At 38.5% G+C, this 72089-nt stretch overlaps 1 protein-coding gene across 1 annotated transcript; it reads left to right on the top strand.

The window, feature by feature from the left end:
* Positions 1–12978: 12978 nt before the first annotated feature.
* Positions 12979–51080, top strand: POSTN (periostin). Its single transcript, XM_086616190.1, has 24 exons — positions 12979–13100; positions 14628–14726; positions 23006–23070; positions 24380–24537; positions 25169–25333; positions 26123–26269; positions 28378–28519; positions 30857–31069; positions 31229–31363; positions 32234–32382; positions 32909–33045; positions 33828–33958; positions 36802–36932; positions 37104–37206; positions 37586–37653; positions 38223–38268; positions 40458–40505; positions 43266–43361; positions 43953–44042; positions 45629–45706; positions 46119–46199; positions 48296–48382; positions 50465–50506; positions 51040–51080. The coding sequence occupies exons 1-24, from the start codon at positions 12979–12981 to the stop codon at positions 51078–51080; spliced, it is 2574 nt and encodes an 857-aa protein (XP_086472316.1).
* Positions 51081–72089: the final 21009 nt, after the last annotated feature.

The raw sequence follows: 72089 nt of genomic DNA on the forward strand, positions 1-72089 counted from the left end.
GGACTCAGATCTGGTGGCACAGGGAGCAAATCCCCTCCCCTGCCACCAGAACACCCCCCCCCACACACCAAACTATCACACAAATCCATTCCTTTTCCATACTTTTCAATACCTACAGCTCAACTCGAGCAAGCTAAGCTTTTAGGTTTCACTCCATCTCAATTTTGGCAATACTTATTTTCACGTTTTCTAGAATGCCACTTTTCCCTGTGTTTAACTTCACTACCTTATAAAGCTAAAAGTATTTGTTTCATTTGGAGTCACTTCTAAGTCTATTTTATACACTGTGAAAAATAATACCAATTTTTTTATTATCATACTCCTATTGATGTGAACAAAGGCCTAACTTGAAAGATCTGTTTCAGCTTAAGTGTTGATTATTCTCATTCTTTTCTTGATTTCTTATGCAAGGCTTTCTCAGTGACCACACCCCATCCCCACCACATAAATTCCAGTATCTTTCTTACTGTTTTGATTCATGCTCTAGATAATGCATATTCCAGCTCACAAATCCAGGCTATAACAGGACGGACTCCTGGCAGTCAGGATTGTACAGTCTATAAGTAACAAGAAGCTTAGAATTTTCCCTGAAGTTAACAGTAACCATCATAAAATTCAAATCAGATGAAACAGCTAATGTTTTTGTAATATGTGTCCTGGGGACCCCTCCTTAGTGTTTCTGACAGTGCAGACACTCCAACAAATGGTTTTTCTATTAACTAGACGTCTGGTAAATTTTACCTGTGCTGGAGTGGAGTAAATGGCCTTTGAAATCCATGAAAGCTTTCCAACAGAGTAAATAAGCATTTAATTAGCACATTTAGAATACATATTACTGACAATTTGCTGTCATTTCAACCTTGAACGAAAGAAATTATTTGCAAAGAGATGCGTTAAGTACCTAAAACTGGATGGTACTGGCTGACTTGTAGGATTTTTTCGTTTTCGTTTGTTTTTTCCTTTAAGCAGTAAAGAATAAGGTTCTAGACACACAGTGTAGTTCACTATCATACAGCCTAATACTAGGGCAACCTTAAAATATTAATGGGAGAGAGCACAACCACCCTTGATGTAGGCTGTTGCTGCTTCCTCGGGACCATGTACTACATTCCACTGCTGCCTGAATCGATTATTAACTCCTATTGATCACTCAGCTCTTATCTCAGTGTTGCACTGATGCTTACCATGTGCTGCATAAGCATAAGAACTTGGGAATATTGTGGATTTTATCTCAAGCTGCATCATCAGATGATGTGCTCGTTCTCTGAGGAAGAAGAAAACTGTTTGCCTGTGGCAAGAGCATCACCTGCTGTTGGATGGGGAATTAACAGTCACATTTCCTGAGCAGTTTGCCTGATGTTTATTTTATTTTTCAGAGTAACGGAGCTTAATATGCAGATCAAGATTGAGGAAGAAGGCCATATAACCCATGCTGAACTGTCATTTTTTATAAAAAACTGTCATATGCCGTTAACTTTGTCAGTAAATAGCAATTCAGATGTTGGAATCTCAATTGCCGCTTTGATGCAGAGAATGTAGAATATTTTGATGTTCAGAACTGTACATTTAAGAAGGTTCAGTTAATACTACAAAATCTTATGAAGTATTTATTAGAAAGAATATTTCTCTGGGTTTTAAATCAACATTAATGATCGTTTCGAAAAGGAAAAAAAAATTAAAAATGACATATTGTAAGTCTTAGCTTAGAATCATGTCCAGGATCATTACATTTTGAATTTAATCATTATACAATAAACATCATAGAATAATTTCATAGTAAACAAACCCTGTAGTATGCACCATGATATTTTGAAATTTAGCGATATCTCTTCTTCCATCAAAATATGACTATAAAATAACACTTTCTAAGAGATCAGATTGATTTTACAACTTCTGTTTCATAGATTCATAGATTCATAGATTTCTAGGTTGGAAAAGACCTTAGAGATCATCGAGTCCAACCATCCCTAATCCCCATTAAACCATATCCTCAAGTAGATCATCCACCCTATTCTTAAACACATCCAGGGATGGGGACTCAACCACCTCCCTGGGCAGCCTATTCCAGTGGCTGACAACCCTTTCAGAGAAGAAATACTTCCTAACATCCAACCTGAATCTCCCCTGACTAAGCTTATGCCCGTTTCCTCTTGTTCTATCACCCATCACTAATGTAAAGAGCCCTTCCCCTACCTCCCCACCATCTTTTCTCAAGTATTTATAGGCCGTAATCAGGTCTCCCGTCAGCCTCCTCTTCTCCAGGCTAAACAGCCCCAACTCCCTCAGCCTTTCTTCATAAGTTTTATTTTCCAGCCCCTTGACCAGTTTAGTCGCCCTTCTTTGGACTCGCTCCAGGAGCTCAATATCTCTCTTAAAGCGAGAGGCCCAAAACTGGACACAATATTCCAGGTGCGGCCTCACCAGTGCCGAGTACAGGGGCAGGACCACTTCCCTGCTCCTGCTGGTCACACTATTCTTGATACACGCCAGTATCCCATTGGCCTTTTTGGCCACCTGGGCACACTGCTGGCTCATATCAAGCCGGTAGTCAACCAACACCCCCAGGTCCTTCTCCGCCAGGCAGCTCTCCAGCCACTCTTCCCCGAGCCTATAGCGATGCTTGGGGTTTTTACACCCCAAGTGAAGGACTCTGCACTTGGCCTTATTAAAGCTCATGCCATTGGCCTCAGCCCAATGATCCAGTCTGTTCAAATCCCTCTGAAGGGCCTCCCTACCCTCGAGCAGATCGACACAGCCTCCCAGCTTGGTGTCGTCCGCAAATTTACTGAGGGTACATTCAATCCCCTCATCGAGGTCATTGATAAAGATGTTAAACAGAACTGGACCCAGCACTGAGCCCTGGGGAACCCCACTGGTGACCAGCCTCTGTGGAGAAATCTTTTGGCTGCTGCAGCATCCTGTGAAGGTTCTTTCCCTATGCAGGTTAACTAAAACACCTGTGGCTCGTTACACTGGGAAAGTTACCTTGAAACAGGTGCTGTAGCATTCAGCCAATCACTCTGGGAGATGGATGGTCAAGTGACCAATAGCCTTGACCCATCTAGCAAACCATGTGACTCCTGACTATTTAAGGCAGGGTGTTTACTTCTAAGGGTGAGGCATTTCCTCTTGAGTCTTAGAGGAGTGTGGGCCTTCCTTAGAGTAAGCCTGAAGCCTTCACATTAGAGCATTGGTCTACTTGGAGCCACCTGAAGCCTTCCAGCTGCGACAGGCCTCCAGCCGGATTTAGCCCCATTTACCACCACTCTTTGGGCCCGGCCATCCAGCCAGTTTTTAACCCAAAGGAGGGTGTGCCTATCCAGGCCAGCAGTTATCAGTTTCTCAACCAGAACACTATGAGAAACTGTATCAAAGGCTTTACTGAGGTCTAGGAAAACTACATCCACAGCCCTTCCCTCGTCAACTAGGCGGGTCACCCTGTCATAGAAGGTGATCAGGTTTGATTGGCAAGACCTGCCTTTCATAAACCCATGTTGACTGGGCCTGATCACCCGGTTAACCTGTATGTGCTCATTAATAGCACTCAAGATAACCTGTTCCATGACTTTGCCCGTCACCGAGGTCAAACTGACAGGCCTGTAGTTCCCCGGATCCTCCTTCCGCCCTTTTTTGTAAATGGGGGTAACATCCGCCAGCCTCCAGTCCAGCGGAACTTCCCCAGTGAGCCAAGACTGCCCAAAGATAATGGACAGGGGTTTGGCAATGACATCCGCCAGCTCTCTCAGGACTCTCGGGTGGATACCACCAGGCCCCATAGACTTGTGGGCATCCAGCCGGAGGAGCAGTTCCTTGACCCGTTCCTCTGGGATCACAGGAGCTTCGATTTGCTCTCTCTCCCTGCTCTCAGACACCGAAGGCCAGCTCACCTGGGAACTACTAACCTTATTATTAAAGACTGAGGCAAAGAAGGCATTAAGGACCTCAGCCTTGTCCTCATCCCTAGTGACTAACGCACCCCCTGAGTCCAGTAGGGGCTGGAGGTGATCTTTAGCCCTCCTTTTGTTATTAATGTATTTATAGAAAGACTTTTTGTTGTCCCTTACGGAGCAGGCTAGTCTAAGTTCCAATTGGGCTTTTGCCCCCCTGATTATCTCCCTACATGTCCTAACTTCCTCCCTGTATTGATTCCTGGATGCCTGCCCATTCTTCCAAGACTTATAGACATCCCTTTTTCTTTTGAGATGTTCCCAAATCTCCTTTGTCATCCAAGCTGGTTTTCTACCCCGGCGGCTCGACTTCCGGCACACAGGGACAGCTTGCTCCTGTGCCTCCAGAATTTCCTTTTTGAATAGTAACCAACCCTCCTGCGCCCCCTTACCCTTGAGAGCTATCTCCCATTGGACTTTGTTAATCAGACTTCTAAACAGCCCAAAGTCAGCTCTCCCAAAGTCCAGCTTGGCCGTTTTAGTGTTCCCCCTTCTAACTTCCCCTAGAATTGAGAATTCTATTATCTCGTGGTCACTATGCCCCAGGCGTCCTCCAACCTTCACATCTCCCACAAGACCTTCTCTGTTCACAAACAGCAGGTCTAGGGGAGCCCCTTCTCTAGTCGGTTCACTGACCAGTTGCGATAGGAAGTTGTCCTCCACACTCTGCAGAAACCGCCTAGACTGTTTCCTGACTGCCATGTTATACTTCCAACAGACATCAGGTAGGTTAAAGTCACCCATAAGGACAAGGGCTAGTGAGTGCGAGACTTCCCCCGGTTGTTTAAAGAATAGCTCATCAGTTTCACTGTCCTGACAGGGTGGCCTGTAGCAGATTCCCACTACAATATCCGCCTTCATAGGCCCCCCTTTGATTTTCACCCACAGACATTCTACTAGGTCATCCCCAACATTTAACTCTAAACAGTTTAGACCATCCCTTACATACAGGACAACCCCACCACCCCTTCTACCTCTCCTATCCCTCCTGAAGAGTTTGTAGCCATCCATGGTAGCACTCCAGTTATATGAGTCATCCCACCATGTTTCAGTGATGGCAACTATATCATAGTTTCCCCGGATAACAAGAGCTTCCAGTTCCTCCTGTTTATTGCCCATACTGCGTGCGTTCGTATAGAAGCACGTAAGTTGGGCTTTCGACCCCACTGCACCCCTAGGAGGGGAAGTTTTATTACCTGAGCTGTTATTTTTGGGATTCTCTTTTACCTCTGGGCAACTTGTGTGTTGCTCCTGACTACACATATCACCCCCTACTATCACTGAGGCAGCAGGCCGAAGGCACCTGCCTACACTCCCTTCATCAGACAGTGGAGGGCCGTCCTCAGTTGTTAATCCTCTAAGTCTGACAATACCCCCCACCCCCTTCACATCTAGTTTAAAGCCCTGTTGATGATCCCAGCTAGTTCTGTAGCGAGCAGCCTTTTCCCCCGTGGAGACAAACCCGCCCCATCCCTAGATAGAAGATCTGGCATTAAGGTCAGCCCGTGGTTAAAGAAGCCTAGGTTGTTTTCCTCACACCACTTTTATAGCCAATTATTTAAGTCCTCGATCTTTGTTTTCCATCCCGTGTCATGTCCCAGAGTTGGTGTGATAGAAGAGAATATTACTTGGGCCCCCGATCCCTTCAACATTCTTCCCAAAACCCTGAGATCTTAATAGTCCGGATGTTTCTTTTGAAAGAAGACTTCTTTTCTTTCTTTGTTGACCTGCCTGAAAATGAGACACTCGTAGCTTCCAAGGGTATTTAAGGATGTGTATTTCCTTACATACTGCAGGAGCCAAAGTATTGATTGCTATCTCCAACTCTGAGTTACAATAACAACAAATTTGAATTTTCTTTTCTCCTTCCCTTCTCTCGGAAATTCAGATAGTTTAGAGCTGTCTTTATGTTTCTCTACCTAGTAACGCTTTCTGTGATTTAACTCCCATATACATACACATGGTATGTCATGTAGTCATTGGGGGTTGTCATGGAGAAGAATAATATGCAGTTACTTTCCTAAACACCTTACTTACTATGCTAATAAAGCTTGTGAAAACAGAGTAATATATAAAATAACCTTAGTTAGTAAAAAACTGTGGAAACATGAGGAGAAAAAAACATTTGCATAGGCGTATCAATTGAAATTGAAATTTAAAAATAAAAATATTTTCTATTTAAGAGCAGAGTCCTTTGTCTAAGTCCTGCAGTAAATGACCAGAGAGAAATGAGTCCAGAATTAGTACTGGCTTCTTTTGAACCATAATGCAATCATGTTGAGATTTGTTTTCACTTTTGTATATCTTGCTGACTGAGATTTTTGATGAGGGAGGCTAAGGTCAAAGAAGAGCAACATAATGATTGGAAGAATTGAGTAATGGGGAAACATTAGAATATTCAAATTCTATAGCTTGGCAATGAGAAACCTACTGAGATTTATGAGAAGAGTCTAAAGGCCTTTGAATAAATATACCCAACAGTAGCAGGAAAATTAATTAGCTCTTGCAGATGTGGTATAGCTATGCTTAATAGGATGACCTTAATCAAAGTGAAAATTTAGGCAGAATACCAGCAAGAGGTCCTGTGGGGCTAGCCATTAGGTTGGGAAATAGCAGAGGAAAAAGTTAATAACCCAGCTGATCACCAGAAAACATATGGTACTGCAAAGTAATCTTATTCAACACTGTCTTTTTCTAAGTGTCTGTTCTCTGATAAACAACCACTGAAGAGAGGACACAAAGGATGGGATTCTTCTCATGTGACATTGGGCTATCTAAATGTTAGGAGTCTAGTTCAAACTAGTCACCCTTTTCCACTCTGCTGTTGATGGAAAGAGGCACTTACAGAAGATAAATCATCCACGCCTAAAATCTGAATTACTCTCTCTCCATTTGGGATAAAAGGGGAGCCGAGATGACTAGCTTTGCCTTTGAGATAACTACGTTTAGGTGATATGAACCCTGTTTTGAAAAGTGGTCACATCAGAAATTATCAGTTGACCAGGGTCATAATGTTTCAGAAGTGAGTTAGGATGCCTTAAAGTAAAACTCTAATGTGAAAGAAAATAAAAGGGTAACTTAAGAAGGTTTATTAGATTCTAAATACCGGTGATAGTGGAGGAAAAATATAGAAGCCTTCTTGAATTATTTTATTTTTATTTCCCAGAAAGCCTGACTACGGCTATCAACTTGTGCACACGTGATTATCTGCTCCACAGGACCCAACATCAAGTCTTTCCTAGTTACTCCCTTAAGGTTTATTTCAAAGTTGTATATAGATTCATCTTCACTGAAATGGATATGGAAAGGAAACAGATAGCTGACATCAGCAAATCTTTGCCAGGCACTTACATGAGAAATCCTGCAGTGAATGTTTTGGGGATAATCCACCCCTTTGGAAATACATTTGATATATCGAATCTTACCTTCAGTCAAACCAAGCTTGATTTTTTTTCTTTTCAAACTTTCCTTTAAGGTATTACTATAATAATAATAATAGTTATAATATTATTATATTATATTATTATATACTTTATAGCTCTGCATTTCTGTGTATTCATGTAAACATCAAGCCCTCTTCTTTCTATTAGATACTAAAAAAACCCACATAATATATACCTTTCTGTGGAAACCAGGCTGCATCCAGTCTAAGCATTGCTGGATCTTTCACTACACCATAAGAATTCCTTTCCCTTGGTAGTTTGTATGGTAGCCAGGCTTATCCTCCCCTGCACTTCCTTTTTTAATGTGTTTTTTTTTTTTTTTTTTAATTTAAATATCTGATCTAAAACTCCAGAAGGTACAAATTCTTACTGAATTAAACTGCTTATGCTTTACATCTATATCGTCAGTGTTTCTCTGCTAGCTACTCTTCAGGAAATGGAAGACTTTTACATGGCTTTTTCATGCTTTATTTGATGGGATTCCTGAGTGGTGCTGCAGTAAACTGCCAGGTAGGTGTTCAATATTTTTTTTCTCTGACTGCAACTCCCTTACAACACTCCTGTAAGGCAGATACTCAGAGAATCCACGTATCCCAGCTGTGACTAGCTCAGAACTCTTTTGCAACAAATCCCTTTACTTCTAAGGTGTATCACCTTGCCTTTATCAGCACTAAACTTCTTATACCTATTACAGTCAGCCTCTTGGTTTGTCCAAAAGGACAATAGTTTGCTTGAGTTCTCCTAGTACATATCAATGACATGCCTAAAAACAAACTAGTTTTTAAGAAGAGACACTGAATGTTTCTCCAGATGCAAATTGCAGATCTAAGTGATGTTAATGACAAAAATAATGTCAAAAAGATTGTGAATGATTTACTGAATCAAAGTCTCCAAGGAAACCTAAAGATTCAAACAACTGCAAGATAGAAGGAGCCTCTCTATTAATCTTAGGAGTTTTTTTGCCCTTTTACTCTTTCAACTGAGCACACACACATGCTAACAAAACAAAAAGTAAACACATAAAGTAGTTAAAAAATAAAGAAGCAGAAAACATATAACACGTGACATGCTTTGTAAATGATCTGAAACATCTTCAGGTTTTAACTGGGAAGAGAATATTTGAAAAACCTCTCATTTCCTTCCATTCTTACTTGTAAAATTTCTGCTCATCATAAGTAGAATTATTTCATAGATTTCATAGATTTCTAGGTTGGAAAAGACCTTAGAGATCATCGAGTCCAACCATCCCTAATCCCCATTAAACCATATCCTCAAGTAGATCATCCACCCTATTCTTAAACACATCCAGGGATGGGGACTCAACCACCTCCCTGGGCAGCCTATTCCAGTGGCTGACAACCCTTTCAGAGAAGAAATACTTCCTAACATCCAACCTGAATCTCCCCTGACTAAGCTTATGCCCATTTCCTCTTGTTCTATCACCCATCACTAATGTAAAGAGCCCTTCCCCTACCTCCCCACCATCTTTTCTCAAGTATTTATAGGCCGTAATCAGGTCTCCCCTCAGCCTCCTCTTCTCCAGGCTAAACAGCCCCAACTCCCTCAGCCGCTCCTCATAAGTTTTATTTTCCAGCCCCTTGACCAGTTTAGTCGCCCTTCTTTGGACTCGCTCCAGGAGCTCAATACCTCTCTTAAAGCGAGGGGCCCAAAACTGGACACAATATTCCAGGTGCGGCCTCACCAGTGCCGAGTACAGGGGCAGGATCACTTCCCTGCTCCTGCTGGTCACACTATTCTTGATACATGCCAGTATCCCATTGGCCTTTTTGGCCACCTGGGCACACTGCTGGCTCATATCAAGCCGGTAGTCAACCAACACCCCCAGGTCCTTCTCCGCCAGGCAGCTCTCCAGCCACTCCTCCCCGAGCCTATAGCGATGCTTGGGGTTTTTATACCCCAAGTGAAGGACTCTGCACTTGGCCTTATTAAAGCTCATGCCATTGGCCTCAGCCCAATGATCCAGTCTGTTCAAATCCCTCTGAAGGGCCTCCCTACCCTCGAGCAGATCGACACAGCCTCCCAGCTTGGTGTCGTCTGCAAATTTACTGAGGGTACATTCAATCCCCTCATCGAGGTCATTGATAAAGATGTTAAACAGAACTGGACCCAGCACTGAGCCCTGGGGAACCCCACTGGTGACCGGCCTCCAGCCGGATTTAGCCCTATTTACCACCACTCTTTGGGCCTGGCCATCCAGCCAGTTTTTAACCCAAAGGAGGGTGTACCTATCCAGGCCAGCAGTTACCAGTTTCTCCACCAGAACACTATGAGAAACTGTATCAAAGGCTTTACTGAGGTCTAGGAAAACTACATCCACAGCCCTTCCCTCGTCAACTAGGCGGGTCACCCTGTCATAGAAGGTGATCAGGTTTGATTGGCAAGACCTGCCTTTCATAAACCCATGTTGACTGGGCCTGATCACTAATTGGTGATTGAAAGCTTTCAATCTAATTGGTCTCAGCTGATTCACTAGTATTAGCTACAATTGACGAATAAATAGATGCTTCTGTAGCTTCAATCTGATGTAAAGGCATTTATTCAAGCCCCTAAATATTTGAATGCAAAGATTCTTGCATCATATAATGAACTATTCCTTTTTAGGAATAATAAAAGATATTGCTTTATCATACGATAAATTCTTAGTGTAAACACTTGATGCAGCTTTGAGAAAATTACTTTTACACGGTTCTCTCCACTAGAGGTCTCTAGAAAAATACAAGAAACAATTCAGAATAGCTTGGACTTCTTGACACTGTTTACATTTCATGGAAGATGAAAATCAGCACTTGTTCTATACTTGTTCCAGGTATTTCTTTGGATATGCTTCTGCTGTGGGTAATAAAAAGTCATATTACTACAATAATATTTCCCATCCATGAGGTGTTTTAATGTATTTTATCATTAGATTTGCAACATTTATAATTAGAATTTTAACATCACTTACCTTAGGAAGTACAATATTGCACAAAATATTTAACTAAAGAAAGAAAAATTCTAAGGTGGCTACTTGATGGCATAGCCATCTTGCTAAATAAAGAACAAATTAAAATAAATAAACTGTTAATGATCATAAGTGAATAAAGTGTTGGTTAACCAGAACAGTATTTTAGCTGGAAAATTAGAAAATTAATCTAGTGTGCTGTTCAGCAAGCTATTACATCTCAGGCACAAAAAAAACCCACAACACCTGTCTTCATTATTTGCTTTTGTATTTGAGCTGACATAATCATAAATGAGGAGGAGGATTCATGAAGTTGGAGTGTTTTTTCTTCTGATGCTTTGTATTCGTGGTTATGTTTTGTTTTTTTTTACTGGAAGTTTTTAAATTATGAGTTTGTGCAACTTCCATTGGGTTGGTGATATTCAAAATTGTCATTTCTAAATATGAGCTTTATCCATTTTAAGATCTGTGTGCATTTTTACACCACTCACCATAGAAACTCATTCAGTGGTTTAGAGATTTTTCAGAAAGTCAAGTTTACAGTCATTATTTTTTCCCTTGTGCTTTTTTATTTCAATGAACTTTATGTCTACATTGACTCATTTTTTACTAGCATTTGCCTCATTATATAGAATGATGTCATCAATGTTGCTATAAGGTTTATCATTGATTATTTTTCAATTTGGTTAAATAATATTACTTCATATTTGCATATTTCTTCATCACTATATTCTGTGTTTCTGTTATATGTTTGATGTATAATAATCCTTGAGACCTTTTCTTCTATACCTCTGAAGTGGAAAGGGGAGTTTTATAACATTAATATATGTAAGTGGGAAGATGAAGGGTCTTAGAATCACTGTTTGTTCCCATTATGTCCAGCACCTATCAGAATCAAAGACAAGTGGAAAAAGAGGAGAGTAAGCTATTATTAATAAGAACTACCAGTTTAAGAATTATAGCCTACTCAGGCACTCATATTAGCAAATTGTTCTCTGCAGTTTAAGATGGGGTCACTAATCAAAAAGCTAGAAAAATCTGGAAATAAAAATACTTGCCCTATTCACATTTCTCCTTTAACTGTGGTGGATAGCTCTGTAAACAACAGGAACTCAGTGCATGAAGAAACATTAGTTTCTTCTCATGTTTTGATGCTGCATGGTAAGTGTGGAAGAGAAGAACATGAGCTATGCTGAGTGGAGAGACTCAGGGGGAAGATGCTCCTGAGAAGATGGGTTACTGGGACAGTTCAGAGACTTTCTGAAGTTTGTGAAGTTACTTTAACAGAGTAAGTATCTTCTAAATTTTCATCTGTAGAATAAGAACTGCAGAGTAATCAGCTGAGACCAATTAGATTGAAAGCTCATAGCTAGACATCTAAGAGATGGTATTTCTCACTTTATTTCCTGCTGCGAAGACCAGAAAGAAATAAAAAGCTCCGAGAGAAATAGGAGTGCAGCAGTGACATTCTCATAAATCTTGTAGTATTATGTCACAGAGTTGACTCATCACCTCCATCAGCTGATCTGACAGTGATGGTTTCAGGTGTGGAGTTTTACTGAGTTCACACACGGTGAGTCTAGAGATGCTGATACTTCCATAAGCTATTTTGAGTCGTTTGCAGGTGGGATGAGTACAGGCTGCAGCAAAAAAAAAATCATCCTACCATTTAATCGAATGCCCCTGCTCTTAACCTTAGAGACTACGAGGTGCTATATTTAAGTAAGACATGACCTTAATCATAAAATATCTATATACCTATGCCTAGTTATATAACCTTTACCAACAATGATATATAGGAAATAGTCATAGTCTCTGCCCGCTGCTCTTTGCCTCATTTGTTTCTGTTCTACGAGAGATTGATTTCACGTGTGTCAATCCAATACTGCATCCTTTTCCCATTATTCACCTAACTACTCTAATTTGGAGGAAGAAACTACAGCAAAGTACTCAGTGATTTTACTCTGAATAAAAGCATTGTGTAACAGCAGCAGTTATTATTAGAATTAAAATTCATATTCAAGCTAATACTGCATTTGATTGTGTAACTGCTTCATAATCAGAATGTGTGTTAATGCAACTTTTTTTCTCAAGACAAAAATGCTTTTCCAGGTTATTGACAATAGTATTGTTAGGAAATTTCATCAACTTCACTAGTTAGACAGCTCATAGCTGATAACTGTGAGGACATGGAAAACAAAGGAAAGCAGTGCAGTTCTTATGGGAACAGACATCTTCCTCTGGGTTTGAATAAAACCACACGCAACGATCACGACCTCTGGATGCTTCGGTGCTATAAATATCAAACCATAAGTCAAAGTCTAAACTTCTCAAACTTTCTCTGCTGTTGTGTCAGCAGAATAAAATGCTAAGCCTTTTGTAATAGGGAGGAAATTAGTCAATCAGAGATTTAAAAAAAAGTGGTTTATATAGTTAATGTATAGTACTGATTTAGGTTACTGAAGCTGGCAGTGAAAGCTGCTGTTCTAAGGAGGGTGGTACGAAGTTTCAGGTTGATCGTGTGGTTCCCTCCCACCACCTTCCAGCATGTATATAAATTGTCAGCTCTCCAGACCCTTTGCCAGTTCTCTCTTCTAGACTTGCCAGAAGCAACAGAGGACTAAAGATGAAGATCTTTTTCTTTTTCATCTTTTCCACTTTTTTGTTGTCTGCTTTCGAACAAGCATCTGCTTCTGCTCACTATGACAAGATTTTAACTCATAGTCGAATAAGGGCACGCGACCAAGGGTAAGTAACTGGGTTTTACTTCTATTTTAAAGAAGTGCTTGTTAATCTTTATTCTTCCCTTTCTTGTCTCATTGTATTAAATGTGATTTTTCACTATGAGTTCTTACTATCATTCAAGTAGATCTTTCTTTCTCAATTAATTTTACAAGAATTGTTCCTAAGTAAAAAGCTTTCTGGGGAGTTTTAAAAGGAGACAGAAGACTGTTAAACTTCATAAAATGTGGAAAAAATTAAAATCATCACTTTTCAATGAATAAAACATATGCATTTCAGAATCACCGAAGTTAATTACAGTTCACAATTAATGTAATGGGACATCAGATATGTTTAATATACATTTTCAAATGTTTTAATAATGTTGACACTTATTACACAGAATTTGCTCTCTTTATTCCACCCTAATGAAAATCATTAACTCTATTTAAATGCTTTCTAGCATAGGAATATATACTGCAAGCCCTTTGTAAAACTTCTGTTCCCACTGGAGCAATGTGGCAAGCTGCTCGGCAGGTTACCCAAAAGACAATGCTTACAAGCCAGGCTGCTCGGAGGCATGGAAATAATTTGAACAGCTAGTGTCAGGGAGACACATGTGTCTAAACATATTTTCCTTCAGTCTTCTTAAGGAAAAAACGTTCTGTGAATAAGAATTGTTTACCATCTTGCTGTCCTTTGTTGAATTCTCGATGCCTGTTACGCACACACACACACACACTCCCTGAGCTTCTTAAATAAATAAAAAAAAGTTCACTGGTTTCCCACTGCTGTAAAATATATGTCCTAACTTTTGAACTGATGAATTTTTTAGTTGTAGAAGTATAAAAACTAGTGACAAAATGCTTTTGCTCCATGGAATTTGCCCTTAAGAAATTCCTCTTCTGTACATTACCATGCTAAGGAAAAAGTATTCCTCATTTGAAACCTGTGGCTCCTTTTATTTACATGCCAATTTACCCTTTGGTCCCCAGTAATTCCCAGAATGTTTACTTAGGTGCCTGTGGTACTCCTAACAGTTGGTAATCAAAATAGCTGATTGATTTACAGAAGACAGGGTTTCCTTCTACATAAGGGACAAGGCACTTTTCTTCCCCATATCCCTGTGACCTTCAGCTGCACAGATGTGTACAAGACAAAAACTTTAATGAAAACACCCTGATGGTATGCATAGCTCGGTCCCTGGTGGCTGGTAATTAATTTGCTTCGCAGGGGGAAGGGAGAAGTGTAAGGTATAGTGAGACTTGACTAGGCACAGCTGGCGATCGCTGCTCATTGGAGACAGAGGGTCAAACCAGAATGGAGGGGAATCTTCTGTCCCTGCTAGGACGGTGGGCTTTCCAAGGAGCCCAGATGGGCAGTCCCAGGAGCTTGCACTGTGGTTGCTTAAAAACACACCTGTCCTGGGAACTGAAGCCAGATGTTCATTTCTTATTCTTGCTCAAGAGAAACTGTATTTGCAGCTGTTTTATACAAAACTTTTCCAAAGATATATGGAAACTTCTTTTTAAAATCCTTCTCACTCACCCATAGACCAAATGTCTGTGCCCTTCAGCAAGTTATGGGAACAAAAAAGAAATACTTCAGCACCTGCAGAAACTGGTACCAGGGAGCCATCTGTGGAAAGAAAGCGTAAGTATCCTGTTTCAAAACTATTCCCCATTCATTAAGATATAATGTACAATTAGAAAATGCTCCTTTTCTCAGAGGCAAACTAACTTTATTTCAAATGCAGACACAGGAAGAATTTACAGGGTTACAGGTTCTCTTTAGCTGCTTCTAAAACCACCTGGATGACTGATCCAATAGTTGCTGCCAAAAATAAACACAAAAGGAGTGGAAAGTCTGAAAATGACAGCACAGTATGTAGTCTGTTTTAAGTTCAAGAGGCTTGAAAGTGTTAGTTTCAGCACTTCTTCTCTGAGTTAAGTATTCATAAGTCTATTGTAAATACAAAGAGATATGCGGTTAAGTGACCTGCCCAAAACACAGAGGGACCTAATAGGCCAGTTCTGAAAAGAACTCAGCACCACCCAGTAGAGCTGCGTGCTCAGATCACATCTCTCCACAAAGGGAAAAAAAAACAAAACAAAAAGAAGAAACAAAGTATAGTTGTGGATATAGAGGGAGGTAGATTCAGATTGGATATTAGGAAAAAATTTTTTACTATGAGAGTTGTAGAACACTGGAACAGGTTGCCCAGAGAGGTGGTGGATGCTCCATCCCTGGAGACGTTCAAGGCCAGGTTGGACGAGGCCCTGAGCAACCTGATCTAGTTGGAGATATCCCTGTTCCTTGCAGGGGGGTTGGACTAGATGACCTTTGAAGGTCCCTTCCAGCCTTAACCATTCTATGATTCTATATAGATTGCATTCTTTTGGAGGCTATGTGTATATTTCAGTTGTCACCTCTTCTCAGAAGGCAAGTCATTGCCATCTCTGCGACAAGAAGTCAGTAGTGTCAGAATTGCTCCTGCTTTGTCAGCCGTAGAGTAGCTTCAGAGTGTGAACACATACAAAACTTTCAGTCCTGAACTTGGTCTGCCCCATTTGTCTCACTTAGAATTGGGTAATTTAACAGAGACTGATGTTATTTAGCCAATACAATAAATTAATGTTTTTCTAGTGTACTACATTTTCTTTTGTTATTATGCAATTACTTAGATAAATTTCTGAGAAGTTGTCACAAGCAATCTTTATTTTTAGTTTCCCATTACTCTCTTACAGGGTCCAATAGATCCGGTGTGACATTTGCAGAAAGGCTTGGGTGAATAGGGAGGAGTCTCTTAGTGAAAGCTCATAAAACTCTTCCAAATACCTAAGTAACATTTAAGTATACAATTTGAATAGTCACTGAGAGGTCGTGTGCCCTAAGACATAAAGATGTTAAGTTATATTGATACAAGGTGTGAATTATATGTATGAGGAACTCAACTCCATTTAAAGTAAGATTTGCATTTAAAAGTTTCCTAGTGAGCATCAACTACTGTTTTAGATCTTAATGTAATGTGGAATAGAGATTTTTTTTGTTTCTGTGCCAAAGGCTTCCTCAACAGATGTTAATATGGAAGAAAACACTATTCACAGTGTTAGCCACATAGGCCAGTCAAAGACGACTCCCTTGGTAAACAAGCTCTTAAAGTCTCTTGAAAATGTTTATCTGATCAACAACAATTCACTGAATAAGATACAAAGGACAGCTTCAACAAGAAGTGACTGAGAATTTTCAGTTAGAGTAATTTTTTTTTCCCTTGAGTATCAAATCATGAGTAAATAGGATCCACGTTTTCCAGTCCATTCTTCAAGTTCAGAAAAGTGTTTCTAAATATAGAAACAATATATATTTAAACAATTACACATAGCTCACATTGATTCCAAGTGAGTTTTACAAACAGAATACTTTTAAGTTAAAGCTGCAACTATAACACTTCACAAAATTGTATGAAATTCCTTGAACAGTTCTTTTCAGAAAGTCAAAGAATTCTATGCTCACAAAGAATTAGATGCAGACACAATCTGGGCTTGTGCTGGTGAATTGAGGAGGGGAACAAAAAATGATACGGAGTGTGCATATGGCTGAAGTCTCTCAGGCTTTCTCCAGTGCATTTACACATACGATGTTTTCATAATGAAAAAGTATCCTTTTCCTATTTATTATTTTTCATTTTTCTTCAAAGCCAGATTACATTTTGTTTCATTTTTTGGCTGGTCCAGCTGTCCTGTCTGACAAACAATTATATTCACAGTTCTTCTTGAGCATAATCTCTACACTTACTAATGTAAAATAGACTAGAATAGACTACTTCAGTTGTAAGGGACCTACAAGGATCACCTAGTCCATCTGCCTGACCAATCCAGGGCTGACCAAAAGTTAAAGCATGTTGTTAAGGGCATTGTCCAAATGCAGCTTAAACACTGACAGGCTTGGGGCATCGACCACCTCTCTGGGAAGCCTGTTCCAGTGTTTGACCACCCTCTCCTAAATGTAAAACTGATTAAGACTCCCATATGATTATTTATGTGAGAAAAATACCTTCAGTAACGGTTTTTGCACTGTTAAAATCAAACATGTAAATCAGACAGTAGTCAGGCAAGAACCTGAAAAGGGCTTGGATTGTGGCTTGTAGGCTTGGATTGTGGTTTGTACTCCTTGTGTTGGCTGCCAGAGGCATTGCATTTTTTGAGATTCCGGAAAGATGCTACATGTCATAACACAGTGTTGGAAAGGATCCTTAGGAAAACAACTGAGGGAAGATGCAACAGGAGGAACTTTTCCTCCATTTTCTTTATGAGAAAATGTTTTCAGTGCTCTGCCAGCACACCATAAATTAATGGAGCTGAGTTATATTTCTGGTACAGTGAGGCACTGATCCCAACACACAGTCTTGCCTTTTGAGCACTGCCATGGCTTTGAAGTCTCAATTCTAAAGTCAGTCTAGACATGAGGAATGATATCATGGCCCCACGAGAGCTGAGGAAAAGACATGATTTTCACGGGCCAAGCTGTCACCCTAAGCTTTCTGCTATTGTAAACTTTATTGGTTACTGACTACTTATTTCCATAAGGAGATGCAAGAAACTAACAGCAGTAAGTTAATGTGGGCGTAGTGCAAATCATAATGAACATCCTACTCAGACAAGCAATTTGATTATTCTAAATCCACAGAAGTTTCTTTGGAACGTAATTGACTGTCTGGAATCCTAACCAGTCTCTCTCCCATTTTGATGTTGGCTTTGTTTTTATAAGCAAATCCAGAGAGGTTAGAACCCATTTTTCATACAAATTGCAGATTTGTATGCATTTGATGATGGTAATAACGATCAATTTCCAGCCAAACTAGATTATGTGTGGTCATTTGCCCCACCTCTATCTTCAATTTTTTCAGGTCCCATAGATTTACATTTTTTATCAGAATCTTTCCTTCTCCTCCAGGTGGCATTATAATACTGACTTCCCTTTTCCTTGACATGATGCAAGTCATCCAAAATACTTCACCTTTTGAGTAAAGTCTGCCATACCACTGACTTCCTTGGCACTATATTTTATTCCACTACAGACACATTGGGAAGAAGGGTATTTCCTGAAAATGACTTAGGCTGAAACTTGGACATTCTCAAAGTCAGTTTTGGAAAACAACCTACTCTTGTGGTTTTGTTCCTAGATAGATGTCATGTCTTTGCATGACAGAAAGTCTGCTCTCAGCACAGATCAGACAAGGAATTCATTACTTTGCTGAGCTCCAGAAGTAAAATGAGTTATGCAATGATAGATACCTTCATGTGCGAGGAAAAATAATTTGAAGTAATAGACAGTTTGGACTCATTGAACTAAAATCAGGTGGTGACTTCGTTCTCTTCACCGACTCAAATTTAGAGAAGTGTAAGCTGTAAAACATTTTGCAGTGCTTGTGTAACTCCCTAAGCAAGAAGCCTGCTACAGCCAACCAGAAGAAGACATTCAGCAGTTCAGACATGAGAATCTACACAAAACTATCACATAACTTCTTCCTCCTCTTTTAACACTCTTACTGTTGTACAGGGACTCACAGAGCAAGGCTAGAGTGGGAAAGCAGTGTATGAGAGTAAGTTAAGTCATAGAACTCCTGGGTTATTTTTGTGGCTGTAATAGAGTATCTGTTATAATTTAGACTTAACTGTTAATGAGAGTTTTATACTCTGTGTACTCAAACCAGAAATGCAGACATGACTAAAGAGGTTGCTTTAGTAAGAATGCTAATCCAAAGGACAATGGCTCTTCTCATGTTAGTGTCTCCATGTTAACAAGTCCTCCCTAACTTGTACGTATGATCTATAGAATGTTAATTTAAGAATACTTTTATTGTTTACATTTCCTATTCAGTGCTGTAAATTTCCAACTGGGTTGCAACTTAAAGTTTTGCTAAAATCAAAGTCTATTGGATCAGAAGTCTTTCCACTGTTTCTATGCAGTATTTTATCTCCATGCCAGCAAGGAGTAGAAACAGATGAGTCACAGAGCTGATCTGAATACACTGGAAACTGTCTCTGTTAGCCAAGAATAACAAGGTGTACTGGATTGTCATGGCAAGGTTTTGGTAGTGGGGAGGCTACAGTGGTGACTTCTGTGAGAAGCTGCTAGAAGCTTCCCCTATGTCCAACAGAGCCAATGCCAGGCAACTCCAAGGTGGATCTGCCACTGGCCAAGGTCAAGCCCATCAGCAACAGTGGTAACGCCTCTGGGACAACATATTTAAGAAGGGGAAAAAAAACCTGCACAACAGCAATTGCAGACAGAGAGAGGAGTGAGAATATGTGATAGAAACAACTCTGCTGACTCCAACATCAGTGAAGAAGGAGTGGGAGGAGGTGCCCCAGGTACCAGAGCAGAGATTCCCCTGCAGCTCGTGGTGAAGATCATGGTGAAGCAGGCTATCCCCCTGCACCCCATGGATGTTAACAGTGGAGAAGATATTAACTTGCAGTCTATGGAGGAACCCGTGCTGGAACAGGCGAATGCCAGAAGGAGTCTGTAACCTCATGGGAAGCCTGTGCGGGAGCCGGCTCCTGGCAGGACCCATGGAGACGGGAGACAACACTGGAGCAGGTTTGCTGGCAGGAATCGTGACCCCATGGAGGACCCACACTGGAGCAGTCTGTTCCAGAAGGACTGTACCCTGTGGAAGGGAACCATGCTGCAGAGGTTCCTGAAGAACTGTAGCCCATGGGAAGGACTCACGTTGGAGAAGTTCATGGAGAACTGTCTCCTGTGGGAGGGACCCTACACTGGAACAGAGGAAGAGTGTGAGGAGGCCTCTCCATGAGGAGGAAGGAGGATTAGAGGCAACATGTAATGAATTGACCATAACCCCCATTTCCTGTCTCCCTGTGCTGCTGGAGGGAGATGAGGTAGAGAATTCAGGTGTAAATTGAGCCTGGGAAGAAGGGAGGGGTGGGGGGAAGTTGTTTTAAGATATGGTTTAATTTCTCATTATCCTACTCTGGTTTGATTGGTAACAAATTGAACTAATTTCCCCAAGTTGAGTCTGTTTTGCCCATGGCAGTAATTAGTGAGTGATCTCTTCCTGTCTTTCTCAACTCACAAGTTTTTTGTTATATTTTCTGTACCCACTGTCCTGCTGAGGAGGGGAGTGATAGTGCAGCTTGGTGGGTACTTGGCATCCAGCCAAGGTCAATCCACTGCACAAGGACATAAGGTAGTGTTGCTCTGCCCTTTTTTCCTTTGGATTAAGTCAGAAATACTGTGTGCTAAAAACCCCACAAAACATCCCAAAACAACAACAACAAAAAAACCCCACCAAAACCTCCAAAAACTCAAGACTGCAGCATTGCTTGTTATCTGACTAACTGCTTTCTTCACTTGAGCACCTTCTTATACTGAACTAGTGAACTAGTAGAGAGGCACAGATGAGGATGACTTATGGTGTGAGATGGTACTTCCTCTGTGCACTATGTTGATACATGAGTGGTGCTGAGGAACTGCATCTTTCACTGAGTTTTATCTGGTTCTAACCTTATCATGGGATCCTCCGTACAGACCTTTTTTCTCCCATTCCATCTTTCTCACTACATTTTGAACACGGATGATACATGGACCTTCTAATTGCAGTCAACTGTAAAGGAATGCGAACACTGTAAGTAGAAACTTACAGTAACCCTTGATGACTGGAAAAAGGACTGGGCTGTACATAACAAGTTACATGGTAGAAAGGCACTGATCTTGTAATGTTTGGCTGAAGACATATTTTCTTTCTTAATTTTGTTCTTCAGCCAATTTTCTGCCTTTCATTAATCGTGTCATTGTTGGATATGGTAAGAAGAACTTACCGAGTCTTACGCTATGCTTATAACTCAACTTCCTCTTTCCTTTTTCCAAAAGCTAATTAAGACTGCAATCTTTCATAGCTGCTCAGGGGGTGAGGGGGAGATACTTTTTATTTCATGGAAGGAGAAAATACATTCTCATGACAAAGCAGTTCACACAATTGGGAGAACTTTCTGACCTCTATGCGGCTATATGTTTGCCTTTAATCAGATTTTTATTTTTTAAATTAGCTCCTGGCAGAGATGTAGCAAAGAGGAATAATATAAGATTAATTTCCTTGTTAGTTAGAAAATCTGTAGCCTAAACTGTATGCTATTACATTCGCAAGAAATAGCTGTTCACTGAATTGCTTTACAGAAAGAGATGTACGAAAAAGAACCATACAAATCCTTTCGATACATGGCTTCTCAGTTGAAAAGATGCACATGGAGGAAGGGTGAATATGTCATGTGTGTACGTGTAGATGAGGAAATGGAGACACAATATTTTTATAGCACAGAGAAATTAAAGACTGTGTTTTTTAAAAAAGTTCTTCAATCTTCACCAGCTCTACCAGATTGCTGTCAATTATGAAATTACAATCCTCACTTTTAAAATAATACTTCGTAATGCTATTGTTCTTCCAATCTACTTTCATTTTTTAATCTCTTTAAGCAGTTTGGATATTGAAGGTCTTAAGTCCAACTGTTCATTTGAATAAGCTGTTCATTTTAACATGTTTGTGGTTAATGTTTTGTCAGCTTTAGTTTATGAAAAATGAGAGAAGTGTACTCAGCTGCCACCAAAGAGTCTACAAATTAAAGCTGGAATGTAGTGGTAAAGACTCAGCAAAAACCTTTAAGGAATTACTGTTCAGAACTCTAGCTTAGCCAACATCAGCCACACCTATAAAAATAAATCTATTATGTAAAACCATGATGGCAAGTTTTCCTTGTCATTCACAGTGTACCATAATTTGAAAATTAATATCTGAAGTTTAATGTATTAAAGTTTGTGTTTTAGACTTTAGTAAGATTATATCATTTGTTGGCATTCCCTCTCCTGCAAAGCCCAAATCAGCTCTGTGGTAACTTTAGTGAATTTGCACTTTCGTGTAAGAGAATTTGTCGGTAAGATCTATGGTAGACCTTTTAGTTCTGTCATATTAATCAAGAAGAGATTATAACTTATAAGACCATTAATGCTAAATTTAGTGTTAGAGTGTACAATTTTTGGTTAGCCCTAGTTTGCTGTTATGTATAGCTTATATGTATTCGAGAATGGGAATATTTTGTTGACATCATTATATAACAGTTCCTGGTCCCCAGTATTGCTAAATTCTATGTCTGCTGTGATGACAAACTCTTTTAACTCTGATCTTGATTTGTTGCAGTCTAGTTTTCATCCTCACTACAGTTACCAGTGAACTTTCCCTTGTGTCCATCCACCCAGTCTTTAGTGACTTCCTTCTCTATGACCTGCTTTATGTCTGTTCTTAATTAGTTCTTTCCCTCATTCCTGAGCTTTTTCAAAGTCGTCTTTGATAAAATGGGGCTCTGCTATCCGTCTTTCTATCACCATACAATCCACAAGACCTTCTCCTAAATACCTGTTTATTTCCTATCCAGTATGTAGGTGATCTCATGTAGTTTTGTCATTTTAATTTTTTTTCAGTTCATTTATTTTTTTCTTTTTCCTTTACAACCCTACTGCTACCATTCTCTCAATGTCCTCACTTTCTTTTTTTTGTTTCTTCAATCCCATCTAATCTTTTCAAAATAGACCTGTTAAATTAATTTTCTTCATCTATTGTTCCAGCCACATTATATTTTGTCTACATGAGTTCCACATCCTTTCTCATATTCCTTCCAAGCACTTAAACTTAATGATGGCAGTCATTCTGTAAATTCAAAAGGTTTGCATTTAATAAACTACAACCAATTTATAGTCTATACAGAAAAGGTTGAATGATAAAAAAAGGAAAAAGACCTGAGGAGTGTGTACTTAAAAATGAAAAAATAATATTAAAAAAAAATAAAAATTAGACTCAGCTAAAATTAGTATACACTTATTGTATGTTATTTAATTGGAGATTTTTTTATGTCCCATAGAACTGTCTTATATGAGTGCTGTCCTGGCTATATGAAGATGGATGGTATGAGAGGATGTCCTGCAGGTACAAGCTTATTTTAATATGGATGAGTCAGTATTCGAGAAGCATTACAACACAAGAGACTTTCAAAGTTGGCCATCTTGAAAAATGATTACTTCTTTTTAAGAATTACTGCCTATTAATGTACAGCTTTGTTTGCATACAGTCAACAAAGTCAAAAATCAGCTGACACTGAATGTGATCATGCAGTTTAGGTTGAATTTCCCAGCTCCTTCAAGTTGCTGGGTTGGAGAGGAACAATAGTGCCTTCAATTCCCAAAGCTACCAAAGAATTTTTATTCCTATTCCCATGTCAGCCCAGAATAACCTAAAGCATACCAGTGAGATCATAAACCCAAGACATGAGGTGTGGCATATCTAAATTCTGTTTATTCCTTTTCTTGAGAAGACTTGAATCTTATTCAGTAAAAGAGTGTTATAGGCTTTAAATAAACTACAAAGGAGTGAAAATGAAAACAGGAATTTTTGATTTCTCCTATTTGTGTTATTCTATTTGTATAAATACAATGAATTGTAGCAGGGAAGAGTAATTTCCGAAGGAATATATTTCATAGCTTTAGAGCCCTTTATCTGAAGTAATCTTTATATTCAATGATAGAGTTAGGCATATCTAAGACAGAGATCAGTTTGTTTAGATGAATTAATCTCACTTTAGATGTTTACATTAGGATGAGGTCAGTTACACTCTGAAATTGCCTGTTCTTCTTGGTGATTATACAAAGGGTCAAGAACAACTCGCTTACATGCAGATGCCTTACTTCTAGATGCCTAGAATTAGGAGATGTAAATCCTGTTCTCGTGTAGTGATGCTTTGACTGAGAGATTATGGCCATTCTTACTCTCTGGATGAATCTATACATGCACAAACCACGCACTGGAAGACAAGCAAGAGGCCTCGCAAGAAAAATTCTGATCCACCGTACCCAAAAAGAAACCCACTCCATTAAAATTTTTGTGATTATAGCTGGAATTTACTCATGTCCTCTCTCAGAGATTACCAAAGGATAGATTTTCATTTGAGGTTGGGTTTTGCACAAAACTAGTCTTCTAAAGAAAACATCACAATATGCAGTTTTGTTTGATCTGATTTTTCAGCTCATTAAGCAAACAAAAAATAACAAGCCAATGTGTTTGGATGTTTTTTGAGTATGCTTACAGTGGAATTTTAATCCAAGCACATTTTTTTAATATTGATTTAAACAGTTTCAGAAAGGCAATATTATTGTCCAGCCAAAAGAAACAAAGTAGATTTCATTTAAAGAATCTGGATGACTGAAGAGTTTACAGTATTCTTATCTCACATTTGTTTTAGTTGCTCCTATTGATCATGTATATGGCACACTTGGTATTGTGGGAGCTACCTCCACGCAGCAGTATTCCGACATGTCAAAGCTGAGAGAAGAGATTGAGGGACGAGGATCATTCACTTTTTTTGCACCAAGCAACGAAGCCTGGGAACAATTAAATTCAGTGAGTGTGTATGTGCACGTGTGCATGTGGTAAAGTGTGTTTCTCTTTCAGCTAATGTTTTAGCTGCAACAGCTAGTCTATGATAAGGTAGACTAGAAACAATATTGATATTTTAGATATAAAAGGACATTGCACAAGTTATAATAAAAGAATTGCATGCTTAACATGCATTGTTGAAGTTAGTCTGAATTTATTTTCAGGAGTACTAAGCAACTGTAATTGTTTCTTATTTAAGCTCTTGCATGACAATTATTAATATGGTTAGTGTTATTAGCATAGTTTTGGGGAAACTGACAGGAATTCCAGCAATTGCATGATGTAGAATATAATCATACTTTGTCAGTGGTTCAGATGTCCTTCTTTTAGTAATGCTTTTAGTTAAATAAATAGTGAATTAAAGCTCCTCCAATTACTTGTCTGTTTGATGAGACCTCTTGTCTTTCATTTGTGAGCAACTCAGACTAAAGCATCACTTAAGTAGAGCCAGGCTGATATGTATAAAAATCATGTCTCCTAACAGGAAATATACATTGTTGAATATATTTAAAGCAGATGTTAAGGTAAAGCAACATGTACATCTTTCCAACTGAAAGAATGTTTTGAACTTGAATTGAATTGCTTTCTTCTATAGGAAATTCATAGGAATTTGGTGGACAATGTAAATATCGAACTATATAACGCTCTCCACCACCATATGGTAAACAAACGGATGTTGACAAAAGATCTTAAGAATGGCATGACTCTAGTGTCTATGTATAATGACCAGAAATTGCTTATTAACCATTATCCTAATGGGGTAAGTATATTCTTATTTTTTCTCTAATAGAATTATTCAGTTATAGCCATGATTCTTTCTTCTATTTTCTTCTATAGTGAGAAAAATAGGTTATAGAAAGTTTAACATCTAGAAAGTCAGTTGCCATTAACAGAAATAAATATTCTCTTGAAATTGTTTGCTGTGTAGCCTAATTACTAAGAAAGTATTAACAAATGTATGCTCTTTGCTGTTTAGAAATCAAAGTTCGAATGAGAATGAACTTTCTTCCTAAAAGACAAAGCCTTTCACGGCTAAAATATATGATCTTAAAAAAACTGAGAGCAAAATCTACTATTAAGGTGTTTATGAAGTAATAGTAAATCAGATCTCTTTTCTTTTAGTAGGAGTGCACAGTAGAAGCATTTAAGATTGTAGAGAACACACATCCACTATTTGGCTGGGAAAAAAAATAATTTTTATAAAAGCTAGAAATCTCCCAGTCAAGTCACTCATCTTTGTTCCCTTAAACATGTGGAAATGTTTGTGTTGAACTACAGTTTATAGCAGTAAAAACCAATACAATCACTATATTGACCAAATATGGATAACAAATCTGAATAATTGCAAAAACAAATAAATCTATCTTTTCAGAAGTTTAGTCAGCCTTTCAGATCTTACAAGATTTTGCTTAAATTTAAAAAAAAAAAAGAAAAAACAACAGTGAATACATAATGTACAGTACATACATTGCCAATCTGTAAGAATCAAATTCCAAGTGAGTGATCAAATTAATGCTTAAGCTTCTACTACTTGATTCTTCAAATACAGGTTGTTACTGTTAACTGTGCCAGGATCATCCATGGCAATCAGATTGCTACCAATGGTGTTGTTCATGTTGTTGATCGTGTCCTGACCGCCGTTGGAAATACCATTCAAGATTTCATTGAAGTCGAGGATGATGTTTCATCTCTTAGAGTAAGTAGACAAAACCCAAAAATGCTTCTCTGGTCTTTTAGGTTTTTCTTCTTTCTTTTCTTTTTGTGCATGATACTTGGAAGTAAGAGGGGTTCATTCAGTAAGAGATAGGAATAAACTAAATTAAGAACTCCAGCTAATATTGTTATAATCTATAAATCTAGCTATATAAAAAGGCAAAGTATATTTTACATAAGTCTGCCTCTGCTCTTGTGTGGATCTAATAGGACTACACCAATAGGACAGAATATGTCTCTGTACATAAAAAAAGTGTGTCTTATCTTCAAGCACTAGGAAAAGCCAACCTTTTCTAGTCTCCAGTTGAAAAAGAAGCCCCTTGTATTGTATTTTTTCCTGTGCATTCTTTCTTGTATCTCTTCTATTTGGGTTTAACTTTTATAAAGTCTAAGCAGAAATTTTCACCTAATTCTAGCTAAGATCTCCCCTATTCCTTTTATATTAAATTACAAACCTCCCTAACTCTGCTTGAAAAAAACTTAACCAGTTTCTAGGATATATGCTGGCATCATGCTTTTTCTTCTTTCAGTTGCATCACATTGCACACTGCCTTTCTGACTTTTCAAAGGGTGAAGTCCCTTCTTATAACACACTCCTAATTCCTGTGGGCATGCCTCTGCACTTCATACTGCTTTAGTGACTTTGGCTGCAAAACCAAGTGCACTACTGAAATCATCAAACAAAATCTGCCCTGATACTCTAATATGGCATTCTTTTAAGATGGTTATTCCCATCTTCCAGTTTGCCAGTGTCATATGCACTTATCTTTCTGCCCTAGGTTGAGCTAATAGTACTCATAGTACTCAATAGTACATTTAACTGAGCAAATTCTTTACTCAGGTCCAGATGTGTTCAGTTTTACATGTGTTCTTTATTCTTAATTTATATTGACATAACTTGCCATATTACCCTTTTAATCCATCATATATTCTCAAAATATCTTTGTTTACTTTTCCTGCATTATTCTTTTTCTTCAGTCTTTGATTCTAATTAGGACAAGTTGCAGCCACCAAAGAAATAAATGCTTTATAGTATTCTCTTCTAGGATTAATCTAGTAATTGTGAGGTTGTAGAGATGAGATTTATAAGTAAGTTAAAAAGATTTATTTAAGTAATAAAAGAGAAATTATATTTTTTAGAAGTATTGAATTGGGTTTTATTTAGTTCAGACTGCTTACTTCATCATTACTAGAAAGTTGAGAATTTTTCATCAATTTTGTTTAACTTTACTTTTTCCTTGTCCAGAGCTGATTAACATTTTAGGGATTAAAAACGTGGAGATAAATTTTTCCTGGTCTCACAGCCTGAGATAGGGTAGGATAGAATAGAATAGAACTATTTCAGCTGGAAGAGACCTACAACAATCTAGTCCAACTGCCTGATCAATTCAGGGCTGACCAAAAGTCAATACATGTTAAGGACAATATCCAAATGTCCCTTAAACACTGACAGGCTTGGGGCATCAAACATCTCTCTAGGAAGCCTGTTCCAGTGTTTGACCACTCTCTTGCTAAAGAAATGTTTCTTTATATCAAGCCTTAACCTCCTCTGATGCAGCTTTGAGCCATTCTCACGTGTCCTATCACGGGATACCAGGGAGACCAGAATCTTCCTCTCCACTTTCCCTCCTCAGGAAGCTGTAAAGAGAAATGAGGTTGCCCCTCAGCCTCCTATTGTAATTCAAAACCTCCTCCTTGTATTTAATCAAATTAGTCATACACCTTTTTATTATTTTAGGGGCAAATTTTTAGCTTTGATAAAATATTGCTTTGATCTAATTTGTCAAAACCTTTGTTAACCTTTTTAAAAAAAAAAATCAGGCAATAATAATAAAAATTTCGGCCCTGTTGTCCCCTCTATCAGAATTTATTGATTACTGTGTGACAAATTAAGGAGGTATCTCAGTATATCAAGCCACATTTTCCCCACAAAATTAATTTTCTATTCCTTTTTTGACATTTTATTTTTTAATACATCTTTTTATAACACTGATCTCAGTCTAGCATTAAGGTACTTGTGGCCACTAGGTGGCTAATGTATGTGATTAATATTTTAAACAATTAGCATTAATAACTTTATTTATTTTACAGGCTGCTGCCATCACATCAGATGTCTTGGATATTCTTGGAAGGCCTGGTCATTACACACTCTTTGCTCCTACTAACGAAGCTTTTGAGAGACTTCCAAGGGGAGTCTTAGAAAGGATCATGGGTGACAAGGTGGCTTCTGAAGGTATGTAACATTTTTTACAAATGAGAAATACAGGTGAGTAGATCAGGATGTAGAAGCTATCTGGTGTGGTGGAGTGTGTCCCAGCCCATGGCAGGGGGGTTGGAACTAGATGATCTTTGAGGTCCTTTCCAACCCTAAACATTCCATGATTCTATGATTCTATTATCCTAGTAGCTCCAAAATTAAGCACCTGTACCTTCATACATATAGGAAGGGTTAATTCTTTTGTCTGATTTTTCCAGTTGCCTAAGGATTCAAATTGACTGAAAACTTGCTTTCCAAAACATTTCAAAGGAAACTGCAAATACAAGCTCATTGATATTTCTGATAGTTCAGCTGCATAGTTCTAATAGAGACTCCTGCCTCTAGAAATGCAGGGCTATATGAATGTGGGATTCTCTCATAGCTTTCTCATGAACAGCTTTTTAATACAAAAAAAGACATGTACTTGTAAAAGGCAAGTTCTGCCCTGCTATTTGAACTGAATTTATACTATATATTCTGACAAACTATAACAGTCAGAACACTTCTTCTGAGAACTACAATAAAACTAAATAATAACTGAATCAGTCTGTTATGTGAACGGTAATGTAATGAACCACTGTGAAATGGAAGGCTACATTTTTGTCAATGAGTGAATCTGAGATGGTTTCATTTCAACAAAAATGCAGACACTACCGTTCCCTGTGGTCCATCTTGCTGCTCATCAGTAAATATTTCTAACCCGGAGCCTCCCTCCAAGTTACTTCTACTGAAAATCATATCCTTTAGACTTCAATACTTTGGATCCTGTTTTTTCTAGTGAAACAGGATACTCATTGACCTCCATGAAGTAATGGCTGCACTAGAACTGCAGTACTGAGCCTTTTGTTGAGGAGCTAATAAGGACGTGTCAGGGAAATTGCAAGATAATCTGAAGAACGAAAACAAAAAAAAGGAAGTCTCGTTGGAATCATTACAGTTGAAATTTCACAAAACATCTGTCCCTCTTATCAAGGAAAGGGCAGCTACTCTGCCATGCAGGACTGAAAGGTCCTCTTTTTCTTTAAATTGTACAAAGAGACCAAGTGATTCCAAACACACATACAAGTAAGATGGCTGGAAACAGCAGAACTAGAAGTCTGAGACTGCAGTTTGTGACAATTTATGATGTATGTTTAAACATACACCATATGCCTTAGATAAAGCCTTAGATGCCTTAGATAAAGCCCTAGAGGAGGAGAGGTGCATGGATGCTTTTCTTGGTTTACGCCATTTACTGCTACTTAATATGGGCTGGAATGTTCCAAGATATCTCTCCCGGTCCAAAACTGAAAAGTGATTTTTTTCTTTTCACCACAGGGCTGAAACCAATGGTCTATTTCCCATCTATTTATTGAAAGGAAAAGTAAAAGTAGAGCTGCTCCTGATTCTTTCATAAAGACTTGTTTCTTTGTTACTATTTATTTTGCCTTCATATAAATTCTTCAGGGAGAACAAATGAAAAGTGAGCCTTCAGAGTGTCAGTTTTAAGGATGGAACTAGCCACTTAGTTCTGTGGTCAAATGTGTTTAATCCTGGAGTTCATCTTCATTGGAACCTAGTAGTTTTTGAGAACTACCATCACATGTATGCTAATGTCTGCCCCTGAAATGACCACATACTGGGAGCTTCCTGGATTGCAGTATTTAGCTGAAGCTCCTTTCTTCATTCATGAGCTACACTGCACTTAAACAAGTTCTCCATCATTTCATTAAAGCCTGATTAAGTCACTGTGTAGTACCTCAATGGAGAATGGTAAAAAGAGGGATCTAGACTAATCTGAATACGATACAATGACTAAAAATGGAATCCTGACATAAACAGCATTCTTGTTGTGGCTTTTTAATTTTTATTTTTGTTCATTTTGGTCTCAGGAATTTTTTGCTAATTCTCTTGGTGCCCACAGAGGCTAGCACACTGAATCTCACATAATAAGACATAAGAAAACATAAATCTGGGGCTGATTGCATAACATATAGAGTTTTGTAGTCAGAGGTCCATTTGGAGCATATCATCTGCAGTCACTGAGTTATATACTCTGTTACATATAGATTGTAACATAACCAGTATAGTTTTCATAAGATAAGGTATACCAAAGATTTTTGACCACGGATGTTGTTTAGAGGCCTATAGTATCAATTCTCATATAAATTTCAATAAAGAATCTATGAGTGCAGATAAGCAAATATGCTAGACAATGCATACATTAAAAATAGTGTAGATATAATAATTTATCCCACACCTATATGTGAATTATATATATGAATATATGTGTCCAAACACCTGTAAATGAACTTCCTGCTCTTTTATCCACAGCTCTCGTGAAGTTCCACATTTTAAACACTCTCCAGTGCTCTGAAGCCATCACAGGTGGAGCTGTCTATGAAACCTTGGAAGGAAACACAGTTGAAGTTGGTTGCGATGGTGAAAGTCTGACTGTGAATGGAGTGAAAATGGTGAAACGCAAAGATATTGTGACAAGCAATGGTGTTATCCACCTCATTGATGAAGTGCTAATTCCTGATTCTGGTCAGTGATGTGTATGAAAACTTCTTACACTGAAGATGTTTTCTACAATCTTACCTAGATTTCCTCAGATATATTGTGACGGATAAGCATGGAGAATCCAAATCAAGAAAATGAATAACTTGTGTGTTAAAATACCTTTTCTTATCCTTTTATTTGCAGCCAAGCAAGTCATTGAGCTTGGGGGTGCCCAGCAGACTACTTTTACAGACCTGGTGGCACAGCTAGGACTGGCATCTTCTCTAAGACCAGAAGGCCAATACACTCTCCTGGCACCTCTGAATGGCGCTTTCTCAGGTTAGTAGCCTTAAAAGATTATGCTCTGAATTTCAAAATAAACAAGAATATATGCTACCCTGACAATTTTCCAAATAAGTCCCAGTAATTGTTCTAAGTCCCAAGGAAAGAGAGCCACAGACAAATGTAGAAACTTCGTCCTTTCAAAGTATACACCATGCAGAAAGACAAAACAAACCTACCCACCAGGCTGCACAGGTTGTTTTTAGTGGTATCATTTGTTAATGGAAATATTATCACTAAAATAAGATACAAAATACGTACAGACAGATAGTGGGAAAGGAAAGACATTAATGAGTTGCCAGTTCCTTTAACCTTTGCATTACTTGCATTAGATTCACTATTTATTTATTCTCAAAAACTTTATGCAAGAAGGTTGGTATTTTCCAGTACATTAAAGCAGAGAGAAACTGATACAAATATACCATAAAACAGGTCTTTGCATATTTGTAGAAGTGAACACAAGGGTATCTCGCCCTTCCCCCAAGAACTTGAGTGTTAACTCACCACCACAGAAGCAAATTTGGAAAGATTTTAAGGGGTGCATGCAGAAAGGAAAAGTTGAAATAAGTTCAGCAGTAATTCAGAAGACGGAGCAGGCCCAAATATAAATCATCTACCACACTGTTTATAGCAATTAATCAGGGCTGTGCCAAAAGCTCATGTATAAATTTAAGGAATGGCAATTTGCAGAAACTATTTAAAAATTTATTTTCTGTGCACAGAGATCTATCCAAGCCTTAACTCAAGCATTTCAAAGAAAGAGTCAGTGTTTCCACGGTCTTTTAATATAGCATCCACAGTTAACCTTATTTGAATGAAAAGTCATGATACAAATCCCTATATATTAATGTCTAAATGGCTTTGTAGATGACACCTTAAGGATGGATCAACGCCTTCTTAAAACGATCCTGCAGAATCACATTATAAAAGTGAAAATTGGACTTAATGAACTGTACAATGGACAAGAGCTGGAGACAATTGGAGGAAAACTGCTTAGAGTCTTTGTGTACCGCACAGTAAGTGAATGGGGCTTTCTAACAACATGTATCCCAACTATGAAAATGAAGAGTCATGAAAAAACAAAAGACAAAGCTGAATGAAACCTCCAACATTTACCATTATGACTATCTGGCACAAATCTTCATGCTCTTAAGCTCAAAAAAGATTAAAATCTGATCTTTATCAATGGGAACTTTCTTCAAATGGAAGACTTTGGGAAAATGAAACAGAATTCCAGATTTGGCACTTCATCAATAGCAAAATTCTAAAGCTAATTTTTACAACTAATTAAGAACATTCTCAAGTGGAACCAAAAAATCAAGTTTGGAAATATTTTACAGCATATTAACTTCAGCTTTTGTTACTTTTTCTTTCTCAGGTAATACCAAATTTATTGGCAAGAACACACAATTTGACTGTAATTAATATGTATTTATATTGTTTTTAAATTTAGGAACCTGTTGGGAAGTATGAATACATCTCATTTTAAGTCTACTTGTGTATTGTTGTGTGAACAGTTATTCTTATTTCTCTTTTAATCAGGCTGTATGTATTGAAAATTCATGCATGGTCAGAGGAAGTAAAGAAGGAAGGAATGGTTTTATTCATATCTTCAGACAAATCATCAATCCAGCAGAAAAGACATTGCATGAAATGCTGAGAAATGATAAGCGTTTTAGGTGAGTAGTAGTTTCGGCAGCACTATTTCCCTATGGAGGACAACTGTATATACAGCACAGCTGGTCTGAAAAATAGTTGTGAACTGTGGATTGTTGGATTTTGGGGGACAGGGAGGGCAGGGAAGGGGTTATTATGTCATCAAAAAAACCCAAAAAACTAATGGAGCAAGGTAGGGAAGAAAAGAGAAAAAATGTTCTCTTCCAACTGGATGCTGAAAGAACTCCCAGACTTTATGATAGAATGGTTGTTTTCAGCACATAGGAGTCAGTAAGGCACCAGAATGAGAGGACTATGATTCTATGATTCTAAGACTAAGAAAACAAAAGGGATTTGATGATACATCCAGAGCTATAAATTCAGTGAAGTCTGGAGGTTTAATTAATAAGTAGTACAATTCCATTTGAGTGCAGCATGATTGCATACCCTTCCAGTACATACTTCTGTCCCCAGCCTGCAAGTATCTCTATATTTAGAGAGAGCAACTGGCCTTGGCATCTTCTCTTCACCTCTTTGATCTGTAGCAGTTTTATTCCATGAACTCTGCTCTGATCCAGGTGGACGATATTTTTTATTTTCTCAAATCCTTTTTCCTCAATCTGCTCCTCTTAAGACTGTCTTTTTCTTTGCACTTTCCTCTAACACTGTCTTTATTTCCTGGAAACAGTGAGAGTGTTTGAAGATTGATGCACTATCAGAAAATATGAGAGAACTAAGTGTTTGGACACAAGTATAGTTACTACATTTGAACAGAATACATTTGTGTTTTGTCTGTTGTACACAGTGTTTTCCTCAGCCTGGTGAAAGCAGCAGATTTAGATGATGTTCTGTCACGGCCTGGAGAATGGACTCTGTTTGTTCCAACTAACGATGCCTTTAAAGGTTTGACTGATGACGATAAGGCTGTATTGATAAGTAAGTAACATTAGAAAACTAGAAATATAAGCAAAGGTGAAATTGATAAGAAAGTTGGCTAGTGTACTTCTTACACAAAAGATGTCTGATGAAACCATTCAAATTTTGCATGAAGCAGATCCTAGGACTTCCTTAAATTATTTTTCTTAGGGGATAGAGAAAATATCATTTTGGAAAAAAGCATCCAACCAGAATTTAAATTTAAATCTCATTCCTTGATATATTGTTCCAAGATGTAATTATCTTTCAAGATAAAATCTGCATTCATTTAATTAGCTTCAATTTTCCATCATTCAACGTTGCTATAGATTTATTAAACTGAAAAGTCTCTTATATCATGTTTCTTTTCTAGTTGTGACAATTGTATTAAAAGATATGCAGCACTGACTGTCCTATCTTTCTGTTCCTTTCTTTTCTCTGCCTCCACCCAGTAATCTCTGATATCACTGTGCTCTAAAAGATAGATACTGAATATGTATTGCTAAATCAATTTATGTCATTCCTTTCCATCTTACACTTTTAAGCTCTGGAATGATACAGATTTTTCACAGAATTTAAGTGTAGTTTCCTTGATGCCGTGCTTTGTTTCCATAAGAGAAGAAATGCACAGTGAATACTTCAAACTCTCCTGCAGAATTTCCCACTAAAGGAGTGGACTGTGGCTACAACACTATAAATATATTTAGTTTATTTGAGAGTAATGTGAATCTGGCCTGTGCACAAGTGCAGGAAGAGTGGTTGCCTCGAATCTCACATCCAGAAGATCAGTCACATTTTCCATTCCTGCACTTTTTAATTCAAAGTTCGAAGACATGAAGCCAAATCCCATGAGTCCTTAAAGACTTCAAAGAGTCCAGCTCAGAGCGTTGATAGGCAGCAACTGCAGTTCTATACAGGCTTTAACTCCCTAATAAGGCACTATCAATTTGAATTATCTCTTCAGCCATTTAAATTTATGATAGTGGTCTAAATTACCTTTAGTGTGATGTGTCTCTAGTGACTAAACAGTAAATTGACAGGTAGCCTAAATGGCTAACATTAGATACCTATGAAATGAAATGAAGCTTGTCTCAAGGCTGTGAACAGCAGTAACTGGATAAATGCCATTGTTCTGTTTTTATTGGACTACGTAGTTATTTCATTAACTAAGATTGAGTTTATCTAATCTATTATTTTTGTCTCTAATTCACAACTTGAAGTTTTACCTAAGGCCTATGCCATTTTGGATAATTTCTATCATTAAGAATACAATTATATTTGTCATTCTGCTTTTCAAGGGGCTTTATGTACTATGTTTTTTACCATTGTGACTCAATTTCTACTTACTTTCCTTGGCAGATGAAATTTTCGTTTACTTTAATTAGTTTTTTTTCAGCAGAAAGTCCAATTTTTGGACTTTCAGATTACTTTCTGGAATTCTGTCTTGCCTTTCTTTAAAGACATTATGTTGTTTTCTCCATAGAAATTGAACCTTAAAATATGTACTTTTTTTCAAGGAATATAGAGAAATACTTTGTTCATCTGTAAGAAATACACGAAACAATGATTATTTTAATCAGTAACCATTGTGGCATAGAACAAAGATAATCTGATAGTTTGTGAAAACAGCTTTTGAATGGCCATGTTTAGGCTTTGTATGTAACGAAACTATCCATGCATAGTCCAGTCACAAAATCTTGGTGCTAACTTTAGTAGGAAGAAAAAAAGCATTTAATTGCACTTCAGTAGTAAAGTGAATTGCAATAATATCAGTCATCAAGGCAAAAAGCAGAAAAAGGAAAATGTTCGTTGAAAGAGACACCAGGAAAAAATCATAGGCACTATTTCTGTTGAAGCTTCAGCAAGGCTGAAACTCCTAATGATAATCAATATCAGTGTGTAATGCTAAAAGAAATTTGTAATAGAATGGTCAATATTCCATGTGATGGCAAGCAGATGTGATTTAAAACTGTTCTGCTTGGTGCCATGTCTCCTTGGCAGGTTGGAGATATTCCTACAGCCCATTCCATGACCCCGAACCTCCATGGACCTAGAACACCAGAGACCCCTGTCAGGACACTAACTTCGGTTCCAGAAACTATTTCCTTTTCCAGTCTTGAAAATACTAGCTTTTTTTTAGTCTTCTTTTCAAATAAGAATGTCAAACCTTGAAATACAGAAATCACCCCTAGAATAGGATTTTTTCCCGCTTTCCCAGCTTCTCCAAGCTGCATCTGTTCTCTGTAAGAACAGACAAAACCAGCACACCAAATGACTCCTCCTTTTCTGCCTAAAGGAAATAATAACTTTCTCCTGCATCAGATTGGAACAGATGTGTGTATATAAAAAATTGTGTATTCCCAGTCATCTCAGAAAGGCATTAACACAAGAGAACAATCGTATTAATTGTTAGCTATGGTTCCCTTTAATGGCAACAGTGTTAAAGCTGGAGTTTGGTAGTTTGGTGAAATTTGATATAGCTGACTGCTTAGTGGTCCTGAAATTACTGTGTTAGCAAATGATTTGTGGAACATATTTAGGAAAAGGGCGAAAAATTATGGTAAGAGGAGCAAGCAAATAAACAAAATACAGAAAAATAGGAAAATACTGACCACTTTTCTGTTCATTTGTATAGGAGTTGTCTTAACATCTTTATTATTGTTTTCTGAGTCCTTTTTTGTCATATGGTTGTTTTTTTCTCTTTATCATCATTTTAATAAATTCAAATTATATGTGTTCATGGTAGTTTCATTTCTACCATGCTTATTTTGGATTCAAGCCTGTGTGAATCCTTAGAATTTTCAGAAAATACTATCCTTTTCAATTCGATTTTTATTCCTACTTTTCTTATTCTTCTTTAATAGGAGATAAAAATGCTCTCAGGAACATTCTCCTTTACCACTTGACACAAGGAGTTTTCGTTGGAAGTGGCTTTGAGCCTGGCGTGACAAACATTCTTAAAACTATCCAAGGAGGAAAACTCTACTTGAAAACAGTTAAGTGTCAAAAAAGACGTCTCCCTGATACAGCCTTGTAACAGGGATTTGACATTCCATGTCTATCCACGTTACAGAATGTGACGCATTTCTCTGAACATTGTATGAGGGATTTGGGTTTGTTTTTTAATATCCCTGATAACTTGTGTTCTCTTTTTGTCCTTTACCAGGTGAATGATACTCTTCTGGTTAATGAACTGAAATCAAGAGAATCTGATCTCATGGCAACGAATGGTGTCATTCATGTTATTGATAAACTCCTATATCCAGCCGGTGAGTGCTAGTTCACGGATGTTATACACACTCTTCTGAATCTGTTTACATGTAACATAGGTGAGATAAATTAAAAATGTTAACTCCTTTAAACAGACAATTCTTATGTGGAATAAGAAACAGAAAATTTATCTCACTACTCATTTTATGGAAGACCCTTGCTTGAAACCATGACAAGTCTTTGAAACTTTATGAGAGTCAAGTATATGGAAGACAAGATGCCATAGACTACCTTTTCCACTAATATGGAAGAATGTATATGTACAAGTACACTCTTGTGTGAGTGTTCGAGAGTGATTACATTTCCTAAACCACTGTAAATGAAAGTAAAATAAGCAGAGATGTATGTTTCCTCTTACATGCCTGTTTCTTTTGTCAGATCTGCCTGTTGGAAATGATCAGTTGCTCACAATCCTGAAGAAGTTGATTAAGTACATTCAAATTAAGGTACTCTTTAAATAATGATCCCTTTTTCTTTTTGGCAGGATATGTTAAACCATGTAGATTATAATTCATAACTGATTTTCTGGTCCCTCTGTTTCTTCAGCAAGCAACACATTCAATAGCTCCCAGTTACCCAAATATAATAATTAATTATGCACTTATCTCAACAGTTAGAATTTATGTTTTTCAACACCAAATAACTGTAGAATATTTGCATTTGGATAACTGCAATGTGAACTGGCCCAAATCTGCTCTTTGGTTCAGATACACTTTATCACTCCCGCAAAATAAATCTTCTAAATCCTTGAGGCAATCCCTCTTTGAAAGAAGTATTGAGTGTCTAAAATGCTATATCATTAAACCCACAAGCCTCAATACCCTGTGGAGAAAACAGACATCCTTATCTATCTCGTTTATCCTCTTGAGATTACATTCTCCCTCAACAATGAATGAGATGACCTAGGCAAAGAGCAGAGCCTAACTTTTAGATCAATGAAGCCCAGACTCATTAAGAAACCAGAATGCAAGTGTTCTTCTTTTTGAATTTTAAAATTACTTTTCTCTATTTATAGTTTGTTCGTGACAGTACCTTCAAAGAGATTCCACTGACGTTTTACAGTAAGTTCATTTTAAATACTTCCAGATGGGTTGCAATTGCTTTTTAAATGTTGCCAATTCCAATCTTGAATTGTAGATTCTTTTTTCAATCAAAAAGAAAGCAATTTCTGGGAAAGCAAGATGCGCCAATGAAAGGCAGGAAGAGAAAGACTTGAAGAAGAATGTTTCTGGCTGTTGTGCTACTATATGAATTTTTTTCCCTTTCCAGATGTGTGACAGGAAAGTAACCCTGAAGTAAGCGGTTCAAACTCTTTGGGATTGGCAAGATACACAAGGAAAAGATTGTTTTTCAGTTTTTAGCCAAGGTTCAGTGCTTGGTGCATAGCAGAGTTTTACTGCCTCTCTTTCCAAGATGTAGCATTGTACTGTACTGACACTCCAAGACATAGCATTGACCAAACTCTGCACTGAGGTGCTTTCTTGTTCATAAAAGCATTCAGAGGGACAGAGTGTACCTCTTCCACCTGTTTCCCATACATGCAAAGATAAGGCTTGTATGACAGGCAGTTGTTCTGAACATTTTCTCTTTAGGGAGTAAATGTGAAAAAGGAACCTTTTTAGCTCTCTTGCAGCCTTTCTCAGGGTTTGCATTTATTTTCTGCATATGAAGTAGAACCTGTTGAAGCAAACTGTTAGAAGATAAAGATCCTGCTGAAGCTTTAGCTTGTGAGGGAACATGAACTTAGGTAGACGATTAAATATTTGTAGGATTTTACCCACATTTCTCAGCAAAGATGGAGAACATTGCACTAGGGTTTTGAAAACAGAATGGATACACTGAAGTTAAAAGTCTCTTGGAACAAAAAATGGAATAATCTATAATGATGGAAAGTTGAATATGAGTCAACAGTGTGCTATAGCAGCCGAAAGGGTCCACGGTGTCCTGGGGTTCATCAAGCACAGCATAGCTAGCTAGTAGAGGCAGGTGATTGTCCCACTCTACACCTCACTGATGTGGCCTCACTTCGAGTACTGTGTGCAGTTTTGGGCACTTCAATATAAGAAAGACATCAAACTATTACAGAGTGTCTAGAGGAGTGTGACCAAGGTGGTGAAAGGCCACAAGGGCAAGACTTATGACAAGCAGTAAAGTCACTTAGTTTGTTTAGCTTAGAGAAGAGAAGGGTCAGGGGTGACCTCATGGCAGCCTACAACTTCCTCAAGGGGAACAGTGGAATGGTAGGTTCTGATCTTGTCTCTCTAGTGATTGGTGATAGTACACAAGGAAATAGAATGAAGCTGAATCCAGGGAAGTTCAGATTGGACATTGAGAAAAGGTTCTTCACAGAGAGGGTGATTGATCACAGGAACAGGCTCCTCAGGGAAGTGGTAACGGCACCAAACTTATCAGTTTCAGAAGTGTCTGGACGATGCTCTTAATCGTATGGTTCAGTTTTAGGTAGACCTGTGGGGAGCAGGGAATTGGACTTGATGATCCTTATGAGTCCCTTCAAACTCAAGATATTCTATGATTCTATCTTCCATGGCTGGTGAGAATAGCACAAGAAGCAATGCCTGTAAACTGAAGCAAGAGAGGTCAATGTCAGACATCAAGAAAGTTGTGTAGATTTAATTGAATGTGGGAAGCAGAAGACTGGAACCTCTACTGGTTAAGGCTTCTTTACCAGTGAATGGGTATGAGTCGAATAATGATCTATCAATCAGAGATGTTCAAGGAATACTTGAGCTTGTCTTAGGTATAGAGGGATAACTCGATCTCCCAAGGGCATTGCAGTCATTCTCTCTTTGGCGTTCTGTCAAGTGTAAGAACAGTTCTGAATGTAAGAAGGTTTCCTGTGTTTACCAGGTCAGCTCCCTAAGGAAAAGAAAATGGCAAGATTTGAATTTAAGAAACTTCAGGGAATTGTGCAAATCTTTTTGCAGGGAATTGTGTAAGCCATTATTATTATGTATCTTACATTATCATGGGTTTCATGATCAGTGGGTTTCATAAGGCGCAAACAAAGGCAAAGAGCATGCCAGCAGACTGTCTGAAGGTGACTTGCATACACTGCTGTTTAATAAGTAGAGCCAAGATTCATACTCTGGGTACTTTTGAATTACTTTTCCCTCCATTAATATCTGTGGTTTTATCCACGTCTTTATGACCAGACCAAATCTAACTGATCATTACCATAATTAACTGTAAGAATGGAATGTGCTTTATATTCCACTTTCTGTACTTTCAGAAATTAACATAATTGAAAGCAACGTCCAGCCTATCATCACAAAGGAAGGTAAATGAGGCCCTTAGAATATATTTCTGTATATGTTCATACACATATATAGAATATATATTGCATATATTTCTTTAACAGGGTGCATTTTATACATAACAACTCCAGGACATTCAGTACTTTGCTTAAAAGCAAAGATACAAATATTGCAATTAGAACTGGCTGAAATATTTTATATTAAAAGATTTCCCATAGTTGTTCTCCTCAAAGAGTTTTTCTCCCCTTTCTATGGGCATTTTAAAAATATTTTTTAAATGATCTTTTTTTCAAAACGTTTAAGTGCCCCAAGTATTACTATACTTTAAATAAAAATGTTTTCTTTATTTTTAAATTAAAACAGCTATTTTAAAAAATGAAGTAGGTTTGTTTCTTACACTTTGAAGAAAAAAAAAATCACTTCATTTTTATACAGTTTTCAATCAGTTCTAAATACCAATATCTGTCAGATGCCTGGAAAGGACAGTTAGCTAAACTTTCTTTTTTTATTTCTTGAGGTAAAAGCATGACCTAAAGATAATTGGTGGGACTGAAGAGAACAAAAGTGGAGCTAAGACTGTCAAAATCAAGTGTGATTCATAATTTAACTAAAACACCCATTGGTTTCACTAGACCAGGTATACTGCTAATGAGCTTCAGTTTCCCACTGAAATAAAAATACTCAAAGGGAATCTGATTGAATTCAACTGAGGAGAAAGGCAGTTAAAAACGTCTTGCAAAAATTTTATCCAGACTGTTTAATTAATGTTTCTGGGAGGAATTCCTCCCAGCAGGAGTGACATAGGCTTGCTTTTTTACCAGCTTGTCTGTGCTTCATCCCACCTAGGATTCGACATCGTCTGACATACATGCTGATCTTTGTTGTCTAGTTCCATCATTAAATCAGATTCACAGCGCAATATAAATGGATAGATGATTCTATATGTTAATTCATCCAAAATATTTTAGAAATCTTCCTATGAGAAAAGTGAATTACTCTTTGAAAGTACCTGCTCTTCTATGTCAAATCCAGATACAGGGCATATAGTTTAGGTGATATACATGACATTTAGAAGCTGAAAGGCAACTGGAACAGAACTCTGTTTTAAAGAAAAAATTAAATACCTGAGCACTTCTATAGTTAAATGTACAATTAAATGTTATTCACCAGAGAGAGAAAAAATAACTTTATACGTTTGTGAGTATTGAAGGGTTACTCCTTTACGCTGCCAGTACAGTGTTTCTGCTTTGAGACACACTCCAGGGAGTGATCTCCGGCCAACATAGCCTTTCTGTTGATGATTTAGAAATAGTCCCAATAAAGCCAATTCTGGCCCTTCTGAACATGGTAGTAGTAACAGTAGTGAGCAGCAGCTCCCATCAAAACCACATAAGCCCACGATTATCTATAGAAAAAAGCTGGCAAATTTATATGTTAACTGCTGCAACATACGTCAGGAAGTTCTAGCACATGATGATGCAAAAGACATTTCAGTGAAAAAACACAAAACCACCCCCACCCAATTTAGCTTAAGTCTAACTTATACAATCATCTTCTGTTGCAAAAGCAAACAAAAATGTATGCTTGTATCTGTTACTATTGAAGGACACTAGTTAGCCTGGATTGTGCTGTTTTCAACAATTAACACCAGGCACACATATTAAAAAGCTATTGTTAAATCCTGATCGGTAATTGAAAAAAAAAAATCTATGCAGTATCAACTTCTACATAAATCTATACAAAGAAAAATTTTTAAAGGATTTTTAAGGAAAATGAGAGAGATGGACTGTATTAAGTTTCTAACTCTGAACAGGGAATAAGGGAAGTGTGTGTTACAGCAGCTTCTTAAGTAGATGTTGCTGTAACACTTGTTACAGAAGAATTATTTTATTCCTGTTAATTGACTGCATCAATGGTATGTTTCTAATTTATTTAGTATCTGCTGCTCCCCGTGTCAGACACAGATACATGTGGATCAGTGTGGTCTACAGGGATTAAGAGGTTTGTTTTGGTCATTGAAATCAAGATGACTTTTCCCATACAACTCAAAGACTGATAGCCATTGATGTTGTCAAATAACCTTACAGCTGTTCCAGTTCATATCTTAAGTTTATTTATTTATTTATGTTTATTCTTTAAGCTGGTGGACCACTGGCCAAGTCTTTGTAGCTTAAAAAAAAAAAACCAAACCAGCAAGAAAACAAACAAACTTAAAAAAAAAAACACAACAAAATAACAAATAAACCCCCCCCCGAAACAATGTAATAGAGTTCTGATTAAAAGACCTAGTTTCCTCTTGGATATCTGTACAGTTAGTAGGAAATAACATGACAAAGCTATCTCTCTCTGATTAATTTCTCAGCTTTCACACAAGTTTGCATGCTGATCACTAGCAGAGCAATAGCTGTAAGATTCCAGCCATGCTGCAGAGTAGGCTTCTTACCAATATACGGAGAGGAAGACTTCCTTTCAGCTACTGAGGATCTGGTTTTTGCCTGAGACTTGACAACATATGTTAAAAATATCTGATGCACGAAAGTAAAAGAAAAATTGTAAATAAGAAATCTGCGATAAGATCTAAATTTAAGATAGCATAGAAGGAAATGCAAGATTCTATAGCGTTTCTGCAAATGGCTTCTCAGATTTAAAAAATTATCCATTACAGTCATCTGGTTTATTTAGGGTAGGGGGGATAATGCTAGCTTCATCTCAGCCTTGTGGAATGCCACGAATATTTTTGTGACTGTCTTTTTGTAACCTGTTGTTTTTTTCCTATGTCACAGACCCATCTATCACACAGCTCACTAAATTAATTGAAGGGGAACCTGAGTTCAAAATAGTCAGGGAAGGGGAGACAATAACTAAAGTGATTCATGGAGGTTGGTATGCTTTCAGCAGCTCAATTTGTACTAGTAAGAATTTGAAACATTCACTATACCCAGTCAGTTTCTGCTTTATGTAGGTGAGTCATGTGAGATGTTACACAACTGCTCTGTTTTTAACAAGGACTTCTGGAAGTGGTGTAATTTTATTGCATCATTTCATTCTCACTCCTCATGCATTTCAAAAAATTGGGGGTTTTGCCTAGCTATGTTCCATAGCTACAATCAAGACAGTGTTAGAAATGCTCTGCATGCTGGCATAACATCTGTCTCAGTTAAGAATTATTTGCTGATTGTAGTCCTGCAATCAAAAATGCAGCACGATTCTGTGATACAAAAGCAATTTTATCAGACAGAGAGGTAAACTTTGTCTCCTGCTTTGCTAGAGGCATTGAGAAGTTCACATCTAGAGTGCTTTTAAAGAAAAACCAGCTGTGGCCATTCTAAATTTGGAGGAAGCATTTTATTTTTCATAAAATATGTTATGGTATTTCCTTGTGTTCTTCAGTGACTTTCAGTATCTCAAAAACAGCACTTGTAACACTGTTTATCACTTGATTAATGTCTTCAATTTAAAAATCCTTGTAGAACCAATTATTAAAACATATACCAAAATCATTGATGGGCGACCTGTGGAAGTGACAGAGAAAAAAGTAACAGAAGAGAGAATTATTCAAGGTAAATTATGCTGAGCTATTCATACTTGGTGAAGTTCAACATTATATACAAAAGTAACATATCTTAAGTTCTGTCCTAATGCCTAAACTGCATTTTCTGGAGAGATAAATTTTCCCTAATGCTTCCCGCTTCCTCTGTGTGGCTCAAATTCTGGCTGTGTGTGCTGTGCACACATATACAGAAATTAAAACAATATTTTAACAGCATGCAAAACAATGAAAACTTTTCTTTTTTTCTTTTTTTTTTTTTTTTTTTAGTATATTTGCAGTGTCTGCTTTTGCAAGTTTCTTGCTACCATTTCAGGATGAGACTGATTTCATTTCATTTTTTCAGTCTGGCTTGCTTTAGAAAGACTTCTTTAAAATGAAATTTTGGGTTGTATAACTCCAGGTAGGCTTCATTTGACCAAAGGTAGACCTTCAGTGTGTAGATAGGTACTTTTGCATGTCATCCCAGCCTCTCATGACAAACATTTCAGAAAAAGAACTTACCCGTTTCTCTGTGAAGAGAGGCCTAGATTGATCTGATATCCACAAGTTAGACTTTTGTATTTCGCTAATGTAAGATAAAATTAATGTACATTTGTTTCCCTTGACTGTTTCCCACAGTAGCTTTCAAACTCTTTGGCCAATTTCAATTATATTTGACCTACTACAGAGATATCTCTAAGAATCCTAGAAACTTCACAGAAATTGAAAAGTGGAATGAGGTATATTTAAGCAATCACAAATTGTCTGCTAATGCAATTTGATTCCCTTGTTTAAGTAACAGTTTGTATGTTTCCATTAAAATTCTGTCTGCTATAGCGGTCGTAAGGAAGAGAGAGTGTTATAGGAACATACTGACTTAGTAGAAAGTCTTAATATTCAGTTTATTTAGAAAATCTTAAAATTCAATTTAAGAAGTCGTTCAAGCAAGAGAGAAATAAAGAACCAGACTTACGTTATTCTCATACAAATATTTACTACAATGAAAATAACTGAATGAAAAACATTAGTGGTTTCTGACTAAACCTGAGACTGTTTTTCAACACAAGATTTCTGGCGGAGAAAATAAAATACCATTTTCTCATTTCTCAAATTCAAGTTTCACTAATATCCCACATAAAATGGTCAATATAATGTAAGATGCCAGACTTTCAGACCTGGTATTTCCTTCTCTTCCCTTTTTAGCAGAAACTGATAAAGAATCTCAAATGTTAATCTCTCAAATTACTCTCACAGCAGTAATATGAGCAACGATGTCTATTTACAACAGTGGATCCAGATTCTTCTTGTACATAGGAAATATCCGATCTATGACCTAATACAACTAAGTGTTTAAAACCATCTTACTTCCAGAATGTGAGCAGATATTTACTATAAGTATGTTAAATTTGTCTAAATGCTTTTCTGAATTGCTCTAAATACTATTTGTAACCCTCTTTCAGTTTAATTTAGGACACGGTGAAAGATAAAATGATCATAAAAGCAAGTTAAAGCACATTAACCATGGAACCATCCTAAGTTTTAAATTGGAAAAAATAACCTAAAAGGCAATCTTGTTATATTTGATTAAAGTCACTGTCTTGAATATCTTTTTTCCAGGTCCTGAAATAAAATATACTCGAATTACTGCAGGTGGTTCAGACAATGAAGAAAAGTTGAAGAAACTGCTTGAGGAAGGTTAGTATCTTTATATTCCTTCCTTAAAAAAATAAAATAATTAAAAAATATATTAAGTAATTACTGAATGGATAATCTGTGTTTTCAGAAAAGGTGCTCATACTGCAAAATCATACCCAGAGATTAAACCTCAGAAACTGATAAATGTCGAAATCTAATGTTCTGGTTTGAGACTCTGATCTTCACATTTCTGTGAGCTCCAGAGTTGAGGCTGCCTGAGTCTGATATATAGCATGCTATGTTTGTCATGCAATATGGTGTTTTCAGTGTTTATGTGGAATTTAATATTATAAGAGATGAATTTTTTAATTCAGCAAAATGGTATAACAGGATTAATTCAGTAATATACTGTCATAGAATTGTCAAATGTTTTCTGTAAATCAATTTTTTGCCATAACCTGTATCCTATCAGAGGTTACCAAGGTGACCAAATTTATTGAAGGTGATGGTCATTTACTTGAAGATGAAGAAATCAAAAGACTCCTGCAGGGAGGTAATTCAGTGTATTATAACTAACCTTTTTGCAACAGGTTATGATAACCGAAACTCCTCTCAGATTTGTTGATCTCAACATTTTAAAGACTGACCTAGCAAAGGTGTAATATTAATGGGAAAAAAAATAGAATGCCATATATGATATGTCAGATTCCTGTGAAATGGAAATAAGTACTAAAGTTTGATTAATCAATTTTATTTTGATATTGATCATGAAAAAAAATACTTGGTTTTTTTCAGTCTTTAAAAAGTTAACTAATTAAAATTCAGGGGAGCAATGAAGATTTATTCCATTATGTGTGAACTCTCTTTTTTTTCAGCAAATTTAAATCTCTAAAAAAAAAAATAAAGTGGAAAGGCCAAATTTGTCTTACTTATCAGTTCTTCAGAAATGAATATTCATTGCCCTCAAGTTAATAATGAAAGGCATGTTTAGCATCCTTCTTTCAATGCTTACAGGTGATGGACACCAGTGCATTAACTTAAATTCTCTTCAAATATAGCATTCCAAGGAATGGTTTTCTTTCCTTCTTGCTCTCTTAATTCTAACAGTTTGGGCAATAGATAACCAGTAGCTGTAGAAAACTCATAAAAGAACTTGTGCTTACGAAATTAATCTTTATCTATGAATTTGGAATGTTCTCTGCTTAACGTAGATTAGAAAAACTATCTATAATAGCAATGGGGAATAAAAAAAGAGAATTCAAGTGTTGTGTTTTCAGTAAATATTAGTGTAAACCTGAGTCAGAAGCTCAAAAACATGTATCGATATTTCTCTTGGCATAAATTAACCGAATCCACTTCACTTTATGTTCACTTTTTAGTAAGTTAGAAACTTTGAATACCAGTGAAGTAGCTCAGAGCCAGCCATGTGTTCACTGAACTAAATCTCATAGTCCTTCAAAAACACTATTCTGTGGATGCGACTTAAATTTCAGTTAAGTAAAAAATTTAGTGATGGCTGAGTGGCATAGAAAACAGCTTTCCACCAAACAAAACCATGCTAGTTGATAATACAGCTAGTTTTATAAACAAGCCAAGATATGGCTATGAATACTATTGACTAGATTTCTCTTTTCTGTTTTAAACATCCAAATTTTAGTTTTACAGATCTAAGCCAGGATTTCAGTGTTGACTGCTTACAAAGAAAGTAGAAAATGAGAGTAGTTATAGCAAGAAAATACCTCTATTTACTGGACTATGTTCTGTTGGTGTCGATCAAGCAATAAAAAGCAGGAGCAAACTTTATCTGTAGCACTGTTCACAACTGTGGTGATAGATCTGATGCCAGAATCTAACAATTACATAATTAATTTTAGTCATAATCACTTTCAGTTACAGAGGTATACAGTTAAATAGACATAATCTGTAAAGTTACATTTTACAGTGAGCCTCTAGGTGTATGAAAAATATATTTTCTCTGTAGTAAATTTGGAAAAGACAATATTATCTCTTGAATTCTTGTTATTTTTCCTTGCTATTATATGTTACTTTGCATAAGCATCCTGCTTTACAGAATACCAAATAAGCCAATTTATGTCTTGTTTTAATTTGATTTTTCTCTATCTTTTCCATGATTTATGCAGTCAGCTATCCTTGGCTGCCATGATAATACCTTACCATACGTTTAGCCAATAAAAGCAGATATGTATGCTGCTTTATGGCTATTGGTGATAATGGTGATAATGCTTTATGAGCCTCTTGTCTACATTACATTACTTTTGTTTTACTGAAAATTTTCCAAGAGTTTAAATGCAAGTCCAGTCACAAACGGTTATATTTCCACTGTCTAAAGTGAAAGAATGATTTCATATGGGCTGTAATTCTACTCACAATATCCACTGCTGCGTATTATGATTGGCAGTTTTGCTGAAACAAAACTTCAAGCCAAGATTGCAATGAAAGACTTTCAGCCCTAGAGAAGGAATCACCTGTGGCAGGGCCGAGGAAATCAGTAGGACCTTACAGCATGAATAACATGGTGGCTTGCATACACCTACACCCCTAGAATGACATTGTTTCCACTGAAGGCTCCTTGCATATGGAAAAATGCTGTGTCAGATTTAACTCACTTGTTTTTGATGCTTACCATAGCTGGAACTGAGTACACCAAGGTTACTAAAGTAATTGAGGGAGAGCCACAGATTATCGAGAGAGAATTCAAGAAAGTCCATCTGGAAGGTTAGTTTGCCTAAAAATCCAGTATCACTACGACCTGCTTTGTCTGCAGTGATCGTTCCAGGTGGGGTATTGTGGTATCTATTCATAAAAATTACTTAAGTCTGAAGCCAGTATTTTAGCAAGAAGAGTTTTACAATTGTTTTGGAAAATAAATCTTTCACTGACATTGCAGAGAAAAATGTTGAAGCTTATCTTGTGGCTAAAAGTGACTAAAAGATTTGGCAGGCATAGTAGAAAAGAGGAAATGTCTAACCACAAAGCTTAGGTAAAACATTTGAAGGAACACTCACCCTAAGAATTGCCTTTTCTCTAAGCAACACATCCAGAAGAAGACCACGTGAGTTGTTTTTAACTTGAGTTATTTCTTTTCTGTGTTAAAATGATCTGTTAAGGTGAGGGATTCTCAATTTGGTAAAGGTGGGGGGTAAGGTGGAGGGAATATAACCTCTGGGGATGAGTAAATATCTCACAGGGTCTTGGAATTTCTCTGCTCTTATCCTGTTGTTAAATGAGGGAAGCTCTTGGGCTTGAATAAGCTGAATGGTGTTGAGGTCCAAAATGAGTCTCTTAAAGGAGCCACATACAATTCAGCCTGGCTTCATACCAGGAATTTGTTCTTCAAGTTTAACAATCATTTTTTAATGATCTTCTTTCAAATTTAAGAAGTAGCTTGTTTAAGATTTCTTTTGTATTTGCATGTGTATGCATATCCTTTCCAATTCTAATTCTAATAATGCAGAATATGTTACTCTGTCAGTCTTTGAACTAAATAACTAGGAAAAAAAATATGGCTTGTGGAGAAGGAAGTTAAATAGAAATGTTTCTACTTTTTAAATTTTGAAGTTTATGCTAGATATTGAAGGTATACTATAGTGTTTGTATAACTTCATTGTTGAGTAGTACAAGGCATACAGCGAAGTCAACTATTGCCTGAAAATGACAGACAGGTGTGATCTTTGACCAAGGGGTTTGCCTGAAAGCATAATTGTACAGGCAGCATGTAAGTATACTTGGATGGATAAACATACTTGGATGGACCATATTCTATCCTTGGCAGGGCAGCGCAGGGCTTTAAATTTTCTGTCAAGTTGGTGCAGATACCCAGCGTTTAGCCTCAGCTGTAATGGGGTGAAGCCTTTATCTCGGGATTATGCATTTATATGCCCTGCACCTCAGGATGAAAAGACAACTGACTGCTGCAGGTTAAGTGAAGATTCAAGTACTTCATGGTCATAAAGACGGAAAAATACCGCAGTTACATTTCGATGACATTAACAGAAGAATTATTTCTTATGCTTGTGAAATGTTTTTCCTCTCAATGAGGAGATATCTGGTTTTAAAAAAAATCTAAAGGTTTGATGAGAAAGAGGAAAAAGGGTCCATAGTTTCACTGAGTTAGTGTTTTGGAAAATAGATGTATCTGCTGATAAGAGTGGTACCTATTCAATAGCCCTTGCTCCACTCAGCCCCCTAAATCGGAAGTCTCTGAGAAAATTAACTGCACTCTAAATGCGGAATGATACTGTGGGCTCACAACGCAGTTACACATCAAGCCCCAAACATATCTGGAAATGCAGCCAACATCTGGTGATGGTTGAGTTTCAAGCATATCATTTATAAATAATTCCTGAAGCAATGTCTATATAGCAGACCGGGACATCTTCTGCCAAAAGCTGAGACTGAGTCCTGGGCTGTACATTAAACTGAGCTTGTACATAGCTGACAGTGTCAGATAGTGTTTGCTGAGTGAAGAGCATGGGCAAAATGTCCTGGCACCTGCCTACATCATGTAACCATCTGTAGGAGATCAGTGTGAATTATGGGTTACTACATACTGTTAAATTACTTTTGAAAGCTAAGATTTGATGAATGACTGCACGTGACAGAAATGCGTGAATTGTATCACAAGCTTTCATGTTTCAGGTGATCAAGTCAACACGCTAATGAAACAATATCCTTAATTTACTGAAAACCTTAAAGAACAGACTTCGCAAGTCAGCAATGGGTTTCCAACATTTCTAATGAGTTTTAATTCAAAGGCTCTTACAGATAACTTCTGACTCCAACATTTCTGTTTTCTAGAAGCACCTGTACGGAAAGTACAACCAACTAGGAGGACACAAGGTAAAAGCAAAACATGTATTTAAACGTTTTAATGTGTATCTAATATCAGCCTCAGTTACATTAAAAGTCAGGAGGGAAAAAAGTACCCCTAAGAAAACTGGAAAGAGTTGCATTTATGCTTTTAAAAAAAGAAATTTTAACAAAGCTTGATATCGTTAATTACTGAATTTCTAGATTTTTTTTCTTATATATATTTCTATCTGAAAGCAACTTATATTATGTGCTTTGGTCAAACAGTGTTTCAAACTAGAATAAAAATGTCAAAGTGAGATCTGACTTTGGAGTCTTAACACTGTGAGATTCCTCATCATGAGATTTGTTACTCACTGATTCTACAGTATTTTGATCAGTTAAGAAGTTGAGTGGCTTAGCTGAGATTTCCTAGCTTCCAGTGCAACAGTGAAAGATTCAGCAGCAGGCTTCATCTTTCCTCTTTACATGTCTGCTTCACATGGAAATAGAGTATATAGTGTAACTATATTATATATAATTATAGGTAATAATTGTGATTTTTTTTTTCCCATTTTTCCCAGGGGGAACAGCAAGAAGGAGGACAAGACTAGCTAAACACTAAAGGCTTTCCATGATAGAATCCACAGAATTACAAACTAACAGCATGGTCTTTGAAAGGAATAGAAACTGTTCTTAGAAAACGAAAACATGAGAAAATGATGTTGTTTTTATAGCATAATGTAAACTGAACCATGAATCCACAAAAAGATGTGAAGCTGCAGATACTCACTGCTAGCACAGTGCTCACTAGAAGGAGTAGTCCATTGAGGGTGCTATAACTACTCTTGATAGTAAGGACTATGCAGGGTGGGAACCTGGAGCTGCTGAAAGCCATAAACTTCTGTAGAACCAGGATCCCTTCTTATGCTGGCTAGTAAGTGTTTGCAGGATTGGGTTCAAAAAGAGCAGGGAACAATACAGAGTGTATTTTTTTATTGTTATTATTTCCATTAAGTAAGAAATATAAATGAAATTAGATAATTTCTAGAAACAAAAAATCACTTCAGGTGACTTTTAGAGTAATCTAAGGAAATATGAGATGTTAATGTAGCACTTTTGGTTCAGTAGTATTTGTATGCTTTTTATTAAGTCAAACTTCACCCTGTGTTTGATGTCATAATGACTCCAATAACATTATCTTTTCTAAACAAACAAATATGCTTTATATTAAATGTATCTTTTTTTGTTGTTGTTCTGCATTGCATATCCAAATGCCTTCTGGTAACATGGCAAATGGAAGCTCTTGAAAAGAAAAAAAAGCAAACATTATGAACTTCTTGAAATGTATTTGAGATTTTGTTGACTTCTTTATTTATAAGAAAAATCAAGCCCGTTAAAGGAATCTTATACCAACACATATACTGAGATTCTTAAGTGTTTTCCCACTTTTCCCTAATTATGACTTTTGATTATTAAAGTGGATTATAAAAGGGATAAATAAAATGCATGCAAACAATTAACTCAGCATGAAAGAAGGTGGGTCTGAAAGCTTTTATATCAAAACATGCTTTGCTAATGTCTGGTACTAATGTGGAGTTGTCTGTAAATTACATTGATTTTACAACTCTAGTTTTATACTCATAAAAGTTGTTTGCCTTTATTAACAAAAGTTGGAAAACAATTACTCATGGAATAAGAAAAAACATGTTCAAAGTGCCTTAATTCTGCAGACCAAAGTTTCAGATAAGTTATCTAATGTGCTTTTATACTTCTATTTTGAAGCAAATACTCAATAAAGAATTTGGCTGAATTGTGCTTGTTTTCATCTGTAAACAATTTTTGAATAGCAAAACAAATTCTAAATATTTTTAAGTTTTTACTGTAGTTTTTAGTTAAAAAGTATGCTTTCACAGAAGCAAACTGATGTTTCCCTTTGTCGCTTAGCACATGCTAAAGCACTTAAACTGCATCACTCTCCTTAAACACAGTTAAAAACATTCCCTAATTCCATAACCACATACTGTGAGCACTACTGCCTGGATGGTAAAGCTAGCTAAGCGTTGGATTGATATGTTACATAGCCTTACTGGGCTGTCAGACCCTCAATAAGGTGACCTCAGTATCTAATATCATAGCACTTTGATGGAAGGACAGCTTTTAACCCCGATAAGAGCTAGATAGCTTTTAAGTGAGAAGAGTTCTTCCTACTGCCTAGAGCGAGAACTGAAGCTGTTACCATTCCCTGGAGTCTTTGACTATCAATAGATCATTATCTTGAATCTGCTTTCTTCACTGCTGTGCCACCATGAGCTCTCAAGATTTTAAAGGACAGTTAGGACATGTTAGGGGAGGAATGTGTTTGTTCTCTCCTCTCCCAAAAAAAGAGTAGGAGATGGGGAAGAAAGCGGAATGGGTCGAGAGCTGACAGGTAAAGTATGTAGAGGAACTGGGGAGGAAGCAACAGGCAAGAAAATGGATTAAAACCTATCCTGTGGTGGCACATTTTTATCTTTTCTAACGGGAAAAAAAATTGTAACATGCTAATTTTGATGTGTTTTCTGCACTGATAACATTTTAAAGTCTCTGGTAGTCACTGCAATACCTTTCTGTACTTTAACATTCACTTACATAATCCAGGTGAAGTACAATAATATATAAAGGGCACTCCTCCATGAACTCGTTTCCCTGATACATTCTATCTCTCTGAGTCCTTCCTTTACCATAGAAGGTGGCTCTGTACAGTTGCTCTGTACACTGACGTCTTGTCTGATGGAGTGTTTTTTTCTATTTATCTGAACAAGAATCCATTCACAACACTATGTAGAAAGAAAATAAAGATGTTATTTTAATTGCTTTTAATATAGTTAGTAATTTCTGGCTCAGCATGGGTGGTCTTTTACCAAAGGGAAGATCTGGAGAACTTTTGTGAATATGCCCCCACCACTACTCCTGATATAAATTTCACCTCACCATATAGTCATTTAAACTTGTGTAATGTGACTAAACAAGGGATTAACATACTACCAAGTCAGAATGTTTACTAATAACACAGAGTTCACTCTTTGGGGTTTCCTTATAATCTCTTGGGGATTTATAAGCAGGAGTGCCCAGTTGAGTTTGATGATGAAATTCTCAAAGCACTTTATCTGCTTTCTTTGGTATCCTGTATGAAAAACTGATGCCAAAGAATTACTAACTGGCAGTGGTCCCAAATTTGTCAGTTTTGCCAACAGTAGGTGCACATAACTGCATGTTTGCTTTAAAAATAATGAAATTTGAGAATTACATATTTAATTGTTATCTTGTGATTTTCTGAAAATTAGGATTTGTATCTACATGCTTTTCTTTGTGATGTAGGAGGAAGAATATTCATAAATATTCATAATTTGACAAGTATTGAACCATGGATACCATGATGAATATTTTTCATATATTTGATTAGATGAAAAAAAGTGTACATTGCAAGACAGAGACATTACAGGTACATAACAAAACTGCCCAGAAGTTATACAATACTTAACATTTAAATATCACTATATACTTAATTCTTCATCTTAATATAAAATGATCACCTCTATCCTCTCTTCCTGTGTCTCTCATCAACCCTGTGAAGTGAACAGCAAGGATGCCTGAACACTTCTTTGGCATGGATATATTTGGTCACAGAATAATTAAAATCCCACTTCTCCAAAACAAAACTTTGTTTATTCTTTCTCTTAAAGGTGAAAAGTAATAAAAGACATAAAACCATAAAATAAATTGCCCTTAAAAGCAACGCCACAAACGATAATCTGTTTCATATAGATTTCTGTCTTCTGTGTTTAATATCCTTTTGCCAAATTGATTTGAAATTGGCTGAGGTCCAAAATTTAATAGATGACTGATATCCATGTACAAATCTTTCCATACTCATACACAATCTGATCTGTGTATCCTCACTGATTCAGAGCATGACCACAAGGTTGACTAAAAAAAGGCCTAAAAAGGAGAAAAAATTATTCTTAATAGTGTCTAATTCTTTCTCTACGTGATTCAGCAGGAAGTTTCACCCAGCCCTATTTCTTCATCTCTGTTTTGAACAAGAGCTCTGTATTCTATAGCCTGATTTCTGCTTCACATGGATGTTAGACTCAAACTGTCTATACTACCTTTTTCTGTGAGGGTTAACATTTTAAAGCTTAAATAGGGTCCTATTAATCTTGGTACTGTCTGAAGAGAGCTGTCGTGGGTTAGGCTGATCCGGCAACTGAACTCCACGCAGCTCTCCCACTCCAGTAAAGTGGAGAGGAGAAAAATATAACAAAAGAGCTGAGGGTCAAGACAGCAACAGAGGAGCACCCACCAACCACGATCCCGGGCAAAAGAGGCTGTTCTCTTAAAGCAGAACAGTTTATTAACAGCTACCTACAAAGAGAAAAGCAAACAAAAATGGTTACTTGAGAGGATAACAAGAAAACAAGGCCAGATCTTAAAAAAATCAACACCACTCCCCCCCTTTGCCTTTTCTTCCCAGCTCTACCTCCTCCCCTCAGCGGCGCACAGCAGCAGGGACTGGGGGAGTGCAGGTCAGTTCATTCCATGCTGTTACTGCCACTTCTCTTAAAGGAGAAGGAGTCCTTACACCGTTGTCCCTTGCTCCAGTGGATCCCTTACCCACGAGGAAAGTATGAGGTCCTACCCGCAGGAGGCAATCCTTACCCCATCAGACCACTCCAAGTGCAGGCTTTACCACAGTCTCGGATTCTTAGGGAGTTGTAGCCACTCTCTCTGGCGTGGGTCATCATACAGACTTTAAATGCGCTCTGGCATGGGTCATCATATCGACCTTAAATGCATCATCAAACAGACTTAAAATGCGTAAACGTGCCCAGACTTAGATGCGTAAATGCATAAATGTGTAAATGCGCCTTGACCTGTGCCCATGATTCACAACAGTCTCAGGCTCAGGCATCTCCTTTAACGAAACACCACCCCATCGACGGGGGTCATCCCACGGACTCTAGATGTGTACCATGCTCAGGCTCTGGCATCTCTTCTTGACGTGGATCCTCCACGGGCTGCGAGTGGGTCTCTGCCTGCTCCACCGAGGGCTGGTTGCAAAGGGGCCTCTTGCAAGGGGGACTCAGCTGCGGCATACGTTGTCCCATTCCATCTTCACTGACCTGGTGGCCGTGTGGCCATTTGTCTCAGATCTCGTCTTTTCTGGGTGAACTCGGCCCGGTGGGCACCCCGGGAGCAGGGCTCTCCCCGAGTTCCTCAAGCGGATGGCCATCCCCAGCGGATGGCCCCGGCCCGGCACGGGCCACCGCCCAGCTGGGTGCCAGGGAGCGGGGTCTGTGCCCCCCTCCTTTCTCCTCGCTCCTGGGCAAGGGGCACACTTTTCTGGTTCCTTTGTCCCGACATAAATAGGGCAATTCACAGAGGTGCCGATTGGCTCAAGCCCCGAGGGGTATGGGAGTCTGGTCTGATCGGCAGCTTCTGCCACTCGGATCTCCCCCCCACATCAAACCATGACATGAGCAAATATTGCTATTTCTATAAACACTAGGCTTTTGATTATGTCTTCCTTTCTTACCCTTTTGTTGCTTCTTCCAAGATCCTTAGAATTACCTCAGATGGCACCTCAGTGCTCTCAGTATGGACCAGTCATGCAGCATACAACTGTAGGAGCTCTAGTAGTAAAGGTATGTGATATTTGTAAAACACTAAACAGCACAAAACTCTCCATTACTTTAATTCAGCCTCTAACTCGTTGCTGGATAAAAACTGGCTGGATGGCCAGACACAAAGAGTGATGGTGAATGGCGCAGCTTGGAGAGCTTCATAGCGCCTCACTCCAGGGTGCTGCTGAGGGGAGTTCGTCCTGCCGGGACTGCCGAGGATCATCGAGCCTGGCACAGCTGCAGCGGAGAGAGGACTGAGACCTGGGTGAAATGGTGAGAGAAATGGCCACGTAGACACCAAGGACAGCGAAGATGGCATGGGAGGAGGTATGCCGGAGCTGGGATTCCCCTGCAGCCCATGGTGAGACGGCAGCGGCCCCTCTGCTGCCCGTGGAGGTTAATGGTGGAGCAGAGATCCACCCACAGCCCTTGGAGAACCACATGCTGGAGCAGAGATGCCTGTGCCTGAAGGAAGTCATAGAGAATGGTTTCCATGAGCTGATGAAGACTGATGATGAGGCAGAGAGACATCTAAAGCCCATGGAGAACCCCACACTGGAGCAGGTGGCAGCTCCCTAAGAAGCTGTGACTGTGGGGAAGAAGCCCATGCTGGAGCAGTCTGATGGGTAAGGATTGCATCCTGCAGGAAGGACTCATGTTGCAGAAGTCTGAGCACTGTTCCATGAGGAGGGAATCCATTGGAGCAGGGGAAGAGTGTGAAGAGTCCTCCCCTTTTAAGAAAGGGAAGGCAGAATCAACATGTGACGAAGTGACCTGCCATCCCCCCCATTACCTGTAGGAGGTAGAGCTGGGAAGAAGGGAGAGGTGACGGGGAGGTGTTTTTGAGATATGGTTTTGTTTCTTGTTATCCTCTCTGAATAAACCCTTAACACATTAAACTGATTTGTCCCCAAACCGACTCCATTTTACCTGGGGCCACGGTTGGTGGGTGATCCCTCCCTGTTCTTATCCCAACCCTCAGCCCTCCTGTTACATTTTTCTCCTCCCCTCTTCACCAAGGGGAAGGAGGGAGTGAGCGACCTCCCGGTGGTAGCTCAGCTGCCTGCTGGGCTAAACCTCTACAGATATCCGGGGCCTCCTCTTTGTAATTGGACCATGTGTAATGTAGAAAGTCTTTTTGAAATTCATGATATTCAGTTATTAAAGGACTGCTTTGCTTCTGCATTTCTTCTGCATGAGCCACAGGTGTGAAGATTTCAAAAACTCACCTTCTTTGTGTCACCTTTCTCCAAATGTATGTTTTCATAGCATTTCAAGAAAATGCAAATATGAAAGTATACCAACATTTGCCGAGGGTTTTTTTTAATAGTGTAGCAATAATCTATTTTTGACAACCACAAAAATTTTCACATCAGTATATTACTTTTTTTGACCAGTACCAGTTAAAAATTGAGTGATATATGAGCTTTGTGTTTAACTGCTAGAACAGAAGAGGAAATATTATCCCTGGAACTGTTTGAGGCCAGACTGGATGAGGCTTTGAGCAACCTGATCTAGTGGAAGGTGTCCTTGTCCATGGCAGGGGGTTGGAACTAGATGATCACTAATGTCCCTTCCAACCTAAATCATTCCATGATTCTATGATTAGCTATGGGTTCCACATGGGGAGGAGAATTATTCCTTGTGGACAAGTACTTAGTAAAAGATCATCAGGATGACACTTTATCATTAGGAGCCCAGCATATCATTGACTGAAAGCTAGTGGTACTTTTTATTTGAGAGACTTTGCCGTGTCCTTTACAGCCATAGTAATTTATTCCTAATGTCATGCTGGATAAAAATGTCTCTTTACTTGCTGCTTTAACTGGCATCCTCTAAATGCCACAGAGTTCAAGCTTTCTTTTATGGATTTCTTCCTTGTTAAACAGAAGTAACCTCTATGATGGAACACATAACTCAGAGGAATGGCATCAGCATTGACACTTTGGATCATAAAGTTCACCCATCCTCATGTGTTGAGTTTTGTCTTCTTACTTAACTTTCTGGTCTCCTATATCTCTTGTCTACTAAGATTTCTTGAATTTTGATTTTACTTTCCATATCTATACTGCTAAATAAAACCCAAACTACAGACTTTGCTCATTTGTTTATATCCAGTGGCACTCACAGTCTGCGTCCACACTACACATCACTTTGTCCTCAGCTTCTTTTACCAGCTGGCACCCTCGTGGTTTGATTTACTTGGAAAGGGCTGGGGATGGCATCTTCTTTTCCTTATCCCTGCTTTAGAGTGTTTGAAATAGCATGGTGCCTTTGAGGATGCCGTTTTAACATGACACAGAAGTTTTGCATTGTATGCACTGTGGTAAAGTGTACAGGAGTTAACTGAGAGTGCAAAGCCTACTAGGGTAGGATTGGAAGAAGAGAGAAAGCCAAATCTGTGCAGCTTTGTCTATGCTGTCTGTTGGAACATTTCCTGGAATCTGTTATTCACAGATTAATGCATGGGATTGGCTCAAAGAGTGCAAGATGGCATGAGCCAAAACTGTGCTATGGACTAATCTATCAGTATTGTGTCCAGTGCTTCACTTTGTTCTCATCTATTATTTACAGTATAGATGTAGTTATGGACTAGGATAGTTGGAATTCCCTCTCTTTATATACTGTAGCACATATTTAACTTCATCTGAGCGGGTGTAAATTAGGTGCTGTAATATTTCTATAGCTCTGGCATACTCAAATGTATGGGGAGGGGGGTAAAAAATCAAAAACCTAGTTTCAGACATCTTTCTATCAACTGCCCTGCTGTCTTTCTTTTTAATTTCCAATAATTAACTCATCTCTGGTAACAAATGTGTGAGATCCATGTGTGTGAGAGGCGATCACTTTTATCTACAAACCACATTGTTTAAGTTATTTGTAGAAAAAACATACAACTTTATGCTTCCCCCAAATATCACAGAATCACAGAATGGTTGAAACTGGGAAGCACCTCTGGAGATGACCTAGTTCAATCCCCCTTCCAAAGCAAGTGCAGCTAGAGTAAGTTGCTTGGGCCTGTGTCCCGTCGGGTGTTGAGTATATTTAAGGGTGGAGACTCCACAATCTCTCTGGAGATCTCTTTCCCTCACAAAGGGAAAGTCTAGTTTAACTAATTTCATATCCTTCTACGACAAGGTCTCCCACCCAGTGGATGGAGGGAAGGCAGTAGACACAGTTTTTCTGCGTTTTAGTACGGCTTTTGATACTGTCCCTCACAGCATCCTTCAACACCAGTTGTCCAATGGTGGGATAAGTGGGTTCACAGTGCACTGTGAAGAACTGGCTGAAGGACAGGGCTTAAAGTGTTGTAGTGAATGGGCTACATCTGGCTGGTGACCGGTCACCAGCCGTGCTCCTCAGGGTTCAATTCTAGGGCCAGTTCTGTTCAATATATTTATCAACGATCTGGATGCAGGAGTTGAATGCAGCATTAGCAAGTTTGCTGATGATACCAAATTGAGAGATGCTGTTGAGTCTTTTGAGGGACAAGAGGCCTTGCAGAGGGGTCTAGATAGATTGGAGCATTGGACAATGATTAATGAGATGAAATATAACAAATCCAAATGCCAGATTTTGCACCTCAGACAGAGTAATGCTGGACACAAGTATAAAGTGGGAGAGGGGTGGCTGGAGAGCAGCTCTGCAGAAAGGGATCTGGGAGTGCTGGTCAACAGCAGGCTCAGTATAGGTCCATAGTGCACCTGACAAACTAGAGGGCAAAGCGCATCCTGGGCTGCATCAAACAGCATGATCAGCTGGTCTGAAGAGGTGATTATCTCATTGTATTCAGCACTGATGAGGCCTCACCTTGAGTATTGCGTGCCATTCTGGGCCCTACAATCTAAGAAGGATGTGAAGGTCCTTGAATGTGTCCAGAGGAGGGCAACAAAATTGGCAAAAGGGCTGGAAGGAATGTCCTACGAGGAGTGGTGAAGGACTTTGGGCTTGTCTAGTTTGGAGAAAAGGAGGCTGAGGGATGACCTCATTGCTTTTTACATCTTCCTGAGAAAGAGGAGTGGAGAGGGAGATGCTGATCTCTTCTTCCTGATACGCAGCGATAGGATGCATGGGAATGGTTCAAAGCTGTACCAGAGGAGGTTTAGACTTGACATTTGGAAGCATATATTTACCAAGAGGGTAGTCAAACACTGAAACAGTCTTCCTAGAGAGATGGTCAACACCCCTGTCAGTGTTTAAGATGCATTTGGACAATGCCTTTAATAACATGCTTTAATCTCTGATCAGCCCTGAACTGGTCAGGCAGTTGGACTAGATCATCATTGTAGGTCCCTTCTAACTGAAATAGTCTATTCTATTCTATTGGACAACCTCTGCCACTGATTGACCACCTTTACAATAAAAAAGCTTTTTTTACGTTTAAATGTTATTTCTTGTATTTCAGTTTTTGCTCATTGCCTCTTGTCCTGTCATTGCTAACTTCAGACAAAAGCCTGTTGCACCTTTCCTTCACGTATTTATGAACATTGTTGAGATCCCTCTGAGCTTTCTCTTCTCCAGGCTGAACAGTCCCAGCTGTGACAACTTCTCATACATGAGATACTGCAGCCTTTTCATCATCTTGGTGGCCATTTGCTGTACTTACTTCAGTATGTCCATGTCTCCTTTGTACTGGGGACCCCAAAACTGGATACAGCACTCCAGGTGTGGCCTCATCAGTGCTGACCCGAGGGAAGGTTCAGCTCCATTGACATGCTGACAGTGCTTTTCCTAATGCAGCTCAGGAGGCTGTCGGCCCACTTTTCCATGAGAGCACATTGCTGACCCATGGTCGATGTGTTGTACAACAGGACTCAATGTCCTCCTCTGCAGAGCCGCCTTCCAGTCAGTTAGTCCACGTCCTGTATCAAGGCCTGGGATTATTCCTCCCAGGGGTAGGACTTGTCTTTTCCCTTTGTTGAACTTCATGAGACCTCTTAGGCCAATTTCTCCAGTCTGTCATCTGAATGGCAGAACAGCCATCTGGTATACCAAGCACTTCTCCTCATTTTGTAGTCTCTGCAGAGTTAAACAAAATTGAACCCAGTACTTACTCCTGGGATATACCACTATGACATGAAAGATGCTGCTGCTCATGGTGCGTTGGATGTTTAAGCTACGAGGAATACTGCTTACTGCATGCCTGCTTTATAAACGTACATTTCATTATAACTCCTGCTGATAACTTTTAAAGTTACTTTGATTATGTCTGGGTTGAATCACAGGCATTTATCCCTCTAATTGCTAGTCCAATTATTTTTTTTTTTCCTCAGCAAAATAATTGACTTTTTTTCAACAGCTGTATCTCCCACAATGGAACATGTGGCCTGAGTCAGGGCCACATTGAAGCCATGTGATGTGAATGTGATGCTAAACAGAATTAAACCAGAATGTTCATTAATTGAGACAAATACATCAAAGCAAAAACTACTGGTAAAACACGGGGATATTTTCAGGGGCAAAGACAGGAGTGACTTGACATATAATTTGCAGAAGTTTACCCCAGGCTCCTCAGGCTGCTGACTGTACTGCAAATGAGATCTAAGAGACCTCTTAATCATCAGTGTTCCTGCAACCGCCCCAGAGCTGCCTGCCTGTCACTGTCAGTCTGTCACCATGATCTAGACCCCACAGTTCTCAATGGCAAGTACAGATCCATCTGTCTGCAGACATCTAGATCCATCTGTCTGGAGGACTTAGTAGGACTTGTTTCTGTCTTTTATGAAGACCTTGATTACAAAGTGCCCATACAGCAGTGGAAGACATAGGTAGACTGGTGAGTGAGACTGCTGAGCCCCATTGTTCCATCTCTAGAAAAAAAGCAGCAACGATTTACTCAGGAAAGATTTTTCTTTCCAGGGAGGACAGAAGGATAACTCATTTCTGGATCCCAGCTGGTCAGAGACAGGAAACACAGTAAGTACAATTTTTAAAGATGAATTCTGCCAAAGAGCTTTTTAAAATAAGATGTATATTGCTGTTTTTACTTTTTTTTATATTTTCATATGAAATTAGATATGGATGAGGTTGTCTTTGGAAACGCTTATTCTGTAGTGCCAAGGCCTTGGCAAAAGTGCATGTGACTACTGCAAGTCACACACTTCCTGTAACAGTCTGCAGAAGCCCCAGGAGCATTTCCAAGATAGTGGATCTTCATGAGTGTCCCAAATATGCTCTAACTCTACTGGAACAATACCTGACTGTGTAGTCTCCTCCATCTCCAGGCCTCAGAAAGGATTCTGAAAGCATGAGCCAGGGAGATGTCATGCCACAATCCAAACAGAAGCAAGTCTGGAACAAAACAGCTGTACATCAAATGTGTGTTTATTATTTCTCCAACTGCAGATTAGAGACATTACAGATGGAAAAGTCTTATTAGATCATGTTATCAATCTCCTTGCCAAGGCTGGATTGTTCCCCACTGTTACAGTCCATAATGCTTTGCCCAGGCGAATGGTACCTTCCCACAGTCATTCTCTTACACTCTCAGAGCCACTTTCCCATATTTTCTTCCCCTTTCTGGCTTAGCTGCCATCAGACTAGTCAGACATATTCCATCAAGTACTCCTTCAGCAGAAAAGACAGCTGTTTTAGCCATAACAAGGATGAACATCCCTGTTAATGTGACAGCAATGAACTTGCTCATACTTTCCTAAAACATCTGTACGATTGGAGATCTATTTTGGTGTTGAACAAACTATTGATTTTGATTTAGTTTGTGGATGACCTCATAGGTCTACCACTTTTTTTTTCTTTGCCTTCTTAATGATGCCGTAGTAGTTCAGGATTGTATGATTCATGAAAACACAGAAGCACAGAATGTTGGAAGTTTGGAAGGGACCTCTGGAGGTCAACTAGTTCAAACCCCCTATTCCAGCAGAGTCAACTAGAGTCCTAAAAAATATCTAAAGGCTCAATAGCACTTGTGAAAAATTTCTTACGATTTGGAAATGCCCCTATGTGTTTCCTTCCTTGTCTCAAAATCAAATGTACTTTTCAAACACTGGTGCAATGAGGATCTATTTAATGCAGTTCCTCGTGAATCAAGTAGAGTTATGTCAGTAGAAGTGTGGCAGCAGATGACTATTAAAATAAGCATTCTTTTCAGTTTCATCATTGAAAACCTTACTGGTCTGAAAGTCTTCATCCCCTGGCAGCCAAGATACCCGGGCTGCCCCCAAGAATCAGGCAGCATAAAACTATTTCAAAGTAATTTGACTTTTGGCATCTAGACCCTGATATTCAAAATTCAGAAAGCTTCTAGACTTCTGGTTTCACAGCCAAAATTGCCTGTGAGTAGGAGCACAGCTGACTGAAATAACTACAGAAAATCAGGATGTATTAGCTGATCATAGAGAGACAATAAGCTGTATGTGCAAAGTATACGCATCCGCAGTTTGTTCACCGGGAATCTTTAGATTGTATCTGCCTCATCTATCCAGAAATACTATTTACACAGTCACAATTAATTGATCATGTGGGCAGTTTTGTGCATTTTGTAACTGTGTACTCAACTGCAGATGTCAAAATTCGCAGTCCAGCTCTATAGTGCCATTCAGATGAGCTTCAGAGAGCAACCAGCCACTCTGAAGTGCTAAGAAAACCAACTTCCTCTAGATTTCACATAAGTAACCAGAATCATATGCTACTTATGTGCCTGTGGTTTAGAAATGATGAGGAACCCAAGCAAATCATTAATCACAAACTGTCCTTCTGTTCCAGGATAATTCAATTGTAGATTCTGTTTTAGCTGTTAAAATCATAGAATCATAGAATGGCATAGGCTGGAAGGGACCTCAGAGATTGTTGCTCACCAGCCTGGGCTGCAGCACCAAGGACGCTGTTGCATCTTCCGCAGCCAGGAGGAAATGGTCTGCCTCTTGTAGGCAGGGTCGGTACCTTGAGTTAATTAGTAATTAGTTCATTATCTTCAACTCAATCCAGCTGGCTAATAATGATTGGATGCCATAATTCCCCCTTTTTGTTTTACAATTTTTGTTTTCAAAGGTTTTTTCACGAAGGCTTTAAGGTGAGCAGAGACCTGGCCCATTCATCCAACTCCAGCACACTTACCTCTCACTAATACCACGTCAGGGCTTGTGGCTTTACCTTCTTCACCGAAGGACTCTCGCTCGGGCTCCCGGCTCCAGCTTTTTCAGCTCTGGCTCTCAGCTCCGGGGCTTCTCAGGGTCTCACGGATGTATCATGTCGGGGTCACCAGTTGTTGCTCACCAGCCTGGGCTGTGGCACCAAGGACACTGTTGCATCTTCCACAGCCAGGAGGAAATGGCCTGCCTCTTGTAGGCAGGGTCGGTACCTTGAGTTAATTAGTAATTAGTTCATTATCTTCAACTCAATCCAGCTGGCTAATAATGATTGGATGCCATAAGAGATCATCTAATCCAACCTCCCTGTCATGGGCAGGGATGCCTCTCAACTAGACCAGGCTACTCAAGGCTCTGTCCAACCCAGCTTTGAACACCTCCAGGGAGGGGGCATCCACAACTTCTCTGGGCAATTTATTCCAAAGTCTTACCACCCTCGTACTGAAGAATTTCTTCCTAAAATCTAATCTAAATCTGTTCTCCTTCAACTTAAACCCATTTCCTCTTGTCCTATCAGTGGACACTCTTGTAAAAAGTCCCTCCCCAGTCTTCCTGTAGGTTCCCTTCAGGTATTGGAAGGCAGCTATTAGGTCCCCCCGAAGTCTTCTCTTTTCAAGGCTGAACAATCCCAGCTCCCGCAACCTGTCCTTGTAGCAGAGGTGCTCCAGCCCCTGGATCATCTTTGTGGCCCCTCTCTGAACATGCTCCAACAAATCTATGTCTCTCTTATGGTAGGGACACCAGAACTGGACACAGTACTCTAGGTGGGGGTCTCACAAGAGCAGAGTAGAGGGGGAGAATCACCTCTCTTGACCTGCTGACCACGCTTCTCTTGATACATCCCAGGATGCGGTTGGCCTTCTGGGCCGCATGAACGCACTGCCGGCTCATGTTGAGCTTCTCATCTATAAACACTCTCAAATCCTTCTCTTCAGGGCTACTCTCAACCCACTCTGTGCCCAGTTTGTATTTGTGCCTAGGATTGACCCGACCCAGGTGAAGGACCTTGCATTTTGACTTGTTGAAGCTCATGCAATTAGCACTGGCCCATTTCTCAAGCCTATCAAGGTCCCTCTGGATGGCATCTCTTCCCTCAAGTGAGTCTACGGCACCACACAACTTGGTGTCATCGGCAGACTTACTGAGGGTGCACTCAATGTCATCATCAATGTCGCTGACAAAGATGTTGAACAGCACTAGACCCAGAACAGACCCCTGAGGGACACCACTTGACACTGGTCTCCATGTAGGCATTGAGCCATTGACCACAACTCTTTGAGTGCAACCATCCAGCCAGTTCTTTATCCACCGAGTGGTCCATCTGTCAAATCTGTGTCTCTCCATTTTACTCTGTCAGTGATGGCACCTTCAGCGCTAAGACCCTAGACCCAATGATAAACAGCTCTTTTGGATGTTTCATTTTCTCCCTATCCAAAATTCCAAACTGACAAGAAGGATCATGACAGGGCTCAGTTGGTGATGTTTTGACTCACCTTCTAGTACTGCTGACACACTGCCGTCTAATCAGATTGTGAGGTTACGATCTAACTCTTTGTAGTTTCTTTGTGAAGGCTATTAAAAATATTTTTGCAGTGGAAAATCACCATGTGAGGAGTAATGAATTTTGAATAAACAAACCAGTTTTTTTGTACCTCTTCTATTCCTGGATGCTTTTCTTATTCTCTCATGGGTGAGCAGACACTATCAGAAGCTGACCTGGCTCTTCTCTCTCACTTAGTCAAAACGTTCCTCTCAGAGAAACTAGAATGTAGGGAGGAAATGCCTGTATGATCCAGGCTTACCCCAACATGAAGATGATGGCATGACATACACAAGCCCAGCACCTTAGAAGTACTCTCAGGTTACAGAGAATACTGTGATTAGGTGAACTAACCTCCTCCCTAATACATGTCAGAGATTCTCCTATGTTCGTTTCTCTGCACTATTCAATGTGGTCATTTAATTATTTAGGTTTCCCTCTTTTATACCATTATTGCTTTTTTATTCTCTTTGTCACTTTCAACAATCAACAGGAAAGCAAAAGACTTTTCTTTGGGCAATAGCTACAGCTGTAAATAACAGACAAGCTTTCAGGTGCACAAACCCTTCATCAGGGCTGAAATGGAAACATTCATTAACTGAGTCATGCAGCACCAGAAGGATAGGTCACTTTGTAAGCTTGATTTGGGCAATGTGAAAGGTATGACTGGGACAAAGATTTTACTAGCTGTTTGATTAGGTGGATATTAATTACTGGGGAGGAGAAATCCTACCCCTGCAGACACCAGTGGGAGTTTTTTGTCATTACTTTTATTGGAGGCAGGATTACATCACAGTATTTTTCATTTCTTTTTGCGCTGTCTCTTCAATATTAATCTATTATATTACCTCAGGAGGAGGAGCTGTGACTTTGAATCTGAATAAAACTTTAAGACACATGGTGTCAGTGTGTTGATATATCAGATAGCCTTGCTCACAGCACTTGCTAGCTACAACAAAGGGAGCTGTGGGTGGGACGTTGTGAAGGCTGGGTGTTTTGGATGCGTATCACTCTCCTCTTGAACTTAGAAACTGAGGTAGATGCCTGAGTCTGTCATGTGCTCTGCAGTAAATTGGCAGATTACAGCTCTTGGTCTTTTCTGACTATCACCTCTACAAAGCTGCAGAAGTGACTGGTGTGCAAATACCAGTGTGAGAAGTTGAATATTTGGGTTATGGTCTAAGATGTTATTAGTCAAAACACAGCTTGATGTAAATTACTCATGTTCAGGGTTTTTTTCAAGGGAATGACTTACTGAAACAGCAGTGTGACTGGGAAATCTGATTTACTGATGTTGCTTCTAACGAAGAAAGAACATCATTTTGGATAACGGTGTTCCAGAACTCCCTGAAACACGCCCAGCTAAGCCACTCTTAGTGTTTTTTTTTTTCCTCCTGACATAGTAATCCTTTTTGTCATGTCAAATATCCTTAGCAGCTTGGCAATACATCGCTTTTATATTTTCAAAAATACTTGTAAGAGGTTATGGTGAACATATCAGATTTTGGTCATGTGACAGATGTGGAACTGTAACAGTTTATGAGTACTGGATGCAACCTTGTTACGGGAATTTTTATTGGGGTTATGTAGTTTGAATGAATAGTATTACTGAAAAAAAAAAACAAAAACGTAAACAATACTTCAGGACAAGGCATCCTCAAGCAAACATACAAGCATTATTACAGGACAACTGTAGAGCCACTGGTAAGCAGGCTATGGACTGATGGTTTTGTATGTGTATGCAATCAAAAACTTATGTCAGCAGCTCTCTCTGAGTTCCCTGACTGTTCATTGCATAGAAGTGTTAGTCTACTCCTAGAGTTTCTTTGGTGCTCCATCTGAAACAAAAATTGGCTATCACCAGCTGATAGTTCATGCTGGATCCTCAGTCCATGGGCACTACTGAGCTGACATAGAAGGTGTGCTCCCTTTGTCCTACGTATAGATGTCCAGCAGGCTTTCCATCCTTAGTCCCTCTAACATGATTTCATACCATGCCCCATGACATTCAGCACCTGCCTTCAGTTTCATGACATGTGCTGCTGGGTTACAACACAGACTTCACGTTGTTTTTTACACTCTGGACTGAAAGGCACAGACCAAAGAATTGCAAGGTTGAGAGAAAGCTTGGATTCATGCACTGCGTGAATAAGCCAATCCACTGTAAAGGAGGTTGTCTCTGAACAGCATGGGTACAACACTGTCTTCATATAGCATGATGTCCCTGAAGCTGACTCATTCATTGCATATAGCTACTAGTTAACAGATAGTCAGAAAGCCTACAGGCTGAGAAAACACGGGTGCTCAGGCTTGATAAGAAAGCAGCACAAGGCTGTTCATGCAATCACACAAGGCCACACAGAGCTTTCTGTGGAGACCTGTCTGGTTAAACAGTGCTATCTACTACAGCTTTCAACACAATAGACATTTTTCCAGCTATTTTTTAACACTTTTCTCTTACACTAGACTTTCTTTCTGCTCTCAAAATTAAACAATGCTTTGATTTGGAGAACTTCATGTAAATAACTGAACAGAGGAAGCTGAGAGAGCGTTCTGATTCCAGACCTGAGGGCACATTTGTGACACTGTTACTGAAACTGGGAAAAAAAACCTGAATATGTACCATCATCTCACAAGCCTAGATTTTCCAATAGAAGGAAATTCAGGTACATGTGCACAAGAGCAGTGATGTGCTGTGTCTGGTAAACAGATGTGGACAAGCAAGGGACCAAGACTCTGAGAAGACCACAGACCCCACCCACACAGTCAAAATCCATCTCTTCCCACAAAGGCAGGAAAGGAAGAGCCTCAGGGGCAAAAGTCAGTTGAGAAAGTCAGGCAACGAGCCAACCTGATCCAAGGATAGGTGAATTCTCCAAGTCTGCACCAGAAGAGATGAAGACATGATGTTCACCCAATTGCAGGGGTACTTTCATAACATAATCAACCAGATGCATAGTAATGAGACTGAACTTCCCAGATCATCCAGTACAGTTTCATATGCAGGGATAGTTCCAACATACTGACAGAAAACTCCAGGATAATATTTTGCCCCAGGTGTTTTCGCAATGATAGTTTTTTAATACTGCAGCAAAAGAGAAGGCAGCAGGAGCCATGGCCTTGATCTCATGCCTCATGGCAGATTATATTGTGTGATGCATGTCCCCGTGGCTAAAGTTGTGTCTCCTTCCCTGTGCTTCCTTTGGGAAAGATTTCTGTTTCCTCTAATCCAGCCCATACTCAAAATTGTTATATTGCTCATATCATTGTATTTTTTTGTTGGTACTTTGGTTAGACTCAATGCACAACTTAGTCTCAGCTGAAAATGCGCCATAGGTGGTGCTAGCTGAAATGACAGTTTTGAGTGATTTGCAGACTGGCATGAGTGTGTTCATGTACGCATTCTCCCACATTTTCTACTTGTTTCCATAAGCTAGTAGAATTGTAGCTGCTGGTGTGATCACCCTGTGTGTACTCTGTCTGCAGATACAGACAACATGGACCACGAGAAAGCCTTTGGCACAATAATCGTTGGTAATAAAGCTTTCTGCCATGTGTAAATCTGTGCAAAAGTGAAGCTCTCTGTAGTGAATTCAATCCCCTCTTCAGTAAGTAACAAAAACACTTGAGTTATCCAGGAGATATTTCATGTTTCTAAATTGGGAATTTGCTTTGTCTAACTTGTCCTGAGTATTCTTTACCCAAAAAAGGAAGAGACATTGCAATGAATGCAAGTCTGATGCACAGAGTACACAGTATTCAGTTATCTTCATTAAAATCTTTGAAGATATCCAGTGCCAAAATTAATCCTTAGTATTTACACTTCATTGCCAAAACATTTAGGCAGTCTCAATTTTTAACTAGCTGTAAAAATGTAAAAATGTTTGAGGGAGTGTTTATAATTTGAAATTGTATGAAGAAAGATAGCCAGCAAATTCTGTACACATTATAAATAATAATAATAAAGCATTGTTTCTATTGCTTCTGGTAAGGAGTGTCATCTCCAGTGAAATAATAAATCCTTATGACCTCAAAAAAGTACTTAGAGGTCACTGATACAACTACTTTATGTACACATTACATATGCAAAAATTATGATCGTGTCTGGGTCATGCGTCACCCAGTTTTGTTAAAGGGGAAAACTATAAAAGATACTGTTTGCCTTCTTATTAAAAGGAAATGCTGAACTACTCACAGAATATGCGGTCTTCATATTGAGTCAGAGTGTATATGCCACATGCGAAGAATAAATAAAAAGAGAAAACAAAGCTCTGTTGTTCTGGAGAGAGAGGTCAGGAAGTTTCTATTATTTTTTTAATTGGCAGCTGTGTCATAATGAATATTAGTTTCTACAAACATGTGAAAAAATAAACAAGACTTTATATAGAAATTTTAGTCCAGAGTAGATATAAGAACAAGTTTATAGGACATGTCATATTGATACTTTTCTCAATATTATTTATTGATATTGGTATTTTCCAAAGAGGGAAAATTTATTGATAGCAAAATTTTTTAGTTGTCATCATGACCACAGGATTGCAGTCAATATAAAAGAAAGATTCTGACACTTGACATTTTAGAATATGTGTTTTAAAGGAGTGCTGAGGATTTAGGCACTTATCTCTCACTGACTTTCAATGACAGTCAAGCTTCAAGAGGTGTCTATGCCTTTAAGAATAAATAAAGGAAGAAGACAACTGCAAAGTACAAGCTTAAATTTAGTTGAGATAACAATATCAGTATATATATATATATAAAAACAGAAGGATCCTTCTAATGGAACTTTCTTTGCCATATTTTCCAAATGATCTGTTTATGTGCTATAGATGATAGGTCTGACTGTTCACCAGAACATCTCACTCCTTTCTCAGCTCCTCCAGTCCTTTGGTCTTCACCTCAAGTGCCACCTCTCCAATTTTCTCCAGTGGAGCCTGAGTGCCCAGAGTCTCTGTGAGACAAAATAAAGGCAATTTTTTCTTGAGCACTCTGAGAATTCATCCCAAATAGCTGCAATTATACCTAATGGAGAGAGTATACTTCACTAGTTGGATGTTCTTCTAGTGGGGAGACATGACACTAATTAGTTGAATAATACCCATCACACAGACTTCAACAAAAATACAAACACCTCCAGTGTTTTTGTCATAGTAGTTTCCACTACTATCAATCTTACACTAAAGAAAAAAAACTATAAAAGACGCAATTTAATTCACATGTTGTATAATTATGATCGCGTATTTTGCGAACTGCTGAAACTTTTAACTACACTATGGAAATTAGATAAAATTGAATGCAAGAGAGTTCTTACTAAGTTTATATATTAAAAAAATATTTTTCTTAGATCATATTCTTTAAACAAGTATTTTTTTGTGATGAAGAGATCCCTTCTTTTGAATTACATTTTTTTCTTTCATAAATTATAAATATTTAGCAACAAAACTAATATTTACTTACCAAATGGCATGATAAAACTGAATAATAATAATAATCTTAATAATAATAATAATAAAACCCCTTAGAAAAAATGACAGGCAGCTAGAATTCCAGGAGCTTCATGAAACTGTTGAGTAGCTTGGAGTGTCTCATTTCCATACTTTCACACAACTGTCCATTACCTTGTCCCTAATATGCACAAAAAATTATGGTCCTTCAGGGCTATTTTTCCTTGTCAGTGCAGAAGACAGTAAACCCTACAGAAGGCAGAATCATTAGTTATAGATTACTATGCACAGTCTCCCCATAGCAGCTAAGTGCTCAGTAAAGGAGGCATCAAGCAGTGGTCAAAAATTGCTGATGGAAACTTGGGTTTTGTTGCAATGCGTCATAGATAGTATGAGTCTGTGTTCCTGACTTTGTTTGGCTCAGAAGGACAGTCACGTGGGTACCTATACTCAGTTTTCAGGGGAGATCACTATGGGAGTTACTGAGTCAAAATCTCTTGTGCAGAATTATTCAATTTTTTCCCCTCAAAGAAATTGAAGCTTTCTATGAGAAAATGATTTTGTACAGAGTTTTTGCCCTGCATTTTAGACAAACAGATTGTCACTACGTGTGTTACAATTTTACTCTTTCCCTTTGATAGGAATTTTCTGTTTAATGATTTCCCTTCAGATGATGGACTTATGTTGCTCACCAGCCTAGGCTGCAGCTCCAAGGATGTTGTTGCATCTTCCACAGCCAGGAGGAAATGGCCCGCCTTTTGTAGGCAGGGCCTAAACCTTAATTAGATCATTACAAGCCAGCTGGGTGATAGCCATAGACTTATACATTTTAAGGGTTTTTTAATCCTTTTAGTTTTACGGAGAATCACAGTCTTCAGATGT

The sequence above is a fragment of the Tauraco erythrolophus genome, chromosome 1, assembly GCF_009769465.1.
Source record: "Tauraco erythrolophus isolate bTauEry1 chromosome 1, bTauEry1.pri, whole genome shotgun sequence".
Classification (NCBI taxonomy): Eukaryota; Metazoa; Chordata; class Aves; order Musophagiformes; family Musophagidae; genus Tauraco; species Tauraco erythrolophus.

Excerpts from the sequence above, each read along its gene's own strand:
- POSTN (XM_086616190.1), top strand. The coding sequence starts at position 12,979 with ATGAAGATCTTTTTCTTTTTCATCTTTTCCACTTTTTTGTTGTCTGCT. Across the intron at positions 31,364-32,233 it reads TCTGAATGGCGCTTTCTCAG|ATGACACCTTAAGGATGGAT; the intron begins GTTAGTAGCCTT and ends ATGGCTTTGTAG. Across the intron at positions 37,654-38,222 it reads TTAAGTACATTCAAATTAAG|TTTGTTCGTGACAGTACCTT; the intron begins GTACTCTTTAAA and ends CTCTATTTATAG.